The sequence below is a fragment of the Parasteatoda tepidariorum genome, chromosome 3 (assembly GCF_043381705.1).
Source record: "Parasteatoda tepidariorum isolate YZ-2023 chromosome 3, CAS_Ptep_4.0, whole genome shotgun sequence".
Lineage (NCBI taxonomy): Eukaryota > Metazoa > Arthropoda > Arachnida > Araneae > Theridiidae > Parasteatoda > Parasteatoda tepidariorum.
The window spans coordinates 6,208,974-6,281,062 of NC_092206.1; the positions used below are offsets into that span (position 1 = coordinate 6,208,974).

The 72,089-nt window shown below is 30.1% G+C and overlaps 2 protein-coding genes across 4 annotated transcripts; one reads left to right on the forward strand and one right to left on the reverse strand.

Annotated features, from left to right (window-relative positions):
- Positions 1–2,978: 2,978 nt before the first annotated feature.
- On the reverse strand, positions 2,979–27,523 carry LOC107453182 (elongation of very long chain fatty acids protein baldspot). 3 transcript variants are annotated; one of them, XM_016069890.4, is made up of 2 exons: positions 27,207–27,523; positions 2,979–7,173 (listed from the first exon to the last, which is right to left on the reverse strand). In XM_016069890.4, the coding sequence occupies exon 2, from the start codon at positions 7,167–7,169 to the stop codon at positions 6,339–6,341; it is 831 nt and encodes a 276-aa protein (XP_015925376.1). In that variant the 5' UTR covers positions 7,170–7,173; positions 27,207–27,523; the 3' UTR covers positions 2,979–6,338. The 3 variants fall into 3 exon arrangements, with proteins under 3 accessions (XP_015925376.1, XP_042902909.1, XP_015925377.1); XM_043046975.2 differs by lacking the exon at positions 27,207–27,523 and adding an exon at positions 26,988–27,124; XM_016069891.3 differs by lacking the exon at positions 27,207–27,523 and adding an exon at positions 16,382–16,534.
- A 21,258-nt stretch (positions 27,524–48,781) lies between these two features.
- On the forward strand, positions 48,782–60,353 carry LOC107453184 (protein shisa-5). The gene is made up of 4 exons (XM_016069893.3): positions 48,782–49,094; positions 51,749–51,899; positions 54,110–54,249; positions 57,385–60,353. The coding sequence occupies exons 1-4, from the start codon at positions 49,034–49,036 to the stop codon at positions 57,681–57,683; spliced, it is 651 nt and encodes a 216-aa protein (XP_015925379.1). The 5' UTR covers positions 48,782–49,033; the 3' UTR covers positions 57,684–60,353.
- The last annotated feature ends 11,736 nt before the right edge of the window (positions 60,354–72,089 follow it).

Sequence of the window (72,089 nt, forward strand, 5' to 3'; positions counted from 1 at the left end):
TTGAATTAAGGTCAGGAAACTTTTTTACTTAAAGGGTTCTATGAAATTATACACTACATTTTAGAATAGACATATTTAAATCTGAGTCTAAACTTATTAACAACTAATATTTCTTGGTGCAAATTTCTATAATATACTATTATAAATTATAATTACAAATATTTGTTAAGTGATTAAGAGATCAGTTTCATGCTGTCTTTTTTGAAAACTTGATTCATTGGCAGTAACTAAATAGCAGGATGAGTGAAGATGTCACAAACCCTAATGGAAAAATCTGTTATACGTCACAATCATTGGCTATAAGAAAACTCTATAGTTTGTCTGCGGCAAGAACTCCCCCCGCCATAATGTCTGAGGCCGTCTGCTGCTACGGAAACAAGAATAGCGCATTTAAGGGAGGGTAGCTTCTCTTTACTTTCGGGCTTACACAATAGAACGGCGAAAAACATTACCTTTCTCCAGCTGCCCAGAGTCAAAACTTGTCCTAAACAGTGACCTAGTTACCATAGCAACAGCCACGTGACCAGACGAATTGCTAGGGGAGTTCTTACTTTAGACAAACTATAGAACTAATTTGTTTATGTGTTATGGATAAGAGTAGAACAAGGAGGATAGTTTATAAAAGAAATTTCCTAAACATGGCAAGAAAGTAAAGAAACAGAAAAAAATTAAAATATAATAACTCACAAAGCTGCCGACATGGATATGAAAAAATCCAGGAAATTTTACGAAATATAAATTTCACGATAACTGTTTGCACTAACATTTTACACATAGGGAATTTTATAATCATCAAAATAGAAAAATTGCAACATTTTCAGTTTAGATTAACATAAAACATACTTGAAATGTTACGTATTATGTTTACTCATAATTTTGAATATTAATAAGCATTTAATTCATCAAAGAGAGTTAAGATTATTTCGTAATTAAAAAAAATAAATAAACTGGGCATTTTAGAACAAAAAAAATTTCGAACTGATTTCTATAAATGAGGTTCGCTTCATTATGTGTTAATAATACTTATTTAAATATTCATTGAATACTTGAATATTAATAACTCATTAAATATTCAAGCGATAATCTGCACAAAAATTCTATTTCAATGGGGATTTTTTAAGGACACTTACTCAATTATAGGGAATTTTCTAAAATTTACAAAAACCAGGAGAATTCTATTTAAACCAGTAGACCAGGAAAAATCCAGTAGTCAACTGGATTCCAGTAGAGTTGGCAGCTATGCAGTCATTTTGGCAGCCCCCCGACAAGGTCTAGACTTTGCACATGAACAATGACACCTATGTGTATAAAGTCAATCCAATTCTATTTTTAAGAAAACATATATACGTTACCGCTAATGCGTACTTTGCCAGCTAATCTTCAGTTTAATTGATATGCGGCTCTATTAAGATGTGCAATTACATTTTCTACACTTTACCAAAGACATGTGCACATTAACTGCTTCCATATCCTTTGAAGTTCAAAAAGTTTCTTTTAATATTTTCTATGATTTTATTCTCATTTAATACAGTAGGGAACCGATTATCCGGAACGATCGGGACCATCGCAATTCCGGATAACTGATTTTTCCGGTTTTCTGAATCGCTACAAAAAACCGTTTTTTTATTGTTAAATCCAACTAAAAAAAATTTTTTTTTGGAAATAATCTTAAAAAGAGGAAAAAACGATGAAGTAATACACTAATGATTATTTCCAAAATGATGGTAAGGTGAACATCTTTCAAAAAAGAAAGAAAAATCCTAAAATCTTATGAGGAAAAAAATTTTTTTTTAAAAAAATGGCGGGAAAATGTATTGAATTTCGTTCCGGTTTTTCCGGTTTTCTGATTTCCGGATAACGGGTTCTGTACTGTAGTATAATTTTTTAACCATTTAATTCTTCGTATTAATAATTCGGTAATAAATAATATTCGGTTGATAAATAATTATGTCAACTAATGTGTTGATTATATTAACTTGATTCTTAAGTTTTATCGAAAAATAAATAAAATTATACTAATTTAAGCATACAGATTTGTTCTAACAAATATTCCACTTTCACAAGTGCCAAGTAGGGAATATGATTACCAAGGTAATTTAAAAAATGAAACAATTTATCATTTTAGCTGATCGTTGTTAATTTGTGTATTAACTAGATCAGGGCTGTCCAACTGCAGGCCCGCGGGCCGCATGCGGCCCTCCAACACATATTGTGCAGCCCACCAACTTCTTATTCAGGCTGATTGGCCTCAGTTTTCCCATTAAAATGTAAGCAAATTGTTTCATAATCCTTCTGTTCCATTGTTTTATAATTAATAATTCAACTATTAATTGTTATTGTATAAGAGGTTATTGTTCAACTTTTTCAAACTGTGGCCCGTGGGCTCTTTGCAGTTGGACAGCCCTGAACTAGATAATCTAAAGAATAACTGATTTCCGCACTTTTGTGGCAACATATTTTTTCCTATGACGAACTATAGTTTTGTATAACCAAAGTATTTATTTTTTGTAATTGGTTTTACACATCAAAATCTTTTTGTATCAATTTGCTACACTGGAAGTTTTGGCTTATAACTACCCAAAGACAGAGTGTTACTCAAATCTGGAGAGAAAAAAATCCCCGTACGTATTAAACACAACATATTAAGAGGAAACAACGATCACTGTGCTTTTGTCTGAGCTATATTAGGCCAACTATACTAGTTTCAATTGCTGAAAAAAACTTAAAGAAATAAGTACAGCAGAAATATCATCCTTAAGATCCATGTACCATAGAATGCATTTTGAATGGTCACCATTTTTTAAAAGACGACGAAAATAAGAAACGAAATTCCCTGCATTTTCTTAGCTTCTAAAGAAAAACTCACAATTCCCTGCTAATTTAGGTGATTCCCTGTATTTTCCCTGTCACTTCCAGGTTTTCTCTGTGGAGAAGCAAACCTTGGTGTAAGAGAGTGTATACAAAGTGAAATAACAAGCTTTCATTTCTCTACATAATTTTTTTTTTTTGTTTTTTTAATTTCATACACTATCAAAAATATATGTACAGAAAAAATTTGTTAAACTTTGGTTAAAGAAAAATTGAAGCACAATATGCAGAACACAAAATTGCACTCAGGTAGTGCTCAATATTTTTTTTATATAAAAAATGTATTTGATATATATATATCAAATTAATGTTGTAGCTTCTAACATCTCATGACACAGAAGAAAAATAAACAGAAATAATTTACTAAGAGTCATTAAATATTTACATTAACACAGATAAGGAGTTTAAATTAAAACTGCTACACATTAACATTTTTAAAATAAAGCTTCAAAAACGCTATGAATTGATGGCTCCATAATTTTATTCATCCATGAAAAATGACAAAAATTTTAAAATGTGAGGAAAACAATTTTTAAAATGCATAAAAAATTTAAAAGGAAATCAAAGGCAACTTTGAATTGATTTCTTTAACAATTTCTTATGAAAGCAAAACGAGAACAGGAATTGATGACATCATAATTTTATCCAGGGTGCGTAGTCAGAATTTTCAACAAAAAACAAGCACCTTTTAAGCACTTAAAAAATATTTTAACTCACTTTTCGAAAGAAAAAAAAAATAATAATAATCAGAATATGTGCAGGAATAAAAATTATTTCTGTCTATTGTTTGAAGTTTATATATATATAAAATCAACAAAATGCAAAAATATTTTCTAACAACTTACATAATCATGATAAAATAATTAGTTTTTGATAAATATTGCAGAGAAAATTGTTAAAATCATGCTTTTTTGTAATTTATGATGACGATCAACATGGCAAAGAAATATCTTATTTTGAACCATAAAAAATTAAGCATTTTTTACAAAAAAAAAAAAGCACTTCCAAGCATTTTTCAAAAACGCTACACACCCTGTTATCCATCAATAAAAGAAGAGAAAGGAAATTTTACAATATGCAAAGAATTTAAGGGAAAAAAATTAACATGAATTTATGTCTCCATAATTTTACTTATCAATCAGGGTGCGTAGCCAAATTTAAAAAAAAAAACCTCTTAAGCATTAAAAAACTACTTTTTAAGCACTTTAATTTTCAAAGACTTTACATAATCATGATAAAAAAATTAGTTTCTGGCAAAGAACTTTTTTTTTAATATTAGCCATCATAAAAACAATTAAGCACCATTTTAAATAAATTCATCATTGAGTGAATCATTCTATTTTTTAAATTAACTATTACTTTACTTAATTATGTAAAAATTTTTAAAAATAGTAAAGAAAAAATCTCATTTTGGAAAAGGAAAAATTAAAGCAATTTTTAAAAAATTTCCAATGAAAAAAAAAAAACACACACCTTTAAGGGCTTTTTAAAAACTCTACGCACCCTTTCAATGTAGGAGAAGAAAGGAAATTTTAAAACATGAGAAGAGACAATTTTAAAAACGCTTAAAAATTTGAAGTGTAATGAAATACAACTATGATTAATTGATGTCCCCATACTTTACCCATCAATGCATCAATGAAAGGTTGAAAAAAAATTTAAAACGTGTAAAGAATGTTAAAAAAATCAAATTCTATCGATTGATGGCACCATCAATAAAACACGAGAAAATAAAATTTGGAACCAGTAAAGACCTGTTTAGGCAAAATTTTATAAATAATTCGATGTATTTAATGAGCCCTATTATGAAAACAGTAATTTTTTTATGTCTAATGGCACAACTACATGACCTCCAAAATTTTGAGCTTTTTCAACAAATTCCGCAAAGCTCGTTTCTCAAGCATTTTGATTACACAATTTTTACACATACCCTTTAAAATAACAAGCAGTGGAATGTTAACATTGGAAAACATGTTTAGAGCCCTGAATGAGGGGAAGGGATCATTTTATTCCAAAATGGAATTTTATCTATTAGCACCATAAGCTAAAAATGTGTAGTACAATATCTATCAAAACATAACAGTTTTAAAGAGGGAGACATTTAACCAACATACATTAAAAAAAAAACATAAGTATTTTAAACAAAAGTTAAACATTACTTTAAACATTAGTCTTCTTGCATTAATATAAGAAATTACTTTAGACATTTCATACAATTCATGCTTCATTTAACTTTTCTTTTACAATTTTTCTAGCGAAGAAATAGGTTCTGGTGTAATAAAAAATTCTTAGTTATATAAATTATATTCTTAGTGAATAAATAGCACACAGGAAAAAAGTAAAAAACTTAACAAAACATCAAATTTATATTTTCTAAATGCTTTAAAAATAATTTTCAATTTATGTTTTGAATTGTTATGCCCAAATACTAAAGGGAAGCTGGAGAAGAAAAAATAAAGAGACAACTAACGTCCCAAACATTGTTCAATGAAAAAAAACTACAACAAAATTACTGCAACGCTTAATTTACAGTTAAGACAGATTTCTATACTACAAAGATAAAGAAGGCCCTTAAAGAAAAAGCATACTAAAGCAAATATTTTTCATACCAGCTTTAAGCATTTATAACATTTACTCGATATTACTTCAAGCTTTTGGGACTCTTAATAATAACAAAAATAAAGTGGAATTTTGTCTCAAACTACATCTAGAAATTTTTTTTAAAAAAAAATGACTAATGTAAAAACATTAGCAAGGTTTATAACAAAGCTTTAATTTGGACAGTGTAACTTCATTCGAATCAAAACTTCCTAAAGGTAACTCAAAACATTTATAATAAAACTTAAATTCGGTTCAAATAAACAATTTTGATTACACTCTATAAAACACAATTCACATAACTACATATTTACAATGTCTTCACAGTAAAGCTGGAATACAACAATTGAAAATAAATTAACAATAACAGTTTCATATTGGAGGCCATTTACAATAAGCTGCATCAAATTTATGAACTAGCTAAATCAGGACAAAATTTTTATCCACATAAAAATGTTCAAATGACTTCTTTTTTTAATGATCTATGTGCGATTACTTAGCTCGATGAAGCAGATTTCAGTGCTCAAATTTTAAAAGCCAATCACCTGCCAGATCATTTTTTTTTACTTTTAAATCTAATTTATGCTTATGTTAATTCCCTAATATATTTTCATTTTTTACATTTGAACATGCTTTTAGTAGCACTATAGTATATGGTAACCTAGCATTTGCACCCAAATAAAATTAAAAAAAACACCTTCAGAATGGAATCCCAAGTGATGCAGCTAAAAAATGTTGATCAATCACTATAAGAGTTCACAAACCATCCCACCAAGCTATTGACTTGAAATAAAATTGGCATAAATGGTTTGGTAATTTTCACAATGGGAAAAAGGTTAAGAATGTCATTTAAGAGCTAGCATTCAGTAACATTAGTCTAGTTTCTTGGCTTTACTTGGAGGCGAGAGGTAAGTACCATAAAAGAAACGGGCAAACAACACAAAGTAGGATGTATACATTAGTATTGCGTAGTTGGCGATATCATCTGGTAGTTGGCAAAACTGTCCCCTTTGCCTGGTGATGTAACCAAAGTAGCTGACAAAACAGCCAGCGACCATCTGAAGAATCTGAGACGAAGTAATGAGGATGGCTACGAAGCGTGGCATCTTGAAGCGCATGGCCCTCATCGCGTAGTAAGTATACATCATGGAGTGAGCAAAGTAATTCATCACAACAAACCATCGAGCAGGGGCAATGTGCTCGGTGTAGCTGTACCAAGTAAAAAGAAGAACAGTGATGTGGTGGTACCAGTGGAGAAATATCAGCTGCTGCTTTCGGAGGACAATGAAGATAGTATCACCCAATTCAGGAACTTTAGACAAAGTGAACATCCAAGTCCAAAATCCACTCACTTTAACTTCTTCGATAAAACTTGGATTGCATACGGAATGGGTGAACCCGAACTCGTTTAGAACGTGGGCGAGTTCTGGCAAAGTCCGGCAGAGACCGAAGATAGAGAAGGCCGCGAGGAAGACATTCCAGGCGGCAAGGGTTCTTCTAAGTTCGAATCTAGATCTTGATTGCATGTATGCTTGGCCACCGAATATGAGAAGCATGTAGATGCCAATGTAGTAAAAAGCTTGATGCCAGTGTGCTATCATCCATTGTCTTTTTAAGCTTTTATCAAAGTTCTCTTCAAAGTTGAAGATTATGGAATAGTTTGGAGAGCTTGGCGATTCACTGATGAGGGATGGCATATCCATGGTTCTGAAAGAGAAAAAAAAAATCTCTTAATAATCTTCTCAGTTTTAAAAAGTTAGTGCGAGCTTATTGTTCTGGAATAAAATAATTGCCACTCAAATCTGGAGGGGAAAAAAATTCCCTGTGTTTTCCCCATATGTATTATACACAATGTATTAAAAAAAAAAGGATTACTGTGCTTTTTAATGAGCTATATTGGGCTATCTGTACTAGTTTTAATTACTGGAAAAACTTAAGAGTAAAAAGGAACAGCTGAACATACTTAAATAATGCTACAGTAAATGAAATAGTTAGTATAGATAAAATATCTTTACTAAATATCTCAGATTGCCCTCTGAGTGGTCACCATTTTTTAAAAGACGAAAATAAACAATATTCCCTGTATTTTCCCAGTTTGTAAAGAAAAACTCAAAATTCCCTGCATTTTCCCTATTAATTTTGGGGATTTTCAAATTCCCTGAATTTTTCCAGGTTTTCCATGTTCTCATTATTGAGTGGCAACCCTGAATAATTTTGGCATATAATGACAAAAAAACTCAATTTAAACAAAAATCATTATTAATGGAATTAATTTGCAAAGGGTATGCATATTTATAAATTATGCATTCTTGTAAATGTAAAAGTTAACATGGCCATGCATATCAGGTTTTTTTTTGATATTGTTGGAAATATGGTAATAAACGAACTAACTAAACACATTAGGTTTAATAAACTAACAAGGCAGGAGATGAAAAGTTAATGGACAGACTCGCAATTGAAATTAAAAACATATTCGATTCTATGAATAGTAAAAATGCACACATTTTTATCCTTTAGTTTTTGTTTCAAATAAACTTGTTACCTTAAAGGTAGTAAAATAACTGTTATATTATTGTGCCATAAAAAAAATGTCAAAGGGAATTTTTCTAAAAAATGTGGCTAAATGTGTTCTCAATTCCTATAAAGATTTATAACATTATATTTAATATATTACAATAATTGCAAATGCTTTCAGCACAACTCTAACAGAGTCATTATCCAGAAACATATTTAAGAGGCAGCCAGAAAAAAAAAATTATTAACATCTAAACAGATTATATGAAAACAAAGAAGGAGCAAACACAACTGATACATAATACAACATGCTAAATAAAAATGTTATTTACACCCAATATATTTCAAACCTCATTCTCAGAAGCCCTTTGAAGTGCTTTTACGCTATACGAAAAATATGATGCACAATAAACAATAAGATACAGATTAATTTTCACTGAAGGAAAAATTCTTTTAAACTAAACAGATTTGAAATGCTGCAGAGTCTTCTCATAGAAAAGGGATTCTAATGCCTCTGTTTCATTCAACATGAAAAATATGATCCACACATTCTCACAAAAAGATAATACCCAACATATTAATAGCTTCACTATAAAATATGCTTTTCACAGTGAGAACAATAAAATAGATATTTTTAATACCTCTAATAAAATAGGACATATAGGATAAAAAAATAGTTCCAGCCATGTAGTGCAAAATATACACAGATTTTAAATACTGAAGGGTTTCCTTCTGGGAGAAAAGAAATTCTTACACCTCCGTGCTTTTGAAGTACAGGAAGGAGCTTTCTTTATTTACATAACTAATTAATATATTTGCATCATTTTATTCAGTGAAATATGGTCTATTGAACCTAGTCACTATGCTTAACTTCTAGAATTTAGTTCAAAAATAAAATTGTAACAAAGTTTCAATGAAAAAAATTAAAATAATTATTTAATATCTTTCATTATTAATTTTACAAAGGTTGATATAGATAAAAGTGAAATTTCTTAAAGGGCAATTTCCCGAAATAAACCATAGGATAGTTATCATTTATAAGGAACCATGAAGCAAAGTTTGCTAACATGTGTTAGCAAGGATGGATTCTGATTTGCATAGGTCATAATACAAACAGATGAATCAAATACTGTATTATCATGGTCATTGATAACACACATCTAATACATAAATATCATACTTCATGATCATTATTGAAAAAATTTACATATCAAAAAAATAATATCGCGATTATACATAACGTTAATTATTGAACAAGATTAATTTCATATCGATAATGAAAATATGGACTAATGCAAAAAAATATTTAAATTGGAAAAATACTGAGATACATAATTATATATCTACATTTACAACAATAAATTATGCGATATTAAAACTAGTCACTTATCGGGTAATAGAAACCAAAGTTAGAGTTGGCGATCATTCGGAAGGACAGTCGCCAACACACGGTCTAATCTCATTACTAATTCATAAATATATAAATTAAATCACTAGATTAGAAGCATTTGAACTTTAATAGCGCAGGCGGCGATGACATAACTATTACGCTTTTTCAAGGTCTCCCGTTTAAAGTGAGCAAGGATAATAGAAAGTGAACATCCATTCATTTTAAAACCAGGAACTAGGAATAGAAATTTCTGTTTCGGGTCACCGTGTGAATAAAAAAAGGGGTCGAGTGTATAACGCGAGGAATGACGCCACTGTCTACTCCTCCAATCAACGTTCGTTGACACATTCCCGAAAGGCATCTTTAAGCATGCCGACGGTCTAAGAATTTCCATATCCCCAATTCTAACGAGGAAAATTAACGACAAAATATCAAATGATTCAGAAAGCATTAGATTTATTTAATTTTTGTTTTCAATAGAAATAATTTCAGCTCAGTTTCGTAGTTTCTTTATCATCTTATTATACATAAATCACCACCAAGATATGAAATGCAAACAGTAAATAATTTCTATACTTTGTTGCAAGCATAGATATAAAGGTATATTATTGCCTGGTTGCAAGTTAAAAGACCATTGCGGTATGGGAATTAAGTAATCATCAGCGACAGCATTTAGTTTCGTTATATTTCATTATCAAATTATACAAATATGCTTTCAAAACAATATAAAAGCTTTTAAAAGTTAAACATGTCGGACAGAAATTTAACTCGAGCTATCCTTTAAGATATATATCGTAGAATTATGAAGAAAATTTTTTTTTTTAATACTTTTACAGTCTTCCTGGAATCCTAGACTTCGCGACATAATTCGATAAACAAGAACCACTTGTTGATTGGACCACTAAGAATGGTGCGTCGTATGCTGATATGCACTTAACAAATCTAATGCTAAATAGAGAATTTTTATTTTTGTTTCTTTGTCGAAAAAAATCGTCTGCAAGGAACAATATTTATTTTTCTTTTATCAGTTTCTTAAAATGCGAACAGAAGGACGTGCATTTGTTACAATTTTTAGATAGCATTTTTATAAATTCTTATTACTTGTTTATTGTTATTAATAAGAAAGCGAGCAAAAAAAAAAAGAGGCCGTGCAACGTTGGTTCAAGAGTTGATATGCATTCGCGCTTGGAGCTTTGTTTTAATTTGGCGTATACTGGATGCAAACAGCCTCTCTCCAGAGGAATAATTGTTTTTTCTTAACTTGCACCAGAGTATAGTCATTAAACTGACTGCCTGGTGGCTTCTTACTATATATAAATTATTTATATATATAATAACTATATATAATAACATTCTTACCATACATAAATTACCGCCAAGGTACTCTATAGAATTTAGAGCCACTGAATGCTTGACGTTTTTAAACTAAGTATGAAATCGGAGAATATATGTTTAGGTTCAAATATAGCGTAAGCATATTTTTGGCGATTTCGATTCCCCCTAATAGCAAAAATAGGCAAATCACAAGCTCCCTTCCATACATAAGTAAGAAAGTTGCAATACTCACCCCTCTCTTTTTATCGCTTTAACATTGAATTTTATCGTTGTAAAATAATTTTAATATTAAATTCAAATAAAATATGCACATTAGTTCAAAAACATATTTTTTCATTCATTTTATAAAATTTTGAGTAGAATATTTTTTAGGAATCTTGTTTTCCATCTGTAGTCAAAATATCTCAAACAAATTTTTCAATTTTTTTTTCTTTCCCATTTTAAAATTTTCTTCTTTTTTTTTTTGGAAATAAGCGGATTTTAATGTTTTACATAAACAGGTCTGCCAACTTTCTACGCGCTTTGGAATAATTTCTTCTAGTGGTAGCTATGTTTATGCTTTAATGCATAATTCTTTGTTTCGTAAATATAATTTAAAATTATTTTCTACACTATTACATGCTAATAATTCAAAAGTTTATAAAAAACGTCACTTTGCTTCAGCTGTCTCATATTACAGCCTCTAAATTGTTTGCAAAATAACCTGAACTTTTGAAAGCTTTAGTACTTGATTGTCCACCATTCTATAAAATATTTAAACAAAAAGCCACTCCCTTTCCCTTGTCAGCAAAAATCTTGAGCTTACATAACATTCGAACAGTCCCAACACCATATGGTATTCTATGGAATAACAAAGGCTCTTTCGAATTATTACAAATTAGATACTTCGTCAAGTGAGTTTTTCATTAGTCATTAAAAAAAAAATGATAGAAAGGGCTGATTTTAAAATAGAGCTTGTTTCTATTACCCAATCACCTAGACAAAAAAAAGTCCTGTCTTTGCATTAGCAATACAATATGAGTTTCAGGGCACTGTATTTGAGGAGAAGCTTTCAAAGAACTGTAGTTTTAACATTGTAAATCCGTAATTAAAATACGTAATCGACTGTTTTAAAAAGGTTTTTTTTTTTAAAAAAAGGCCCATTTTTAGAATTCTAAATATATTGTGATGAAAGATCTGTAAAGTAATAAAATAATGTGGTCATAACGACTCTAGATACATTTTTAAATGCAAGCATTCAGTAATAAAGAAAAAGAATATTTTAACATAAAGAGCTTTTTAAAAAAATGAAAGTGACTACTATAATGACTTATATTTGTTTTAAAATGCATTGCGCACGCACTCTTAAATAATACACTAACAATTTATGCACGATAGATTTCATTAATTTTAAACTTTTCTTTTATTGTTGCTGTTAACAACGAAAAAATGGTAACGATAGCCTCGCCTCCAATTATCAATAAATTTAACTTCATTTTATTATGAAATTTAAATAATAACCGGCGTTGAACAGTCGACTCAATTCTGAGTTTAGGACTATCATTGTTCGCTTCCGCGGCTTTGAACCCAACCCAGAAGACAAGGGAGCTCCGGGATGAAGCATTGGGACAAACTAACGATCGTGGAGGACTTTTCAATGGAACTAACCCGCATTTGAGTTACATGGAAAGGAAAACCACGAAAACCTTCCAAGGGTAGCCCGACAAGCCATGACACGTCTACCATTGAGAATATTTAACGTCAGCACTGCGGTCGGTGCGAGCCGGGAGCAGAATTCGTATCAACCATCCACAGCTGGGATTCGAACCAGTTTCACTTCATTGGGAAGCGAACATAATCGCCTGAGCCACCGCAGCCACTAAATTGATATAAGAACACGACGAATATTTACTCTGAAATCAATTTTTATGACAGTTCTGAGTGGGTACGATTGTTAGAAATTATTATTTATTTTTTTCGAGTTCGAAAATAAAAATCAAGGATTATCAGCAACCAGAAAAATTACAACATATTTATGTAACAAAAAACGTGCATTTTTCATAAAGCGTGTTGTAACGTGTGTAAATTTATAAACTATGCATGGCTTAGTTCTAAATAATATTTAAAAAAAATATTTTTTTATAACTGTCGTCGAACAGCCGAAAAAATTGTGGGTTTACAACTACCAATGTTCAACTCCGTAGCCTAGTAATTGTGAATCTAATCCAGAAGACTTTGGAAGTCTGGATCAAGTATTGGGAGAAATTTGGCCTTCGCGAAGGACTATTTGATGGAACTAACCCGTACTATCGTTACATGGAGTGAAAAACCACGAAAAACTTCCACGGTTAACCTGGCGGCAAGGGAACTCTAATCTATGATCCGTCTACCACTGAGGATATTTTACGTTAGCACTGTGTTCGGGGAGAGCCGGATGCGGAATTCGTATCGATCAACTAACGCTGGGATTCGAACCCGGTTCACCTCATTGGTAGGCTAATGCTCTATCCCGAGTCACTGCATGAATCCGAGTTCTATCCGAGTTTCTCCATGAATATTTTTCCTTACAATAAATCTTGCCAGAAATAATTTCTGGAATTCTCTTTCTAGAAACATTTTTCTCTCCTAAAATGCACGCGAGTTTTATTTAATTTTTTTATTTTTTTTTTCATTTTCTATGGCACTAGAAACGTTTCATTAAGGTCACGGACGAAAGACAATTTTTTCTTCGGTAGTGCCATGAAGGCCACTGCAGATCGCCAATTCATATAATTAAAGAAGTTATCACATTGAATCAAGAGCTTTTGGCTTTCGCTTGACTCAAAATTGGGTCGCAATTAAAGATGAGACCGGCGCAGCCAGACCCCACAGCGGGCTCTGGCTCATAATTTTTGTAAACTTTTTTACTACTTCTAAACAAACGTTTGGTTCAGGTAAAAAAATATATATATATAATTTAGAAAGCTAAAAAATTATAGAGATCTGATACTTCTTTGCGACCGCAACATGTGCCCCTTATTGGCTAAATCTATTAAGTATGTATCTAGGATCTTCTCTCGTCGCAATGAACGATACGCGCAAACTAATTTTTTTTTAAGCATTGAACATTAATGTTGTACACTTTCTATATTTTAAACTTTATCAATATACAAACATCGATATTCATAAAAATAAAATGATGACCTTAAATCACATGGTATGATCCAGTTTCCTCGCATAAATATCCTCAACATAAATAAATACTACAAGTTGAAAGAAATATTGCTCACCTGCAAAATAATCTTTATTCCTAATNTTTATTTCAGAAACAATTTTTTTCTTTTTTTAAATCAGCAGTGGGGACAAGTGAGGGAATGACATATTGGTATATTTTAATTACCTAAAATAAATAAAAAATAAAAATTGATAATTTTATTTTTAATCTTTGGTTAGCTTGAATTCTGAAGGACACTTTCCCTGAATTTTTTTTTCTGTGTAAGCTGTAAAACAAACATAAAATACACTGGGGACATGAAAATGACTGTTTTTGTGAGAATGACCCATATATATAATTTAGAAAGCTAAAAAATTATACAGATCACTTCTTTGCGGCAGCAACATGTATTGGCTGACTCTATTAAGTATGTATCTCTGATCTTCTCTCGTCCAAATGGACGACTCGCGCGCAAACTATTTTTTTTTAAGCATTGAACATTAATGTTGTACACTTTCTATATTTTAAACTTTATCAATATACAAACATCGATATTCATAAAAATAAAATGATGACCTTAAATCACATGGTATGATCCAGTTTCCTCGCATAAATATCCTCAACATAAATAAATACTACAAGTTGAAAGAAATATTGCTCACCTGCAAAATAATCTTTATTCCTAATTTAAAAGGTGATACGCGTAATATTTATAACCCTTTTTTGATTTAATTATTATTCGAAATTGAAGGCTAAAAACTAAAAGCGGAATTTCTTTATAATAAAGCAATTCAAAGATTCGCAACGTTTCATGTTACTTTAAAACAGTATCTCATTAACTATTTCGCAAAATTTGCGAAATAGTTAATGAGATACTGAAAGTATATATATATACAGGGGTCTGTCCAGACATTTTGTGAAAGGTCAGTTTTTGTAAAATTGTGAAAAAATTACTCGTAACTTCTGAATATAAAATAAACGTTAAGTCACATTCTTTCAACCAGGGTCCGCTTCTGTGAATTTGTGCAAATAGGGTCCGTTATTGCAAAAAAAAAATTTTTCAAGTAATTTTTAAATTGTACAAGACTATGCTTAAAACTGTAAAATTATAATTAAAAAAATTCAATTATAAAAAATAAACAGCAATTGCAGCTACTAAATTAGCGATGCAACATATAAATATTTGGTATTTAGCATATACTGCTGAACGCAGAATATTCATTTCGGACGAACAAAGGAAGAAGTGTCTGCCGAAGACAAAATTTAGTTCGTTTACATCTGTCTTTCTTCCCCCCCCCTTCCTGGAAAGGGTTTATTCGATTAACAAAACAATAATGAAGATAAACAAATTTATGAAGGAACCGATTAAAGGAAAAATTATTTTGTGAAGGGTCCGTTTTTATGAAAAGATATTTTGTGAAGGGTCCGTTAACGGACCCAAATTTCTCCTAAACAGACCCCTGATATATGTAATTTTATAAATATACACTTTTAGTATAAGTTATGTACGTATCATTTTGTACATTCAGTATCAGTTTTGCACATGTCATTACATTGTATGAGGTACGAGAACACTGAATAAGTTTAAACTTTGTCCCCGTAAAAACTGGAACTAAATTTCATAATCCGAAACTGTGTTAATACAATAAAACATTTTGGGGTCGATCAAATTTACACTTCCTAGTTTCGGTGAAACAAACCGTTCATAGTCAAGATTTTTAGTCAGAAATAATTTTAACAGATGGTGGGGGGGGGGGGGGTGTTGGTAAGGAAAGCAAGCAGAGCCCCTTATCGAAATAAATAAATGTATTATTTGAAAAACGTCAGAAGCAAAACATAAAAACTAATTCTATAAAAAGATTTTAAACAAAATGTCGCTTTAAAATCGCATCCTTCTCGTAAACGCCCCAAATCCTTTATACCACATCAATTAAATATATTTCAAGAAAAGTAAAATTAATATTGGAGACAAATTACAAATTATTTAACATGATTAGTGTTCAAGCTGATAACAAAAGTAAAAAGAGAGATAATTTTACTAACATAATAATATTTGCTTTTGTAAAAATATTGAATTAAAAAAAAAAAAAAAAAAAGACATGATGAATGAGAAACAAACAAGGGGGTTGATGAATGGAGACTGCTTAGTAAAACTAATATGTTAATATTAAGCAGAGAATGCTAATATATTAATATTGTATTATTTGACGTACGTAGAAAATTAGTATAATATTCATCATTTTGAACGAGAAAGAAAATTTAAAAATTTCTTAAAACTTAAATTATTAAAATTATATAAAAAAAAATAAGGAGGAAAAAATAATTTACAATTAGTTACAGCATTTAAATTAAACTGTTAGAGACTAACTAGAAATAAATTTGACTCATATTAAGCAATTATTCAGTTGCAAATTCTATACGCCATGGACTTCATAATACCATTAAAATTACGGATCATTGACAAATGAAATCACAAAAATTTCAATAAATTAAACACCGCTTACCCGAGAATACGAATTTACTGATATGCAATCAGTGTTGCTCCGCACATCACACTCTCAACTAGCTCACTGTCCGAGATTTTTCCTCGCCATCCTTTTTTAAGAATGAAACCAATTCCACCTCCCCCCTTCTCTTCCTCTCTTTTTCTTTCAAAGTTCAGTCTCAGTAATGACGTCAAAAAAATGGAATAGAAACAACTGACGAACTCGAAGGTCATAACTATTCATCAGGATTCTTTTTAATTTGGCTGAAATTACGCACCTGTCAATCAATTTCTGGAACTTAATAATATTTTGCATGCTTTTAACTCGCATAGTAGGTAAATAAGGAAAATAATCCAAGCGAAAGACAGATATCGTCATTAAAATTGACACGAAAATACACATTAGTATATGTTTAATATACTAATAAAGAAAATACTTGTATTATAATGTTTAATCAAACGCAAAATCTTAAGTTCAAAGGTTGCACATTATTTTAAGAGTTCTTAAAAAGTATGAACTTTTTACTGGTGTAGCTTTATACTTCATTATTTCTTTTATATTTACGGTATTACTTTAGAGACTAACAAACGACTTAATGAGTTCAAATCGTTCTTTTTGAAGATGAATCAAGCATAGCTGTTTTTTTTCTTAAAAATGTCGTCTGCGTCTTTCTGTCTTAGTTAAAACATTTTACTCTCATTTTCATTCTTCTTTCAGCTAGAAAAATTAAATCGTGAGCTGCGAAATATAATTGCAATCATAGATTTACATCTTTTGGGTAGGATGAGACTTTTGCAGGATGAAATCTGGGATAGCTTGCATCGAAAGCGAGCGAGAAAAAACGCAAAAAAGAAATATATATACATTTTTTTCTTTAATGGAATTAACAAAATTTTAATTGCTTCCTTCTAATATGGTTTCAACAAACTTCAACATTGTCCTGAAACGGAACAGCGAAACCCTCTGGGGCAGTCCAAATATTACTTAAGAACATAATGGGAGAGAGGGTTTGTGATTTACTGATTTACTTATTTTTGTTCACAAGGGGGTGAGACTATGCGCAACGCTTAGGTAAGATTTTAAAATCACATTTTCAAAAAAATAAATTTTAAATGAGAAAAATAAATAAATCTAATAAAAATAATAAAAGAAACATTTTCTAATTTGATAGATATTTAAGTGTGAAGAATAAAGAAGTTGGAAAAACATGTCTCCTAGGGGTTTGAGGTCAAGAGGGAAATACGAAATATTAAACTCAAAATTATCATAAAAAAAAAGAAGAGGTAGTGTCCGAGATAAGAATTTTAATGCCTGTCATAAACTATTAATTCTTCCTCTTATGCTACTTGCTTTAATCGTTTTTTTTTTTTTTTTCAAAAAGAAATTTACAAGCTTTCAGAAAGATAGAAGCGGCTGTAAGCGATGAACCTTAGAGTTTGAATTTACCATTTATGTATAATCATTTTCAGTAAGAAAAGTCTTTTAAAATTAAAATAAAAAAATTCTATATCATTGATGTACTCAGGTTTTAAATAATAAACTGTGAAACTGAATTGGAATGAAAAAAAATAATGAACTGTGCGGAAACAAAAGAAGAATTGGAGATAGTAAATATTGATACTTAATGAGTCATAAATCATGTAAATATTGACACTTAATGAGTCATAAATTATGCAGAAAGGAACCTAAGTAAATTAATCAGGACAATGCTTCATAAAAAAAATTAAAGGGCGTAACGGGGAAGTAAACAAGTAAATTTAATTAATTCCTATAAATAATAATTATATTTACATTAATTTATTTACGGAACTTTAACATAAATGTCGTTTAAGAAACAAATTAACAAAAGTAATATTTATTTGATTAATCGAGGAAGAAAATATTAAAAATTAAGATTTGCGCAAGCAGATCAGTGCCTGATTTATTATAAGGTCTGAAAGGCCCGATTCAAGCGCCCCCACGTTACTAGGGCTAACTAAATTTTAAAAAAATATATAAATAAATATGAGCTTTTCTTAAAAAATAATTAAGACAATGAGTCTATTAGAATTATAAATAAATAAAAATAGAAATAAAGATAAGCTTAAATTTACTAAATTATCTTAATTTGCTTAAATTATATATAATTTAAAAACATTTAGTAAATAAACAAGTAAATTTGATTTAAAGTCACGATTAGGCCTACTGCCTCAGGATTTCTAACCCTGGTTCTGGTTGAGACAGTCAACAAGTTGTTTCCTTCTACTTTTATCATTTTTATTATTAGTATATTTAGTATTTATATTATACTTGCAACCCGAGTAGAATACACGATTAGGCCCAAAAAAGTGATTTAAATTAGGAAAATAATCCCCATAATCCACGGAAAATATTACGAGCCTAATCATGTGGTTGTGTCTGACGGGTTAACGTTACAGCGATTAGACTATTATCACGCTGAAGCTATTTAATTAGATTCCTGTAAGCAAAGTCACGCGTGGTAAGCATTCAGGTAAGCAAAGTCACGATTGGTTTCCAAAGTTGTGAAACAAAATTTACAGCTAATCAAAATTTCGAACAATTCACAACTGTAACAGACATAAAACTATAAACACAGTTCCCAGCAGATCACCGAAGGCAGCCAAGCATCACTGGCTGCGGTTCGTGAGCGAATGGGTGACCACTTTGATCAGTCTGCGTAGGGACCGAGGGTGTGCGGAATGGGTCCTCGTTAAACTGTTCGCTAGGAAAGTGCTCGACTTCGAGTGCAGGTCACAGGGCTACCGAAGCGGGGTGCCATCCCCTCTGCAGATGACCAAAATGGTGATAGCATATCTTCGGATTATCCTCAGGGATAATTAGGGCGGTTTAATTTCAATAACACGCGTTCATACTGTGCAGCAAAAGGAAGAAAAAAAGAATCTTATCACTGAAAACGCATAAGATGTAATTCAAATAGAATTTTTTTTTTTTTTTNTTTTTTTCCTAAGATTGGACAGTCGGTCAAAAATCAATCTGAAGCTCACGACTTGCCATTGAATCGATCTCAAAGGAAAGATTAATCCCTCTGATTTCTATCAATTTTCAAAAATAACACCCACTATCTACTTCGCTGATCGATAAGAAATGCATGAATAAAAAGACAAAGGTGAGCAGGCTTAACTAGGTTTCGTAAATATTATGATACCTTTAAACATATCGAACCATACTTTTTATAGAAAAGTTAATCTCAGTACTTAGTAGAAATAAATATTTTTAAGCATAACATAAAATATGTTTCATACATGTTCAACATATAATTTACTGAATTTTTGCATCAAATATAAAAAAAAAAAAAATAACATTACGAACTTATTCTACTGTTGTCTTACGCCGCCGCTTTGACAGAGTTAGTCATTACTTAGATCATTACGTCGACCATCAGAGTTCCAAACATTGTCTCGAACCTAATCCTTAATATGGAGTTACCCATTAAGCGTAAAGTGATGCATGTTACGCGTCAAATTTTTATAACTAAATAGTTCATTTAATTACATTAAAAAGCGAGTTTGGATAGAAAATTATCGATTCGATGCAATAACATCACTGATTTTTAGTTTGAGAACAATTAAATTCAGAAAAAAAAAGTTAAGGACTGGTTGTTTCAGTTTCGAAAGAATGTTTCAACTTTTACATAATTACGATTTCTGTTAAAGGATCATGCCACTCAATAATATTTGATTTAAAGATATTGATGAAGAGTTAACATTGTTCTCAATACTTTTCATAGTAAATTAAAATATTTAATTTGTTTATTTTGGAATTTATTCAAATATTTGAGAAATTTTTTACCGATCTGAAATAAAGATTTTTAATGCAGAAATTAAAATGCGAAGCTTTAGAACAGTCTAATACTGTACAGAGATGTCTCAACGCACTTGAAATAAGACTTGAACTAATAGAAATATTTCTTTAACCCTTTGCATACGGCGTACTATGCTGTACCATCACCTGTGGTCCACATGTTGTACCAGCCGTAAGAAAAAGGTTAATGCATGTATGTCCGCGATGGCTTAGGGGATAGAGCGTTCTCCTTCCACAGAGGTGAACCGGGATCAAACACAAGCGATGGCTGGTCGATACGAATTCCGCATCCAGCTAGCACCGACCCCACTGCTGACAGGAAATATCTTCAGTGGTAGACGGATCATGGGTTAGAATCCCCTTACCATCAGGTTAACCGTGGGAGGTTCTCGTCATCTTTCTCTCCATGTAACGCAAATGCGGGTTAGCTCCATCACAAAGTCCTCAACGATGGCAATATTCTCCCAGCACTTGATCCAGGAGTTCCTTTGTCTTCTGGATCGGGTAAAAAGTTACAAGGCTACGGAGTTGAACAGTAGTAAATCCAAAAATTGGGTCGGCTGTTCAACGACGGTTATAAAATAAAATGTATATGTCAGGTTTATTTTAAACGAACACAACTGTTTTTAAAACATTAATTAATTTTTATTTCCTAAGTTAAAAGTGACCTAATATTTACTTATTCTATTATTATAATTATCTATTAAAAAAAAATTTTTCTCATGGAAAATTTAATGTAACGATAATGCTTATATAAAGATACATACAAAAAAAAAAAAAAAAAAAAAAAAAAAAAAAAAAAAAAACATAAAACATTAAGTTTATCTGAATATCTTAATCCTTCTCTGAAATTTTAATTGTGAAACACCGTATGAGATTATCTTACACCGTCGCAAAATGTTGGTTATTTTAACAGTCTTTAAGCTGTAACTAGACAATTGCTATTCTATTGGTCTGACTGTGGTAAGGTTAATATATATAAAAAAAAATATATAATAAATAACGCGCAAACAAACGGAAATTAATTATAACTATTAATTAAAAATAATCTGTAACAGTGCAATCGGCGTGTATTAAGTCTATAAAAATTCAATTAGAGCAGTGTTTCCGAAAGTGTGGTAAGCGTACCCCCAGGGGTACGGGAACAGTTTAGCGGGGGTACGCGTTCTTATGCGAAATATCTTGCAACAAACGAAAATTTCAAAAAAATTATTATTTAAAAACAAAGCAAGCCATGAAAATTTACGATTACGTATTTTTCTATTGNCAACGAAGGCAATATTCTCCCAGCACTTGATCCAGGAGTTCCTTTGTCTTCTGGATCGGGTAAAAAGTTACAAGGCTACGGAGTTGAACAGTAGTAAATCCAAAAATTGGGTCGGCTGTTCAACGACGGTTATAAAATAAAATGTATATGTCAGGTTTATTTTAAACGAACACAACTGTTTTTAAAACATTAATTAATTTTTATTTCCTAAGTTAAAAGTGACCTAATATTTACTTATTCTATTATTATAATTATCTATTAAAAAAAAAAATTTCTCATGGAAAATTTAATGTAACGATAATGCTTATTATAATGATACATACAAAAAAAAAAAGCATAACACATTAAGTTTATATATTATCTGAATATCTTAATCCTTCTCTGAAATTTTAATTGGGAAACACCGTATGAGATTATCTTACACCGTCGCAAAATGTTGGTTATTTTAACAGTCTTTAAGCTGTAACTAGACAATTGCTATTCTGTTGGTCTGACTGTGGTAAGGTTAATACATATAAAAAAATTATATAATAAATAACGCGCAAACAAACGGAAATTAATTATAACTAATAAAAATAATCTGTAACAGTGCAATCGGCGTGTATTAAGTCTATAACAATTCAATTAGAGCAGTGTTTCCGAAAGTGTGGTACGCGTACCCCCAGGGGTACGGGAACAGTTTAGCAGGGGTACGCGTTCTTATGCAAAATATCTTGCAACAAACGAAAATTTCAAAAAAATTAGTATTTAAAAACAAAGCAAGCCATGAAAATTTACGATTACGTATTTTTCTATTGGCTATTTTTTGCAGAGTTAACAGTTGGTCATAACAGTGGTGTCAACAGTCGTGATTTTTAACTTTTGTGCAGTTTTTTTTTTCTAGTAAAAAAAAAATTTTTTTTTTTTCTTTCTTTTTGAGTGGTACACAGCGTTACGAAAAATTTGGAAAGGGTACACAAAAGTTCTCATTTGCAGTAATAAAACACATTATCTGAAATACAATAATAGAAATGAGGACAGACAATCTTTTAACGAAATATTATTTCATATCATTTGCACTTGGACTGCTGCCTATTACAATAATTTTAAGCCTCAATGCATGGCAGTCAGACAAATAGCAATTGTTCTACTTAAGTCCATATTCATGTACAATATGAGAATTTTTTTTGCTTATGTAAATGATGGGATATTTCCTTAGAATTCTTCTCGGGCTGGTATGAATTCCCAGCAATATTAATGCCTCATACATATACAGCCCAGCATTTAAATACATTGTGCGTTATATTATCTATTTGCAAACAGAAACATGTTCTATTTATTATACTACTCAGTATCACTTTTTAATCTTCATATAAAGCTCACTTATTGTACATAGTTACGTTTCAGAAAACTGTAATAAGAAAAATTGCGTTATAAAGTTAAATTATTAATACTGTTTTCAAGATATTATAGAAAAATTTTAACAACATCTAATTGTTATTAATAATTAAAACCTTTTATAAATCCGTGAACTCGAAAGTGTAGCGTAATTACCAACATCCTCCCGCATAAGAAATATGATAGTTTGTTATTATGACTGAAATTTGATAACGTTTTTATTTTTGAATGGAGAATATGTTATTGTACTGGATTAGAAAATCACGCGTGTTTTTGTATTCTCTATAATGAATTGATTAATGAGCATTTCTAATAATACTTGTAAAACTATATTTTGGTGTAGTCTCTTAATTTTAAAAATTAAGAAATTTACATTTAAAAAAATTTAAATTAAAGAAAAAAAATTATGTACTAAAAGCTATACATACTAAACCTCTTGATGGAGATTTCAGTTTCTAAAGAATAAATATCACATCTTATTAAATTATTATTGTAACTAATTATAGCAAATTCTAATTCTTTTCGCATGTTCCTTGATTCCGATAGAGTCATAAGAAAAACTTTATTCAAACAGATTCCCTCGTAAATTCAAATGTTTTTTTTTTTTCTTTTTTTTTCCATCTCCTAATTACTATACTTTTATATCATATTAAGGAATGATGATATTACGACGGACAAATTTTCAACTTGATAACGACTCACGAATATTGAATTCTTGTATTCATTCCGTTGTAAGCCCACGTCGTTTAAATAGTCATTTCAAAATATTCAAAGGATTCTCAATACTCCGATTTCATCATTATTTCGCTTTTCCGCCCAGCCGTTTTCACGTTTGTACTAAAATATTGGAATCGGAAAAACAAGTTATTACGATACGCGAATTTCAAATTTGAGTAATCACATTTTAAAAAGCTCAAATTGCCTTTTTCCGATATATATTAAATAGGGCATTGAATTTCAAATTGAAGTAATCACTTTTTACCGCACTAGATTCACAACTATTGCATCAAATAAATATTTTTTTTTCGATCTTTTTTTCGGCAGTTATGCCACAGTCTCTTGAGACATTTTCATGCGGTTATTCAAATTCGGATATTTGTAGTATGATGTTTATTTCAGCATGCGATTTCGAATTTGAAATATCACTTCTAAAGTTTGCGGTTCGCAAATTGACGTAATTTCGATTTGTAAATTGTGTAGTAAATTGACGTAGTTTTCCGATCGATTTTCGGCAGTTATTTATCGCTTTTTTCTTTTCTCTTTTTTTTCGAATTTAGATATTTTTGTAAATAGCTTTCACGCGATCCGTCTGTTTGCCAAAAAAAAATTTTTTTTTTTACATAGTCGCTTTTCTAATAATTTAGTCGCCATCTTTTGAAGGAAAAAAAAAAGCTTTTTTGCTGTTTATTGAAAGAAATAGCCATAGTCGCCAGTGAATACCCTGAAACCGACAGTTATCGCGATGTCCTGAAATAAACAATAGGTTATAATAGGGTAGACAAAAGCGTAGTTATCACATCATAATTAACTTCATAAATATTCCCAAACACTCTTATACACATTAACGTTAAATAAACGTAATTCTAACATTGAAAAAATTCATCATTTAAGAAAATAAATCTTATCACAAAAATATTTTTCATAGAAAGATCTACTTTTTTAGTAAAATTCCTAATAACTACAAATACAATTTTGTTTTTAATTTACTAAACTACCAAAATTCCCCATTCTTACCAATTTTTCTTCTTAATTTGTTGCGACGAAGACTGAATACGATTATTTTATTCTAAAATAATATACATAAGAAAAGTTGGTACTTTTACTGTAGCCAGGCACAAATAAATTTAAATTTTTTTCTTCTTTTCTTGGAAGACAAAACAAAATGGCCTTCACAAAAAAAAAAGTAAGAGAACTTATTTGTGCTTGGGGAAATTGGAAAGTACAAAAAATTCTTTAATTAGAAAAATAAAGTAAATAAATCAGAAAAATAAAAACTAAAAATACCTTAGTATTTGTGTTTACTAGCAACTTGAATTAAAAATGTAAATATCAGTCTCTACATTTGTGCATTTTTGTTACATTAAATAACACCATAATAGCAAACATCGTGTAAAATTTCAATACTTTAGAGGGTGTGTAGCCAGATTTTTCAACAAAAAATAAGCATACTTTTAAGTACTTTTCAAGCACTCAAAAAACACTTTTAATCACTCTCATAAAAATAATCATAATTAGGATCTGTGCAGTAATAAAATTTTTTTTCTATGGTTTAAAGTTCTTAATTTATGAACATAAAATCAATAAAATTCAAAAACATTTTCAAAAACTTCACACAATCGTGATAAACCAACTAGTTTGATAAATTTTTCTGAAAAAATTAAGAAAATCATGCATATTTGGTAATTTATAACATGGCAAAGAAAAATCTCTTTTCAAAATATAGAAAACTAAGCACTTTTTACAAACCTCGAATAAAAAAAGTACCTTTAAGGGCTTTTAAAAAAATGCAAATTAAAAATAAGCACCTTTAAGCACTTCTTAAAAACACTATGCACCCCACTTTATATCTAATGCAATGTGTAACATGTAAATTTTCAACTTCCCATATTTTGTTAGATATTGGGAGATTTAAAAAGCATCAACACAATGAAAACATTTATTCTACATCAAGTTTCATTTTATAATCTATATAACCAGTAGTATATTGGGAGATTTAAAAAGGATCAATACAATGAAAAAAAATTATTCTACATCAAGCTTCATTTTATAATTTATATAACCAGTAGTATATTGGGAGATTTAAAAAGGATCTATGCAACGAAAAAAAATTATTCTACATCAAGCTTCATTTTATAATCTATATAAACCAGTAGTGTATATTGGTAAAATTTCAACTTCCCATATTTTGTTAGATATTGGAATAGGGAATGATGCAACGAAGAGCACAATGATGTCGTAAAAGTTTGCATTAATTTTTTTTTAAATACCAAGAAAAAATTTATTCTACATCAAGTTACATTTTATAATCTATATAACCAGACCAGTGGTATATTGGTTTTACCACAGAAGCTTATTTTTAAATCATTGCATCTTGCTGCAAAATAGACATCAGAATCATAATTTTAATTAAAATTCAAGAATAATTTAAAGTTTTGGTATTCAGTCCTCAATAGAATCTATGTAAGAGCTAGGTGAAAAAATGAATTTGCAGGTATATAAGGTAACAAAACAAGAAATGGCAGTAAAAACGGAAAGAATGAATGAAAATCCTTACTAAAGAGGAGGTCTCATAAAAAGCAGACTCGTAATTCTGATAATTTTTCAAAAATATTGTAATTTAGATAATAAACAGAATATAATATTTTAAATTTTTTAACTTCATATAGTGGTACTTTTTGGTTTGCCAAGCGAAAGTATTTTTTAAAGTTTTTTTTCTTCTTTTATCATAAACCTTTCTTTTTTCTTCTTTTTTAATTTTTGAGAACATCCATTTTGTTTGGTGTTTAAAAAATAAGATAAAATAAAAGTATCAATAAAGCTGTATGAAGAAAATAGTATCAAAACCTTTTTAAAACAAAATAAAAATATTAGAATTTTTTAGTTAAAAAAAATATTTAAATAAATGACAATCAGCAAAAGAAATAGTTCAGAATATGAAGTTATTTATATTTCATTTAATTTATATATTTATATTTTTAACTTCAAGATATGCTGTTCAAGATATGTACAGAGGAAAATCTTTACCATAAAATCAGAACTTTAATTTATATTTTAACTAAAAATACATTCAATTTCTCCAAAATAAGTATTTTATCAAAAAAAAATTAGCATTGCAAGCAAAAGTATACATAAATAAAAATAAAGAGTAAGAAATTGAATTAGTATTCATACTTATGAACAAGATTAAATACAAGTAAAAAAATTTAAGTTTGCTATAACTATATCGATTCAGTCAGGAATTGCTTTTCAATTAATCGGAGATAAATAATTCAAAATTAAACGAAACAAAATTTGATACATTGATATATTTTCACTAACTGCGGATAAGTGAGAGAAGAAAAGCTATGATCAATAAAAAATAAAGAATATATAACAGCAATAAGTCAATTTTCTCACGCAATTACATTAAAATTAAGAGTGAAAATTTAAATCACTTACGTTTATATTCCCCGACCGGCATATACAAACAATTTGACATACATTTGAGGTGACAGTTATCATATATGTAAATATGGCGATATAAATAAAGCAAGGAAGATTCGATTGATTTTTAAAATAACTATTACTTTATAACAGTTACATTTTTTAGCATTCGCTAAATAAAAAGGGTGAACATTAAAAATGTAATGCACGAAAATCGAAAAGGGAGTAACTCACCTCAGACAGTTAAGATGACAGGATATGTTACAGCAGTAAGCCTAATTTCTCGGTTAAAAGCAGCACTAAATCTTAATATTTCAGTTTAATATTTGCAGTGAAGCTAGATCAGATGTCCCAATTTTCACTTCATACAGCAAAAAGTATCTCCCAAACTGTTCTATGAAATGAAGTTACAAGAATCACTCGCGAAGTTAAAAAGCCGACACAGGTTCACCGCCGCACCTTAGTTATAGTGACACCATGTGGATTTTGGAGTGGCCATGATGTTGCGGCACGACCAGACCATCGGGCACGCGTAGACGTCACCTCATTACGTCACGGTAGGGTTACTACATATTTTAAAGAAGAGTGCTCGATGCTTAGTTGCCAAAAAGAGAAAATAATTGAAATTGAAAAGAAATTTTTGTGAACTGATTGATTCCTATTACTGTTTTTAAAAACGATCTTAAAATTTAACATTTCATAATATTTAAATTACATTTTTCGGTCATCTATTTAAAACTATTTAAAAACATTTGAGTATTTGCATTTCATAAAATACGAAAAATAACTGTCCAAATTTTATTGCAGACGATTTATTCATTTTTTTCCTTCATTTTGAGCTCTGTTAAATTTTAATAAAAGGGATAAACTGTTATATGCGTCTTTTTTTCTTCCTTTTCTTTCTTTCATTTTTTTTATTTCTTTGAAAAAGTTTTGCGTATAAGTTTTTAAAATTCCCAAATTTTAAACTTGCACAGAAGATATTTAAAAAAATTTAAAAATCGAAATTTGAATATTTTTATTAAGGCAATTAATTGAATGTTGAAAAAAGGGGGGGAGAAGAGAGCTAATAGTAGTTTCGATTTCATGAATAAAAATTTGCTTTGAATGCTTCATAACACTCATAAACACTCTGTTTTTTTTAAACTATTTACATTCATGGCAATTAAGTTTAAGATGCTTATCAGTCCTTCAAAGGTAATACTTAAAAATGTATTAAAAGTTGCATAATCAGGAAAATTTAAGTCTCAAATATATTAAAACCTGAAAATTTTTCAATAAAATTATTATTTTTTTTTAATTCCGAAAAATTTAAATAAGATTAATATAAAAACTCTTTTTATAATATTTGTTAATTATTTTTATTAAAATTTTTTTGATAATTTAAGAATTTTATTATAAATAATTTAAGTCTCAAATATATTTCAACCAGAAAAATTTTCAATAAAATTATTAGTATTTTTTAATTCCGAAAATGAATATTTTTTGAGAAAATATCAGAAAACTTAAAGAAGATTAATATAAAAACTCTTTTTATATTTGTCCAAATTTTTTTTAAAAAGTTTTATTGATAAATTAAGAAGTTTATTATAAATAATTTAAGTCTCAATATATTTAAACCTGAATTTTCAATAAAATTATTATTATTTTTTTTAATTCCAAAAATGAATATTTTTTGAGATAATATAAAAAATTTTTAAGGAAGATTAATATAAAAATTATTTTTATATTATGTGTTAAAAAAAATTTATTTAAAAAAAAAAATTTAAAAAAATATTGATAATTTAAGAAATCGATATATCACTTATTCTATCAGAAGAAAACGTTGTTACCTGTCATAAAATTCTTCATTCGAGAGTGGTTTGATCATAAGGCACTGTTCCCATTAGACCACTGAATTCAAGCATCATTGACTGCTGTTAGCAAGTGGGTGGATGTCCACTTTTATCAGTTTGTGAAGAAACCGAGAGTGTGCCATATCGGTCCTCGTTAAACTGTGTTACCATAAAATGCTCGACTTTGTGCCCAAATCGTTGGGTTACTAAAGCGGACGAAGCAGTGGATCAAAATTGTGATGTATGTCCTCGAATCATCCTCAGGGAAGCTTCTCATTCTGCAATAGCCCATTGTGCACCTCTAGTGCGACGTAATTAAGTACAATTACACAAAATTCTTGATTCGGTTTATGATTTGAAAATTTGTAAACTAGTATTCAAATACTATTTTCTGACATTCGTGGAAAAGTTTGTAAAAATATATATATCTAACGATAGAACAATAGACACGATATTTAAAATTTATTAAAAATTGTATGCACTTACAAATATATCATTTCATCACATATATTTATTACATCCCTTCATTACATGTATTTATTTTTGTATGTATCGTTTCATTAAACGCATCCATCGTTTCGTTATAGTTTGTCTACGGTAAGAACTCCCCCCGCCATTATGTCTGAGTCTGTCTGCTGCTATGGAAACAAGAATAGCGCATTTCAGGGAGGATAGCTTCTCTTAACTCTAGGTGTAAGATATTATGCGCTTACGCGGATCGTATTTTTGTAAAATAATTTATTTGTTATATGCCAGTTAGTAGATGGCAACGAGTTGAGTTCTGTGGTTGCCATGGGGATAGTTTTGGAATGTAAATAGTTTTTGGAGTGAGTGCGATATTTTTTTTCCCTTGGAATGACGATGTTGTGATTTTATTGCTGAGTTAATAAACCATTCCTTTTATTAAACGTAATAGTAGAGTTTCCTTGATTATTTGATTCGAAGTCCTTTTAGTTTTATTTGAGATCATAAATACAGTGACTCTCAAAAATGTTCGTTCACAGTAGGAAAAACGAAATACCCTGAATCTGAATAATATCAATTTTAATCAGAACTATCATAATATCTGAATAATATGAATTTTAATCAGAACTATCATAATATCTGAATAATATGANAAAAAAAAAAAAAAAAAAAAAAAAAAAAAAAAAAAAAAAAAAAAAAAAACATATTTTTTTAAATGTAAACTTATTCTTTTATTAAGCGGGAACAACATAGTAGAAATCTGTAAAAAAGAAGGATTTGTTGATAATTTTTTCAATGATTGTTTTGAACTTAACTTGATTAACTTGATACATTTTTCTTATCTTATTGTACATATTTTAATCTTCACTTTACCATGTTATAAATGCAAACATTTTAAAAATTAGCACTTATATAAGCCAATGCAAAAACTTATTTTTTAAATGAGCCATAACTTGTTTTACTCATAAACTGAAAAACAAAATAGAATACGATACGAATTCCGCATCCGGCTTGCACCGACCACAGTGCTGACGTAAAATATCATCAGTGGCAGACGGATCGTGGGCTAGAGTCTCCTTGCAGTCAGGCAAACCGTGGGAGGTTTCCGTGGTGCTCCCCTCCATGTAACGTAAATGCGGGTTAGTTCCACCAAAAAGTCCTCCACGAAGGCAAATTTCTCCCACTACTTAATCTAGGAGTTCCCTTGTCTTCTGGATTGGGTTCAAAATTAAATACGGTTAAAAAATAAAATTAAGTTGTTTCGTCATGAAGTTAGTTATCTCGCACACTTCATCTCTGTAGAAGGTGTAAGAACGGATCCTGAAAATATTGCTGCAGGTCTTCCCACGTGAAACCATGAACGCTCACGTGCATGGATATATCATCCTTGTTGTTTATATGCGCCCTTATGCAGGTGCAATAGGTGATGATTTCGTGTTACACGAAGATAACGCAATGCCGCACAGGTCTCGCATTGTGGATGATTATCTTCAGCATCAAACAATTCAGTGCATGGAGTGTCTAGCTCGATCATCGAACTTAAATACGGTCAAGCATGATTGGGATGCTTTGGGAAAACTCGCAATCCTTTTCCTCAGACCCATACCGCGCTTGCAACTGCTTTACAACAACAGTATAGCTTGCATTTCCAAAGGAGCTGTCTGACCGCATAATTGAAAACATCCCGCATCGCTGTATGTGCTGTATTGCTGCTAAAGGCAATCATACTTCATACTGAAGGTTTTTTTATTTATTCCAAACTGGCACTTCTGATTTATCTCTTTCATAGATGTTCTAATTTCTGTAACATAATAATTGCCTGGTTAATATTTTTTATGTTATTTTATACATTATTAAGTGCACTATAGTGCGTGCCTGTTTCATTAAATTCCATGCCTAACTTTTTGAATAATGGTAATTGTTGTTATTTTTCTTTAATTTATAACAACCATCGTACTACAAAAAATTTGTGAAGGATTTCTCGGCGATTGCCAGACCAATCCACAAGCTAACAAAGGCTAATCAAAAATTCTTGAGGACAGAAATTTGTGAAAATGCTCTTAAAGAATTGTAGAAGGCCTTACATCTTTGTCTGCACTTGCTTATCCCTAGCCGGACAAATTGTTTATTTTGGATACTGAAGCCAGCAACGGATGTGTTGGAGCTGTTCTGAAGCAGGAAATAAAAGGTCAAGAACTGGAACATCGCTTACTGGAATAAATTCCTATTAAACCCGAAGCAAAATTGTTACACAACTGGAAAAGAACTTTGACAAAATAATAGAACATTTCCATCATTGTCTCTACGGCAAACAATTCTAGCTCCTGATTTATCATTTGTACCATAGAAACCATAGAACATTTCCATAAGTGTCTCTACGGCAGACAATTCTAGCTCCGGATTTATCATTTGTACCATAGAAACCATAGAACATTTCCATAAGTGTCTCTACGGCAGACAATCTAGCTCTGCATTGATCACTTGTACCATAGAAACCATAGAACATTTCCATAAGTGTCTCTACGGCAGACAATGCCAGCTCTGGATTGATCACGCCTTTTTAACCTGTCTTTTAAATTTTAGGAATCCGGAAGGTCAGGTAGCCAGGTGGATACGAAAGATTCCAGGAATATGATTCCGACATTCGTCATCGTAAGGATACTTCGCATGGAAATGTCGACGCATTATCGAGAGGGAGCCCTACAATGAAAGCTATCGATATAGCTACAGAATAGAGAAGAAATATCAGATATCAAATTCTGTGTTATTCCAAGTTACGATTTTAACGACATCGAAACCAGATCCATGAAGTGATGAAGGGAAATGACAATCCCAATTTTAATATCCTTTTAAAAAAATCTATCCTTGAAATAAAGGATATCGAATATAAAACCAAGTTGGCAGGACATTTCCGCCTACAGCGCTAATACTATATTTTTTATATTTTATAACCGTCGTTGAACAGCCAACCTAATTTAATGGGTTTACGACTAGTAATGTTCAACTCCGTAGCCTTGTAATTTTGAAACCAATCCAGAAGACAAGGGAACTCCTGGATCGAGTATTGGGAGAAATTTGCCTTCGTGGAGGACTTTCTGGTGAAGCTAACCAGCTCGCGTTACATGGAGAGGAAGACCACGAGAACCTCTCACGGTCAGCCTGACAGCAAGGGGACTGTAACTCATGATCCGTCTACCACTGAGGATATTTCACATCAGCACTGTGGTTGGTGCAAGCCGGATGCGGAATTCGTATCGAATAGGATTCGAATCCGGTTCGCCATTGGAAGGCGAACGCTCTATCCCCTGAGCCATCGCGGCTCGCTGATACTATATAGTAAAAGAGACCTGCCAACTTGGCCGGGATAGTCGGGCTGGTAGAGCGTTAGACCCATGTCCGTGAAGTCGTGAGCTCGTTTCCCGCCGGCCGTAGACTCTCCGTGTAGAAAATGGAAAATGGTGACTGCTGCACGCTACATCTATCGGGGTTACAAAGTCCTCCAAGTTCTCATAACAAATAAATACCTCTGGTGGTACTGGATCGCAGATCGATCGTGCTCTGGTTCGGGGGAAAATTACGATCTGTGGATGGATGGATGGATGGTGTGTGAATAAGACATCCTTGTGAAACTGGATGTGACGTATGTATGTTGTCTCCGGATCATCGGCAGGGATGTTTTCCCGACTGTCGCCAATAAAAATTTCGTCGTTCATAAACTCTAAAATTTTTCGTACATGCTTTTTTTTATTTTTTTTATTTTTAAGGTTAAAAGAGTGATATAATGTATGGTTTAAATAATAATGAACATTAATAACAGTGCTCAAATAAAGTTTTTTCCCCAATAGTTAAAATCGTTTTTCTCTTAATCAATACAAACTGTTACTTGGTCTTTTATAAGAAATAATTGTTAAATTTTAAGTACAATTAATTGCAGTTAAAATGATTTCTGGATAAAAATTTTAGATGCTGGTAATAAAATCGAAAATATATTTTAAAATTGCTGTAAAATTTTTAAAATACTATAGCAAAGAAGTGTGTTTGTCAATTAGAATAAAAAATATGTCATAAATATTAAATCAAAAAATTTACTTAAACAGCATTAATATTTTGGGAAGAATTTTGCATTTTCTAAAAATACTATAATCTAATCTTTCAGTCTTATCATTATCTTACCGGTATTACAAAAATAAGAGTTAAAGCTACTTAATTTACATATTCCCTATGATTGAGAAATAGTAGTTGGATATTTGTACTGTATATTAATACCGTATGGTAAATATTATATTATAATAAATAATTCTTGATATTTCCAGCAAAAAGAAATCATTTTTACTTTATCCACTCTCTATTAATTATAATATTGAAAGAACTAAAAGTATGCAGTTATAATTTCAGAAACTGGATAAATTAAAATAATAAAACTGCGAGGTATATAAAATTAAAAATTAAATTTTATTTTACTGGATTATTACAAAAATATTTAAATCGTATTCAGTTTGATTCTCTAATAAATTCAAATAAAACAAAAAACAAATTATATCTTATAAATTCAAATAAAACAAAAAACAATGTCAATAAAATTTTACGTTTTATTAATGAGTAATAATGTCAATAACATATTTTTAAAGAGGAAAATACTAGCCATAACCGTTAGTTGATTGAAATAGACAAACTTTTCTTTTAGGAAATAAGAGGAAGTAAAACCAATTACTTTTCAATATAGTAATTAAAACATTTCTTTAAAACTAAAAAGGCAAAATTTCTCAGAAGAAAACAAAATAATGAGCACTTTAAAACATGACGTGACAATTAATGTTTGGAATATGGAATATATAGTATTAAATAACCAAAAGAAAAAGTGCCAATGCACCAACAAACTATATTCAATAAAAATTAACTCCTTATAAACGATTTATAAAAAGGGCAAAAATAAGGCATGATTTTTTCTTAAATTTAAAAATTAAGATTTTATTATATGAACTAATATAGTCAACGTTACTGACTGTATTTAATGAATAAAATTTCCTTCATTAATTAATGTAACAATTTATTTTAATAGAAAAATGGGTTATTTTAATGGGAAAATTTAATAGAAAATAGAGTACTGCAAAACCAAAACAATCATTTTTAAGAGTGCTTAAAGATTTATGCAGTGCGAAGATTTATTGCTATCTTAAATGTAAGATGCAGGTTCTCACAGACTGCAATACTTATTATTGAACGTACGCTTCTTAACATAGCAACTGAACTAAAAGTTTGATAATAATCAATACCCTTTCCTTGATTAAAGCCTTCAATCACAAGTCTTGCTTTATACTTATCTATACTCCCATATGGATTTTTCTTGATACCGAAACACCCACTTACAAGGCGAAAGCTTTTTCTTTCTCTGGTAAAGGTGTTAATATCCATGTGTGGTTTTCTTTCAGTGATTTGATTTCAGCATTCAGGGCTTTAAACCAACAATCGTGTTCATGTGATAGCTTCTTCGTAAGACTGTGGCTCATTTGAATCTGATATGAAACTTTCAGCTGCCATTACATAATCATCAATACTTTTAGAATTTTTTAGATCACTACTTTGATTTCTTAGTTTCATGGTCACTAAATTTTCTTCGCTTTTATTTTCTGAGCTTAGTTTCTCTTTTAAGTCATCTTGATCAAGCTTTCCCGCATTTTCAGCTTCAGTAGGATACTCATTGTATCCAATAAGAGGTAATTCTGCAGAATCTTCGCATTTAATTAGAAGTTTCTCATCGAATATTACAATTCGAGATCAGATAACATTATTCTTTATCCAGATACGATAACTTTCATCACCATCATATCCCAATAGATAATCTTTTATTGCTTTCTTATTCAGTTTTCTACGTTTCAGGCTTGATATATGGACATAACATGATGATCCTACTATTCGCATATTGGTGTTTATTTTTATCCTGTGCTGCTAATACTGAAATATCCTGTTCTGCTAATACTTTTCTTACTATGTGGGACTAATCAAACTTCTTTCAGTTCTTTAAATTGCCTCTCACCTTTAGCTTTTGTTACAATCTTTAAAGTGCCTCTGCCTACAGCTGGTAGTACTTGCAGCATTAATCCCATGCGGGGATTCAAAATCGGTGAAGAATTTACTATTATTGGTGATATGTTTTGAAGGACCATTATCTATAAACCTATAGTAGCTGCTTTCTCATAATGAAAAAACTTCGCCAAGAGTTAATCCTCTATCTTCGTCAATGTTAAAATCCTCTTATTGACAAAATATTTTTTAAAATGTAAAAAATATATACAGGGTGTTGGAAAAAGTTTGGAATACGCCAAATACCTCGAGAAATATACATCGAAGCGAAAAAGTGGATATAGACGCTCTGGTCATTTTATATAAAGCTCTCCAATGATTCCAAATTCAATCTTCCATCCCCACCTCCAGTGGAAGGGGGCGGCTACTTTAAAAGCTTAAATATGAACCCCTAGTTATTATTGCAGATTTCAATTCTCCAGAAAAAAATAACCTTATTTGTTTTAAAGGCTTGTGCATTTTCCTTCACAGGTGGCGCTGTAACCGAGAAAAATTAAAATACGGCACAAACTGTTTAAAATAGTGATATCTTAAGACCCATCAAATTGAAGAAAAAAATTAATAAAAATGTTTCAATATTTTTTATTCTTAAAAAAAAATTATGAAAATCGATTTTAAAAAAAATTCGAAGCATATTTATATTTTAATGTTTAGATTTATAATATATTTATGTTTTGACTAGATGGGTTTCGAGACTTGCAACTTTAAACAGGTAGTACCCTATTTTAATTTACTAATTTAATTATATTAATGTATAAAATTAATAACTGGATAAAATAAAATGAAATAGCTTAATGATGGGTTTCGAGAATGGCTAATTTCAATAGTTCGTATCCTATTTTATTTATTGGAAAAATAAATAAAAAATATAATGGTTTCAGTATTATTTTTTTTAAATAAATAGATTAAAAAATATCCACATTTTTTTTTTTTTTTACACACGTCTATTTTCCCGTTTGAATCAGATGGAACTCGACACGTGCCGTTTTTGGCAGATTGTAGCCAATTTTAATTTTCTTGGTTGCAGTTCAATCTGCAAAGCAAAATGCATAAACCTATTCCGAGATAAATTTACTTTTTTCTGGAGAATCCAAATCTGCAATAAATAATTGGTCCATATTTAAGTTTTCAGAGCTACCCTCCTCCCACCCCGACCCCAAGAGGTCAAGATAGTTCAGATTCATTGGATAGTTTTTAAGACAATATTGAATGCGTCTATTTTTCATTTTATCGATTCGATGCTTATTTCTCGAGATACTTGATAGTTTTCAAAAATTTATTACACCTTGTATGTCTGTACATATCTGTACATCTGTACATACATAATAAAAGTATTGCAAATTTGGAATGAAATACGAGGAATAAATGAGCTTAAAAAAATTTTTTTAGAGGTCAAGGGTTATGTTTACAGAAGAAAAATACAAGAGATTCCTAAAGAATATTTTAAAAAATTTTTTTCTTCATATTTATAAAAAACTTGCCCACATAATGTTTAAACGGCCCTTAATACAGAATATAAACCAAAGAAGTAATTCTTTATTAAAAAAAAAAAAAAACTTCAGACAGGAATTTTTAAAGGTTAAAAGGAATTTTTGTCGTCAATGCAATTTTTTATTCAGTTTCCTTAAGTAAACAAGCTTACTTTATTATTGTTCTAAGTAACTGCGTGTATATTTAAATATTTAATAATGTCTGTCGGTTAAAGTCAATATTTTTTTAAAATGCATATTTAAAAAAATCGCCACAAAAGGCATAATAGAAGCCAAAAGGTAACCCTTCAATTGAAAGTGGACTCTCCAATCCGCATGTTTTTCTTCCATGATCTCACCGACATCAGGCTACTATGCAAAGAAGTGGCGCGATTTAATGCCGGTTATCAATCAAGGCACGAGTGAGGCAGAAATACCATCTTCCAAAAACTTTGGACTACGGATATAAACACTACACTTTTATTTATTTATTATTATTTTTAATGCCTTCGATTCTATTTTCATTCTTTTAAAAAAATTTGCCCTTTGATTATGAGATAAATTTAACTCGATCATGCAAAAACAGCGTGATTTCAATGTAAAAATAAGTAAGTACCTAATATGTTTAGAACACGAAGTTATTTTCGAGTTTATTTGTTAATCAATCGTTCTTTAAATAGAATATTCACGTTTGTGTGTATATATGTATGCATACACATACCGGCATATTTCAATTAAAGAGAATATTATTACTTAACAGAAAACTTATATGAAACATGAATATAGTTTGAAAACTTAGCTAATTTTAATTACATTCCAAAAAATATGCTTATTTTACCCAATATAGCCTGCAAGCATGCTTTGAGATATTTATTTTTTTAGCGATAGCATGAAACTTCTTCAAAAAAGTACTTTATTATACTACTAGGGAAACGTAATTATTTAGGATACTTGTTAATAAAGTTGAATATTACTTACGTACACTTTCTATCAAAGAATTGTATTTGTATCCGTAAATTTATTTTACAACCGGAGTTAAACAACCGACCGAATTCTGAATTTACGACTTTCAATGTTCAACTCCATATCCTTGTAATTTTGAACACAATCCAGAAGACAAGGGAACTCCTGGATCAAGTATTCGGAGATATTCGCCTTCGTGCTGGACTTTTGATTGAACTAACTCGCATGTGCGTTACATGGTGAGGAAAATTACGAAAATCTCTCCGATTAGGCTGCTTGCAAGGGGACTCTAGCCTATGATCCGGCCACCAGTAAGGATATTTTTACGTTTGCACCGTGTTTGGTGCGACCGGGGATGGGATTCGGATCGACCAGCCATTGCTGGGATTGAACCCGGGACATCTCATTGGAAGGTGAACGCTCTATCCCCTGAGCCACAACGGCTCACTGTTTCCGTATTGTTAACCTTGGGTTAAAAAAAAACTTTTATGATTATCTAAAATAATTCTTACACACTAAAGGTATGAGAACTGAAGGATAACCTATTACCAATTTAAAAATATTCAGCTATAATGAACTTTTCAAATTGAAGCTAAATGTGCTTTATTGGGGAAAAAAACTATTCTTTGAAATGTTAAATTTTTTTTCTTCTTAATTTTATTCATATAAAAAATTTGGTCTAATTACAGTGAATATTAAAACAGTGTAATGATTAGCAGTCATTATGTCAATTATAATAATGGTAATAAATTAACAAAACATATAAAGTTAAAAATTTGCTCAAAAAGTTTTGTGGGTGCAAGGCCCTCTCTTCATCCTGCCCTATTCATATAAAGTTATAAAGCAATCAAATAAACAAAATAGAAAATCACATTCTTACATTATTCTCAGTTAATTTGTACAACATACTCTTGTCGAGTATCTACCTCTACGAAATTACAATTACAATTCACTATATGACATGTTAACTCGATTCTATGATGGGGTAACTTTTCTTAGATGAAGGTTGACATGGTCGATATCTACTATCCCCACATTGGTGACCCGGACGTGATGTGAACACGCCTACGTTGGCAGAAACGCCCACTTCGATATGAATACGCCTACATTGACAGGACAGTAACGCTACTTCGATGGATGGTCCACATGGAACAGTTGATTTGTTACTTGTGACTGCGACATTAACCACCTCCACGCAGTGTTGCTACTCAGTCTCGTCTTGATCACGCTTAACGTCGGCTTGCATACACTCGACTGCTAACGGCAACACAGGAGCGACTACGACCGTGAAGTTAATACACCTCTGATATTCAGCACTCGAAAAATACCGTGATCTTAATACAGCTCTCCCGTCTTCTCAGAAAACAGCAATGAATCAACTAGTGGTATCCGTTCATCGAATTCTATCACAGATATAATTCTGGTGGGGGAGTACTGTAGGGTATTTACCACTACAAAATTACAATTCACTAGTATATAAGACATGTTAACTCGATTCTATGATGGGGTACCTTTTCATAGATGAATGTTGACATGGTCGATATCTACTATCCCCACACTCCTTTAAAAAATTATCTTTTTTGTTTTTTCATCTTTAAAATGTAAATAACAAACCCGAAATAATAGCAAGCATGTGATTTTTAAAAATGTGTTCTTAACAGAATATTTATTTTTCAAAAATTTATTAGTAAAAATTGTTTATTTTCTCTAATTTTCTTACAAATTCATTTAGCTTTTATAGGCCCCAAATACGGAGCTATAACAATCTATTATGAACTCGAGATCACTTGATTATATTTTATTTTATAACCGTCGTTGAACAGTCGACCCAATTTTTTTGGGTATANGTTGACTTGCTACTTGTGACTGCAACATTATCCACCTCCTCGCACTGTTGCTACTCAGTCTCGAGCACACAACGTCGGCTTGCATACACTCGACTGCTAACGGCAACACAGGAGCGACTACGACCGTGAAGTTAATACACCTCTCACATTCAGCACTCGAAAAATACCGTGATCTTAATACAGCTCTCCCGTCTTCTCAGAAAACAGCAATGAATCAACTAGTGGTATCCGTTCATCGAATTCTATCACAGATATAATTCTGGTGGGGGAGTACTGTAGGGTATCTACCACTACAAAATTCCAATTCAATAGTATATAAGACATGTTAACTCGATTCTATGATGGGGTAACTTTTCATAGATGAAGGTTGACATGGTCGATATCTACTATCCCCACATTCCTTTAAAAAATTATCTTTTTTGTTTTTTCATCTTTAAAATGTAAATAACAAACCCGAAATAATAGCAAGCATGTGATTTCTAAAAATGTGTTCGTAACAGAATATTTATTTTTCAAAAATTTATTAGTAAAAATTGTTTATTTTCTCTAATTTTCTTACAAATTCATTTAGCTTTTATAGGCCCCAAATACGGAGCTATAACAGTCTATTATGAACTCGAGATCACTTGATTATATTTTATTTTATAACCGTCGTTGAACAGTCGACCCAATTTTTTTGGGTATACGGCTATTAATGTTCAGTAGCTTAGTAATTTTTATCCCTTCCAGAAAACAAGGAAACTCCTGAATCAAATATTGGGAGAAATTCGCCTTAATGGAGGAGTTTTTTGAATGAGCTAACCCGCATTTGCATTACATGGAGAGGAAAACCATGAAAACTTTCTACGGTTTGCCTGACAGCAAGGGGACTTACGCTTTCATCCGGCCACCCCTGAGGATATTTTTACGTCAGCACTGCGGCTGGTGCGAGCCGGGTGCAGGATTCGGATCAACCAGCCATCGCTGGGATCGAACCCAAGTCCCCTCATTGGGACGCGAGCGCTCTATCCCCTGAGCCACCACGGGCTCCTCTCTTGATTATGTTTTTATTTTTATATTATAACCATCATTGAACAGCCGATCTAATTTTGGGTTTAAAACTACCAATATTCAACTCCGTCGCTTTGTAATTTTGAACCCAATCCAGGAGACAAGGGAGCGTGTGGATCAAGTATTGGGCGAAATTTGCCTCTGTGGAGGACTTTTTGATGGAACTAACCCGCATTTGCGTTACATGGAGGGGAAGACCACGAGAGCCTCCCATGGTTAGTCTGAAGGCAAGTTGACTCTGCATTCCGTGGCATTTATTAACATTGTGGTGATGAGATTAAATAATATTAAATAAATTGATTCAATAAAATTAATAATCACAACAGTTTAATAATAATTAAAAAAAGAAGAAATCATATTAAGTTACAATGTAAAAGACAGACAGAATTAACGACAGCAGCATTTTTAAAAAGAAGTGAATGCAAGCCCGAAAGAAAATGCTGCCAGATTCTGGAAACTAAAGTTTGAACACAAGAGATATTGCCATCTTATAAAAAAGGTTGAGGGAAATGTTTTGCATTGCCACCTGGCGAGCAGAGTTCATCGCCATCTGGTGAGAAGGTGGTTCACCACAACATCAAAAAATAAATTATACAGATAGCAACAGGCCAATATAAACAAACATTGATCTGATATAACAAAATTTGGTAAAGTAGTTTAAAAGTATTACGATTAAAATTGAGTTCCGTGAGGTCAACAGACCCTTATAAACAAAATGTAACATGAGTTTTGAGACGAATAGAATGTATATCATTTCCAGGTCTGCAAAAAGTAAAGAAGCCGCGGCTGGTATCTCAATCACAACTGAAAAGCTGAAAGTACAAATCTCTTAAAAACTAATGGCTAAAAAAGCAGAAAGGAAAAGAATCATTAAAAATAAACTAAAATAGACCCAGAGTCTAAAACCGTGTAAACAGTAAAAGTTAAAAGCCTAGGTCATAAAACCCATTTCATTAAAAACAATCAAAAGAGGTTGTAAATCCAAAATGTAAAACTAGAGAATTAAAATTTAAGGTGAAAGCGTAAAAACAAAGTTTAAAATATCAAAATAGATAGTCTAAAGTTTACACATTAAGACATCAAGATATAAAAATATATAAGTATATAAAAATATATAGATATATAAATATATAAAATACCAAAAGCATTAAAAAGTTTAAATTTAAAACCTGCTTAAAATTCAAGACATTAAAAAATCCGAATACAGTAGGGAACCGATTATCTGGAACGATCGGGACCATCGCTATTCCGGATAACTGATTTTTCCGGTTTTCTGAATCGCTACAAAAAGCCGTTTTTTTATTGTTAAACCTAACTAAAAAAAAAAAATATTGGAAATAATCTTAAAAAGAAGAAAAAACGATGAAGTAATAATATACTAATGATTATTTCCAAAATGATGGTAAGGTAAACATCTTTCAAAATAGAAAGAAAAATCCTAAAATCTTAAGGAATAAAAAAAAAATTTTTTAAATGGCGGGAAAATTTATCGAATTTCGTTCCGGTTTTTTGGTTTTCCGGTTTTCTGATTTCCGGATAACATGTTCTGTACTGTATATTAAAATATCAAAAGTTGAAATATTAAAAACGGGCTCGTGGTCCGTAATCAGTAATTAGCAAGTGTCCCTGGGATCTGGAGAAATAGTTTAAATCTTGTTGTCTTTAAATCTGTTTAAATCTTGTGCCAGCAGTAATTAGCGGAATTTTCTGCAGAGGCCTGATTTTTTCATTGATTCTAGAGTTATTTCTGTACTAGACACTGGCGGCATAAAAAATTATTCTTTCGCTTGCTTGGAGATATATTCTTTTGTGAATTTGCGGTCTGAGGCTCCGTGTAACTCTAGCGACACGCCTGATCCCTTGGTTGAACTTTAAATAATTTTTCCATGATTTCATTGAGATGAGGGATCCGTGTCAATCCTGGATCAAGAGTGACTCCTAAGTATTTCAGCATTTTAACGTTTTTGATGTTATTGGTGTCACTTTGATTCAGTTTGATAGAAGGATGTCTAGCAATTCTTTTACTGTTTTGGGGGAAAGTAATGAGGTGTGTTTTTTCCTTGCTGAAGTTTAGTTTATTGTCCTCGGCCTAGGTTGAGAGTTGAGAGAGAATATGTGCCACCAGCAGGTCAAAACGGTAAAGTATTGGACCACTCACCAGTTTTAAAATGTTATTAGCAAAAGCTATAACAGTAAAATCCTTACTATTAAAATCTATGGCTACTATGGAAGGATTCAAGTGTAGTTTATTTCTAGTGTATACTAGTGTAATTCAGGGGCTCTATTAAAATCATCAAAATAACTAAAATCGATATCATCAGAAAATTTATAAATTGAATTAATTAAAATTAACCACAGAATTGGTCCCAGGGAAGAGCACTGAGGCACACCTATATAGAGTTCTTTTTCCACTATTGTGTTGCCCTCCTTATAGTTAAGAACTGCAACTCGTGATATTGGATAGATTAATGAAGAAGCTAACATAAACCTGGCGGATGATATTTTGTTTAAAAAAAGTTCATTAAAGAAGGAAACGTAAAATAAACTTGATATTCGACTTGGGGGCCCCTCTGATGTGGGGCCCCGGGGCAACTGTCTCCAGTTAGCCTTGTTAAAGGCGTTTTCAATATCCAGAGCCACCCCTATCGTATGTTTGCCATCTTTTTTTATTCTCTGTAAAAATATTGATAACTTTTTTTATTGCGTCTTCAGTGCCCCTCCCGGTTATGAAGCCAAATTGATTATTGTGGATTAACTTTCTTGTTTCGAGATAGTAAGTCAATCTTTTAGTTAGGAGTTTATCTAGAATTTTGCGCCAGACTGAGAAGAGTGAGATGGGTCTATAGGAAGTCGCTAGAGTTGGATTTTTTTGTGGCTTTTGGATAAGGGTGACTCTATAGCCTTCTTCCAAGATCTAGGAAAATAGTTCGCGGCGAGGCACTTGTCAAACAGGTCAAGACGCCAAACGCTATTGATATAATAGATTTCTTAAAAAATTTCATTCGGTATGCCATCAGAAGCTGGTGACTCCCCCGGTTTAAGCTTACTAATTACCAGCCCCAGCTCTTCTAACGTGAAATCCGAGTCGTTGTTCCCATTGTTTACATGGGATATTTCATTCCTAGGTGCCCCTGGGAAATGGTTCTGCATGATTCCCTCTATAGACTCTTGAAAACTTTTAGTTTTACTGCCATTAAAGTCAATTGGATTGTTTATTTGTTGATGTCTAAGGCTATCTTTTACAATCTTATACGGGGTAGCGAAAGTGTTCTTAGTGGGAAGATTATTAATATACAGTAAAACGCCGATTATTCGAACTGCTCGGGAACGAACGAGGTTCGGATAATGAAAAAGCTCTGATAATTGGAAAGTTGTTTAAAATCTAGTTTAAATTATTATTATTTATGCAGCAATGCATGTCTGCATGGCTATATGTATGTATGGTATAATAACACATGTATGTATAACTACTATATGAAAACTGCTGAAAAAGGTTGCAAATTAAATAGTCTTCAGATGTAGTGGATATTATTTATTCTTCTAAATTAGAAAAATTGTCGATAAGTTAAAAAATATTCTAAACTTTAAAAAAAAAAAAAAACGAATGCGGAGATAGTTTGGATAATTGGACGTTCGGATAATAAGGGTTCGGATAATCGGCGCTCTACTGTAGTTCTTTAGATGAAATGCTTTGGCTTGTCTAATTGGTTTTTTATATTTTGCATAATTAGCTTTGAATTTAATTTTGTACTGCAGTTGAATGACTGGGTCCATTTCGCGTTGAAGTCTTCTCAAGAAAAAGAATTTCCTCAGCAATTAAAATTTTTTGGCATAGTAGATAACATGAAATTTGATATTGGTGGTAAGCAGTTCAAACCTTACTGTATTAGTTAAATTTTTTGAACTTTAAAGAAAAATCATTTTCAACCACCCGTAGAGATTTTTTTTTCTTTTTCGGTTTAACAAACAATACTACGGTATCGAAAATTACAAAATTTCTGACAGTATCCTCCTCATGACTGATTATGCCAACTGATAACGCGTGTTTTAGACAAAATTTTATTTGTTTAATTTTTTAATGCTCTGTTACTATTTCTAATAATGTGTCACATTTTTTGAAAATATGAAATCTATTGAATCTCGCTGTGCTAGAAAATTATAAAAGATTCATAAAGTTTCCGCAGATGACAATTTTTATAGATTTTAGATGTTTTGGGCAAATATATGTATATTTTTAAAAAAAATATTATATCAATATTTTTAACCATATATTGGCATTTTTCAAAACCAAATCGAAAAAATATTAATTCAAAATTCATTTCTTTCACTGGAAACCAGTTCTAAGTGAATCCATAGGTGTAAATAATTATAAAAAATTCACGAAAACTCAAAGCAATCATCATAAAATAAACAAAGGCAGAAATGCAAAGCATGGNAGACGATTCTTACGTCTAAAGAAATTTCGCGTTTATTGCATTAGACTTAGTTTATCACATCATCTGCAAACATCGACATAATTTGTACGCAAAGGTGAGGGTGAATAAGTAAGAAAAAATAAAAATTTGACCTTAAAAAATGGATAAGTAATTATACTAATTTAAAATTAATAGGAAGATAAATTTTGAAATTTAAATAAATTTAATCTGCAAAATTTAAAAGTTATTTCATTTCCACCATCGCGTGTACCAAAATCCACGTTCGAGCCCCATTTCAGAAATTTTCAATTTTTTTAAAAAATATTTAATTTTTTAGAGGGTTTAGATTTATACGTGGGTCAATTGTTTAACGAATTTGGTCCCCCTCCCCTCTTTTATTATTAAAAATAAGTCCAACGACCATAACTTTGACTTTCGTGATTATTTAAGTGATTCAGGTAAAGGATTCAAAATATGCATTTTAATTCATTTTACAAAATTTTGAGTACAGTATTCTTCAACAACAATACAGCATAATTTCTTTCTGTGGTTAAAACTCTTGACCTCTGAAACTTTTTGAAAAAATTATTTTCCGACTTTTCCTTTCCGCAGATTTAATTTTCATTTTAAGTTGAAAATGTTTCCAAATTTAATATTTTTCATTTTTAAATTTTTTTTTTTGTATTTTAGTGTCTTATGTAAGCACTTTCTCGGGGGAGCCTGTAACCCCTAGAGAGCGCGTCCCCAAAGTGGCGGATTGGAGAATTCCACCACTGGTGGGTGGTAGAAGGGAAATAAAATACCTTCCGCAAACCAATAGGTAGAAGTCCAACCTCTCGAGGCAATGGCTCTATGACAAGTGCGGATCTAGAACCTACGCAGATTGCCGGGTGCTCAGCTGAATCCGAGGCATCTCTTCAACTGTGTCTCTGTTGCCCTCTTCAACACCGATCTCAACTGCTGCCATGACACTCTTTATTCCGAAAAAGTCGAAGATGTGGCCTGGGATATGCTCCATGCCTTTGGTCCTATTTGAATTGTACTTTTCTGCACTTGTCAAACGACAACAACACGTAAGCACTTACGTCTTATGTACTCATTCTTACGTAAGCATTAATGTCTTACGTGCCCATTCTTACAAACCCGCCTGCCAGTGCTAACGAAATTTTGAATGGCTCCTAAAGGTACTCATAAATTAAACAAATTTGGCACGGTAATTCGTAAGAGCATATTCGACTTATAACCATGAGAAAGGAGGGCTAGAGTTTCTGCTATCTAACTTCGTTAGAGAGCTGCGACTTACGGGTAACATTTTCTGAATGGTCGAGAATAAAAATTTACCGAAATAAAACGTATCAATTTTTTTCTCGTAGACTTAACATTTAATCTTTACAGTTTAAAGTGTCTATCATGCACAAATATAATGTTAAAGAATTATTTATTTTATGAAATAATTAGGTTTTAAAAATTGTTATGACTCCGCTTGTCACTTTTATCCAGTTATTTATGTTATTATGTAATTGTAAATTTTTTAATAAAATGTTAGTTTTCTTCATAAGAAATTATTTCTACTAGAAAATTTTGCGAACAATATAAAAATGGATGGTGTCTTTAATATAAATCTAAACAGCAATCTCGAGTTCTTGACCTGCTATACTTCCGGTTAGAAAGTATACAGCTGCTTACTACAGCTTATTCTACGAGGCGATATTTTCAAACAGATAATTTTGTTTTTAATAAAATAAAGTATATGATTTCTGAACTCAAATCTGCTGTATTTCATAACATATTAACGATAATAAGTAATTTTGGTGAATTTGAAGTGAACATTTATTTTACTTACTTGTAGATGTACTGTTAAAAGAGAGTGACATGGTTGCTAGATTTAGAAAGAATTCGCTTTTTCAGTAGTCTTGATTTGGCCTCCTTTTACCATTACTTTATTCTTGCCGTGCACCACCATACGTTAGAATTAGCATATTGTTCGAAGATTAGGTTCATTTTACAAATTATCATTTAGGTTTAAATTTCCAAGTTGGTATGTTGTTGACAAGAAAATAAATGCTTTATAGCAATTCTTTTCCTTTCTTTTTTTTTTTTTCATATGACGATTCTTACGTCTTGAAATGACAGGTCTTCAAACAATGATTCTTTTTCAAACACAAATATAAGAAATCGACGTATATTACTCGAGAGAGTCTCAAAACACAATAATCATGTTGTGAGCCAAATGATCATTGTGTTTTGAGACCGGAAACAGTAATCAGGAAGTACAGGCTGTAAAAAACTTGCAACGAACCCTAGTGTAGAAAACACCATCCATAACTTTTATTTTTAAAGAGCTTAATCTGTTCATCAACAATTTTTTTAGGCGTTGTTTCTTGCCTCTTGGCTTCTGGGAAAAGAAACGTAATTAAATATTGATACCATCGCAGCATTCAAAATAAATATCAAGATTTTTTAAGTATACATTCCATGAAGAAAGGATAGAAATCTTTTAAATTACTCGAAATTACTATTTTATTCGAAGTAATTTAAAAGAGTGCGGTTTTGGAAGTTTCCTGCATAGTGTATTGTTTTCTATTTTTCATTATTAATTATGATCAAGTCGTTAAATAAAATTTGTCATTGGATGCGGAATTTACTCAAACATCGCATAATACCAAAATTTAAAATACCACTAAAAATCACTGTGTAAAGCTAAAATTTCCCAAAAAGGAGGAAGAAAGTGAGATTAAGGAGAAACATCGCCAAATGTGTAGCAATTCTACTATCTTTTTTCTTCGCAATCCCACTTTTGCGGACAATTTTGGAGCAGTTGGCGTACTTCTTGAGGGCTGCAGGGCAGTATTTCCTCATTGCATCAAACTTACATTTCAGTAGGTTTACAACATAGAATTTACTTATTTATTTTTTATTTATATTGTGTTTATGTAGAAAGTTATTTTCAGTTGACCCTCTCCTACCAAGAGATTCACCTTATTAAGAAACACATAGGTTTAATAAGCAGGTTAATTTAAAAAGAAAAAAAAATACAAATTCTTTTTATTGGTAACCACTTTCCATTTTTGTCGAATGACAAAAATCAAGTTTTATTTATTTATTTATTTTTTTTAACAATGAAACGCATGATATGTGTCGGATTGAGTAATTTATTACTTCTCTATTAATTAAAAAAATATTAAAATAATTTGACTTAGGCACTTCTTATTTAGTTAATGACCAAAAATAAAAAACACCATCATGATTTCTGTGCAAAAGCATAATTTAACATATTTTTTTAAACTTTCCAATGGTAAGGAATGCAAACAATTGCAACAAAATAAAAACCATAGACATCCAAAGGAAAAAAGTGGAAGAAATAAAAGTTTTTTGACATACTTTTTTACTTTTATAACTTTGTTTTACTATTTAACATACACTCATAAATTTACCTTGAAAGAAACGTTTCGAAATAAAATAAATGAACTCAATCTGTTAGAGAACATAAACAATTATCTAAAAATACATAATTAGTATCAGCGTGTGAGGAGTTTAAGAAAGTTCGGAATCAATATACTTTTGTAAAAAATTTGGTAACTTCTGTACTACATCTTGTAAGTGCAAGTATTTAGCGCCCTCTATATATAACTGGAGTTGTGAATATCAAAAAATATTTCTCTGCTTGAAATTTTTGTATTTGGCAATGAAAAGCAATTTTACGTCAACAAACGTCATCGGGTTTTGGATTTGCTCAATTTTTTATTCGATTTTATTAATTTATTGAATAAAGGATAAATTCTTTGCGATAAGTGTTATGAGGGATCGTAAATGTTTTAATAATTTCATGAAGTTTTAGCAATGTCTTGAATTAACATTAAATGTGTGAATATATCTTTTTAATCTATGTGCGTAAGAGGTTTTTCTTAAAATTTTAATCATTTGTAAAACGTCAAAATGTGTAGGTATGCTTATGTCCTATTACCTGTGATATTGATGTTTGTTTACTTTACGGAAGGTAAGAATTTATGATTCATTTTAATCTATTACTACGGATTGATTTATACATAACATGCATATTGACTTGTTAATTCTAAAGACTTGATATGCAAGTAATGAACTTCTGTTTTCAGTTATCTATTTTTTGAAGTTGCAACTTTTTCAGTTAAAATTTTTTTTTAACAATTACAGTTGCTTCTGAAAAGAATTTGCTACATGCATTATGGGTATTCCGTATCGTGATCTATGCTAAAATATTTGCTACTTCCCAGTAGTAACCGGCGAAAAACTAAAAAAAATAAAAACTTAATCACAGATGGGGACCAACTCGAAGGATATAACTCGTAGCCACTCCCGGGAAGGGGAAATTTCCGTGGTCTTTTGCACCAACTACAATCGCAAAGGCTCTAAATGAATTGTAAATACAAATTTGCAAGTTAAAAAAAANAAAAAAAAAAAAAAAAAAAAAAAAAAAAAAAAAAAAAAAAAAAAAAACTGATTGAAGATATTATAACTATAGAAAATTGATAAATTCCTCAAGGTGGTCCCTTTCTGTAGTGTTTTTTTAATTTATTATTTTTTTTTCTTGTGGGCTGCTGCACCGAAGTTGTCGAAACTTTTAGCATTTATTCTGTTTCGGATCTCCATACGGAAATCTTCAATCCAGGAAAACCTCTTTATACTTGCAATTTTTTTAAAAAAAACTGCAAGTATAAAATCTATTTGGTGATTATAGTTATAAATGAAGTTCACGATCTTTATATATATATAAAAGTTCAAAACGTAAAGAAAACACGGAAAAAATTACAGTACAGATATATAGCGCTCATGGGCTGCAATAGCAGCGCAACTCAAAAAAATCAAGTTTTGAGATAAGTGGGTTTAAAGTTTTCATTGCTGAGCAAAATACGTAAGAAATGCTTTAGTTTTCTTAAACGAAGTTTACCTTCAAGTTGAATTATGAGTTGTGATAGTATTGCTGCTGAAAGAATGTGTTTACACCTGTGCTTAGTCCAGAGCTCATTCTAGGCAGAAAAAAGGGCAGGGCGCAAAAGTTTAAAAAAAGGGCATTATTATTCGAAAAGGGCAATAATTTCTTTCTATGGGCTTTACACGTTCTATGAAAAAACTTTTTTTTTTTACTTTACTAACAGTAGCAAACCAATCATATTTAATAATTTTTATTAATAAATTACCATATATATCGAGTTATTGAGCTAATAAGCTTAGTAATTTATTTAAAATGCATGCATATATTAATAAAATAATAAATGTATGTTTTTAAGTGTCTGTAGTTATGATTTAATAATTAAAATGATTAATAATAATTATGATTTAATTATAGTGGAAGCAACTGCAAACTTTCAAAGACAAGTGCAACAAGGGGGTGTGATGGCTATTTTTCCTTTTCTCCTATATAAATCTATGTATTGACAGTAATGACAAACTAAATAAAAAAGAGTTGAAAATTTAAGAAATCCATTCTACAGTTTTGAGAAAAAATTAAGAAGGGGTGAGGAAAGAAAGGGCAAAAGAGGTGTGAAGTCTATTACATCAGGGCACTAATTTACATCAGGGGCAACAGGGTGGATTCTTTTGTTTAAAAGGGCAGCAGTGTGCTGCACCCTGTTTACCCTGCCTAGAATGAGCTCTGCTTAGTCCAAAAATCGTGTTTTTTGAGTTGTGCTACTGTTGCAGCCCATGAGGGATATATATATACTTCAATTACTATAAAAATGTATTGTTTCTTCTGAGAAAGATGTAGTCTCCTATTAAGTTTCCAAAATCCTTCATGTCTAGAAGACGGCAAAATATTTTATTTGTAGTGAACTGGAACTACTTTATTTTTAAATGTAGTGATAGCAAACTACTTTAAAAATTTAGTCACTACTTTAAGGAAAGGAACTTTGCTGGAAAATGTAATTTGAGCACTTCCTTCAAAGTAGATACTCAAAAATTATTGCAAAAAGATTGCAGCCCTATTACAGAAAAAAACAATAGGCAACAACTATCAGTGTGGTTTTAGAACTAAAAAAAAATTCTATGTGACTTTCAGAACAAAAATTGACAAGTTTTTGAACTTAACAAATGTATACGAAAATTATTTTTAATACTATATTGTAAAAAATATGATTATAAATAATTCTTAATAATCTATACTAATCTATACTGTCGAAAAATAATTTTTCAAAAAGTACTTTGCTGGATATTCGTTGCATCCCTAATATTTTAATTAGCCAATCATCATCAGTGTCTGTGTTGATCCAAAGCTTGTCAGTGTTGACCCAGGCAGAAATCTGGTACAGAAAAAGAACATTTTTATAATTAAAAAAGAAACGTCCTTTCATTAAATTCTAATTTGTAAAAGGGCCTTTTTTTTAAAATTGAAATTTATAAAATTATCCTTTTACAGAGTTTCATGTTATAAACGTATTGAGTGAAACTATACTAAGTTAGTACTTTAGTATTATATCACATTCTTGTATGTACTTCAAATATTTTTGATAGGAAATGTAATGAATACTAAACTGAAACTTTTTATTTGACTAAGAAATTTATATTGACAAAAAGCTGGGTCTCAAAAAGTAAGGCTTTAGTTCCATATAGCTGAAAAAAATCTCTTAAAGGAAATAACTAATTGGAAAATTAAGTAAAAGAATGTTTTTCTTACAGTCTCAAGTATTATGTGTACAAAAGAATCATTTGGCTTCGATACCACCCCTTTAGAGTGTCCTGGCCCTTTTGACTCAAAGGATAAAGTATATTGCTGTGGACCCAAAAAACGGCGCTTTTGCTGCAGCTATGCTGAATATGCTTCTGCCATGTAAGTTCTTTCATTAATTTTAACATTTTTGTAAGCTTTCTTTTGTAAGTTTTCTGATGACCCAGAAATATTTTTCCCTTTCATTAGTGTTAAAAAAATTTAACTGTAGTAGAAAAAAAATTTTTTTTCACTCCTTTAATTGCAATTTGCTGTCAGAGATTACTAGGTTAATTTTTTTTAGCTAGGTGTCAAATTTCAGAAAAGATTCTTGTGTTCAAATGCAGAGTAAAATCATTATTTAAATCAAGAATTTTTTTTTAAATCATTAACTTAAATTATTTTTTTCATGAAATCATCAATTATCCATTTCAAATTTATAAAGTATTTTTAACAAAGGTTATTTGAAATTTTTATCGATTTCCAAATTTTTAAAATTTAATATTTCAATAAATTTCAATTTTCAAAATTATATTAGTCAGTTCTTAGTATATGTAATAAATTCTATACTTATGAAATGACATTCTAAAAATCTTAAAATTTGTTTGAATTTTTCAGAATATGAATTGAAAAGAAAGCAGAAATTTAACACAGTTTTTCTTTTATCTTAATACAACTGTAAAGAGTAGATATGGGTTGTTTCATAATTGGAAGAAACATAATAGTTATAAAAATTATACCAATTCCTAATTTTAAAATACAATCTTCAAAACCTGTCATTTAAGTTTAATTTGGCAAGACTTATAAATGCGCCTTCCGCTCTATCTTAGACATGAATATATGCGTGTGTTGCTGTTGCCATGATAAAAAGCTCCAATTTAATTATTCTTTAAAACATTAATTATTCTTGTAACAAGAGTAACTGAAAATTTACAAAGTTTATCCTAAATTAGAAATTTTTTAAAATCTAGAATATCTAAACAGAATTGCTGCTGGCTAATGGTTTCAACTGATTTATACAATTTATCAGTGTTTATTCTAAATCAAAATGTGACCTTTAATCCACATGGGATTAGGGTTGAATCGTCAATAATTGAGTGAGAAATGCACGATTTGAGGTTTGCCAAACGAGATATCTTATTAAAACATTGAGATTTTAAAAACGAAGTGAAAATCCATTTTAATAACTACCGAAAAATCGATCGTTAAAATCACGATTTACTCTAGATTCGTCGCTAATTGTGGGGGATCAAGGAAAATTTTTACTAACTGAAGTACAGGATTCGGAATTTGCGATATGTTATAATGACATATTGAAAGATTGAGATTTTTAAAATCAATGTGAAAATCTGTAACAAAATCTGCAAAAATTGTGCAATCATGGGGATTTATTTGTTGTTGATTCAAATCGATATTAGTTATTGTCTATTCATTATTTTTTTATCGAATAAGGATGTTTGTTGATGGGGCCGTTCAAGAAGTACGTACATCCCGAAGGGGGAGGGGATTTGCTATTTTGTACGGTTTTGTACGATGGGGAGAAGGGGAGGTATTATACAAAGTATGTACATTATAAGCATGGACCAAATTTAAATTTGACTTTTTCCTACACATGTATTATACATATGTTTGTTCTTGTATTTTTTTTTCACACGGCTACCATTTGTTAAAATGAGTAAATCAGTTCTCAAAAAAAGTTTTCTCGCAAAATGAAAAATTGCAAACTCCAAACTTTCCCCGAAACTTTTTCTGGTACCGGATGAAAACACCTGGTGAAATAATGTAGATTAATTGTATTGATTGTAGGAAATTATTATGTTGATCAGATAAGATTGTTTTATTTATTGATTAAAGATAAAGTTGGATGTCATTGTTTAAATAATTTAAATGAATAAATTATTTTTTAAATATTTAATTTTATTTAAAACATAATTATTTTAATTTTTAAGAAAAAGGGGGNTATGAAAAAGGGGGGTAGACCAATAAAATGTACGTACTCTAAGGGGGGGAGTAAGACCTTATGTACAGTAATGTATGAAGGGGGGAGGGGTTAAAATTTCTCCATTTTTTTTTGTACGTACTTTTTGAGCGTCCCCTATCTTAAAGACCTATTATCGAAAAAAAATCTATTTTCCAAACTTGCCGAAGTCCTGATGATTTCGGACTTTCCACTTTTTATATATATATATACAGTTATACACTTTAAGTTAACCAAGAAGAATTAATGAGTAGCTCCTAGTTTAATTCAGACTATGGTTTATTCATGATTTGAACTGCATGAACAAGTTGATTATGTTTGTGAAAATTTAATGATGTGTAATTGCACTTTCTAGTAATACCATAGGCATCATAGTTGGAGTGCTGGTAACTGCTATAGTTGTGGTTGTCATCATAGTGGTGGTATCGTGTTTCTGCTGCAGCTGCTGTCTCCTTGCTAAACGCTGTAATCGGCGAGGAAATTCTTCATCTTACAGTGAGTGTCCTTTTCTTCTAACCTTACACAGACTGTTTATACTTTCTGTTTTCTCAATTTCCCTAGCAGCAAAATAAGTTGGGCCCTCATTGGATCTTATTGAGTCAAAATTTGTGAATTTTGGCTAAATAAGGGTTCGAAGCAGGGTTTGGGTTTTATTGAAAAACCCCGAGGGAAATTGGGTTTTATTTGAAATGACCCGGGGAAAACTGGATTTTTTTCATTTATTGCTCATAAACTTTTAAGCTTTACTGTGTAAATATTTTTATTTATTAAAAAGTGTTGTGTAAGCTTAAAAATAGAAATAAATCTAAAAAGTTATTTAAATTTTGTTATATGTATTTTATATTAAGTTTAAATAACGCATTATCACTAATACATATTTGAATCTTTATTGTTAAGTACATAACGTTTCACAATTTTTAACTCAAGCATTAAAAATTATAAATGCAGTAATATAAGAGGAACAAGTTTATTAATCTTTTTGTTTTCACACACATTTATTTACTATATTTATTAAACTTATATATATTTCCCATTATAAAATTATAATCTGTAAAAATTTAAGTTTCATCTGACTTTTGACTTTAATAAAAACTGAAATAAATATTTAATGGTCTTCCATGTTTTTATAATAAGATTAAGACAAATTGAAATTATGTATAATTATAAGGAGTATCCTTTTCTTTTCCCATTTTTTTTCAAATAATTAACCCTAGGAAAATGATTTCATTTTTAGATGAATAATTTAAAAAAAGTTCTCTTATAAAAAGTTTTAGCTTATTTTTTTAAAGCCAGAAAATAAAAATGTTTAAATGTGTTAATGTATCACTTAGAAAAAAAACAAACAAATTGTTTCTTTTCGATTTTTTTAAACATATGAATTAATATTAACCCCTTAACTGCCGCGGGCGTATATATACGCCTCGGCCTTAAGATGCGTTAACTGCCGCAGGCGTATATATACGCTTTCCCGAAGTACGATGCTTTGCATTGCGCTGCTATAAATAGAACTACACCCCCTACTTCAGAATGCAGTAAAATGGCCTTGAAAGTGTTTGCTTTGCGAATGTATTACTAATTTCGGAGGAGGGGGAATGGGAAAAGGATGTTATGGAAAAGTGATATCGTATTAATCGCTTGTGTGTATTTATTTGAGTAAGGTCGGGTTTATTCTTTTTTCGCTTTTGTTTCCCGTATGTATTTGGTGCTTTTTATTCTTTCCATCAACGTCTTCAAAGAAAAATGCATCGCCAAAATGTGCTGTTTGTTCAAGAAAAAAAATTCGCCGTGAATCCCGCTATCGGTGCGATGAATGTGATGTTGGTTTATGTGTCCAACCATGTTCCAGGATTTATCATTCAACTGCTAAATTTTATTATCTTTTATATTGTATTTTTATTATTTAATTTAAATTTTGTATTTTCTTTCTTTCCTTTTCCTTGTCTTGTAAAATTAAACTGTTTTTAAATTGCAATGCGTGCATCATTTTCTCCACCAAAACACCTTGTAAGAAAGTGCAATTGAGCGAAAAACGGTGGCACTGGGGAGTGAATCACGTTAATTTTACTCGGCAGTTAAGGGGTTAATATATAAAACATGCTATATTTGAAAAATTGATCTTTTCAGACTATATTATTTAAATTTCTATTTGATTCAATTTCATTAAAACATTACTTTTTGAAAAAACCCACTTAAAGTTTTCATTAGTACTATAAAATTATGGATTCGAGTTTCTTTTACTTTACAAATATTAAAAACTTAATAAATCATGCAACTCTATTTGATAAGTTTATGCTGCACAATAAATTATATGAAATTGAATGTGCATCAATAAGTTTTAATAACAAAATTTTTTTTTGTTGAAAAAACCCACTTATCTTTCCAAGTGGGTTTTCTCCAGGTGGGCCCATCCAACAAAACCCGGGTAGATTTTTTCAAAGTGGGCCCACTTGGCGAACCCGGATTCAAAGAGGTGTTATTTTCCCGATTTTAGCCCCAGATAGAATTGTCTGGTTTACCCAATATTTCTCCCCCACTTTACAATCAATATCGGCCCTACATCGAATTATCAGATTCATCCGACATTTTTTATTCATTAATCAGTAAATATAGGCCCTATAAAGACTGAGAATGACCCTACGTAGGACCAATATTAAAAAATCTAAACATCCCTATATTGGTTCTTCGGTGCATGTTCATATAGGACCCATATTGGGCCAATTTTGAGCCCAACTGGGGCCAAAGTAAAATTGTTTCAAGGGTAGTCGTTAAATAAAATTTTAAGTATATTGTAAGGGACGTTGATTTTGACTGGTGGTCTGGAAATTCCTTAACCAGAAAACATTGGACTTTATTGAACAGAATTAAACTATTGGGTAAAGTGAAAAACTTCCTGCAAACACATAATCTCAATTAAAAAACTTATTGCACCAATTGGTAAGCGATTTCGTCTCCTCCAAATTTAGCGAAATTTCTTTGAAAATCACATTTTTAAAAAAAAGAATAGAACTCTATATTGATTCATACTGGGATGAGTTTGGTTAAAAAAAAAAAAGAAATCAGGAAAGCAGAAAATAGTAATCTAAAAATGTTTGTGCACAAACACTTATTAAATAATTAAAAAATACCTAAAATTTTAGCAATAAAAAATTTATGAAGGAAGCATTTATCTATAAAATGTGAATGTTTTAATAAAAGTATCGATTGGGATTTTATTGATTTAAATTGTGCGAAAATCTCTGCTTGATTTTAAAATTGCGGAAATACCAGTCCCGATATTTTATTTTAAAGCTATGTGAATAAAAATCTCGATGGCTGATTTTAATGGCTGATACCAAGCATGTAATCCTTTTGCTAATTCACAGAATTCTGGGAATCTAAAGACTGTTGATTCGAGGAATATCAGAAAAGGTTTGGGAGGTGGTACACTTTTAAGTAATTTTCTAAAAGAGGGAGCGCAATGCTGAATCGACTAAATAAAAAATCTTAAAAGTGATTGCGAATCCCTGACTCAACTATTACCAATTAAAATTATTAGTTTTGTGTGTTATTACTTATTAATATTCATGTTTGATTCTTTTTTTACTGTCACTTACAAAAGATCAAACTAATTTACAAGAGTTTTTCTTCCAGCTGCAAGTCAGCCGACGTCGACCGCTACGACGACAACAGCTCACTACTCGGCTCAACCGGCCTATCCAATTCAGACCTTTCCCACAGGATATCCTCAGCAACATTTCCAACAGCAATATCCTCAGCAACAGTTTACACAGGAGCACTTCCAGTATCCTCCTCAGCCATATCCTCCTCAACCTCCCTATCCTGCTGCTGGCGGCTATCAGGGAGGGTATCCCCCACCGTCTGGCAATCCCCCACCTTACCCAATCAATGATCAACCCCCTTACAACCCATCATTTGCTCCTGGGAAATGAATCAATTCCCCATCAATTGGAAGTAACAGAGGTTTGATTTTTCTCATCAACTGAAAAAACGAAAAATTGTTTTTATCTTTTATGCTAGTGGAAAAAGCAGGATGGCTGTTGCAATTTGATTGTGGAAGTTATGACTTTGCAGGTTTTACTTAAGACATATTTTATAGCGTTTTAATTTTTATCAAGGAATGTGTAATCTCAATTTTTCTTTCAAAAAGTGTTATTGTGCATTTTACTCAACAATGCATTTTTTTTGAGGAAAGAAATCGTAAGATGTAATATTAGATCTGAATCTCATAATTTTATTAGGCGTTATATTTTCTCATCAACTGAAAAAGCGAAAATTTGTTTTTATCTTTTATGCTAGTGGAAAAAGCGCAATGGCTGTTGTAAATTTGATTGTGAAAGTTATGACTTTGCAAGTTTTACTTAAGACATATTTTATAACATTTTAATTTTTATCTAGGAATGTGTAATCTCAATATTTCTTTTGCAATTTTTGAAAAGTGTTATTGTGCATTTTACTCAACTATGCATTTTTTTGAGGAAAGAAATCGTAAGATGTAATATTAGAACTGGATCTCAATAATTTTCCTAATTTTATTAGGTGTAGATACTTCAATATTATTAGGAACTAATTATCCTAATATTATTAAGAGTAATTATCTTAATGTTATTATGTAGCAATTGTCCTAATACTATTGGGAGTAATTGTCCTAATATTATTGAGAGTAATTGTCCTAATATTATTGGGTGTAATTGTCCTAATATTATTGGGAGTAATTGTCCTAATATTATTGGGAGTAATTGTCCTAATATAATTGGGAGTAATTGTCCTAATGTTATTGGGAGTAGTCGCCCTAATGTTATTAGGAGTAATTGTTGTAATATTATTAGATGTAATGCCTTTCAAGTTATATTTGAAAATGGTGTGCTAATTGACCTTTAATGCATTTGACCCTCCATTTTATGCATTTTGATGGAAAACTTGTATTGTAATTTTCTGGGACTTGCTCAAAAAAGTATTAGAACAAACTGTACAAGATGGTATGGTATCATTAATTATGTGTATGCATAAATTTCTTTATCCAAGTAAAACAATTAACACTTTTTTTATCAGTCTTTTTTTTAATTATGAAATTTTAAAAAAAATGTATAAAGATCACATTATTATTTTTGAAAAAGTAGAGAAAATTTTTCATGAATTTTAAAAATAAATTCCGAATGTATGTGGATTGTTAAAAAAAGGGATTTCTGTATGCTTACTAAAATATTTTTTTAATCTGTCGAATTTAATTTTTTTTTCTCATTTTATTTATTTGCATTTTTAAACTTTTATACTTTTAAATGCTTGAGTTGTAAATAGTTTTCATTTCATTGACTAATTTATTTCACACGTACGTGCTTTTATTTTTTATTTCTATAAAATTTTTAGGGGGTCAAAGTACCCAAAAAATGACAAAAGTAACAAGTTTTTTAATTGCTTACCTTACATTGAAACTTTGCACTGAAAAAAAACTCGTCTCATCTTCCTACCTTAGTTGATAAGTGAAGAAAATCTTACGATAGAAAGGTCTTGGGTCTTGTTAAGAAAAATAAAACTTAACAAGTGCTTTTCTAATGGATTAATTTATTGGAAAACTAAAGAATTTCTTCTATTGAAATTTTGAAGTTAACTGTTTTATAATCTACTTCATATAATTATATTGAATAAGAGTTTTAGAAGTTAGTAAAATTTTTTTGAGCTGTATTTTGTTATTTTTTAAATTTTTTCTCCATGATTTTTTTATATTAGTAACCATTAAAAAGATTATGATATAAAAGCAGATGACTGCTGAGAGTTAAAGCAGGTATCAATGTAAACATCAAGCAATTATAGTTTTTAGAAATTACGAGGTGTTAGACATTTAAAATTGCAATGTTTTTATTTTTGGGGGATTTTTTTTTAATGTGCATGTAAATCATCTAAAAATTAGTTACTTTATATTTATTTTTTAAAAAATAAATGAAACTTATTTGTGGGTATTGTGACCCCTTAAAATAGGGAATATTTAAGACAGCTATTTCATAATTTGCACTGTGAAAAATGTATAGTTACTTTGGAATGTATAAAATGTTAATTTGTTGAATATTTAATGTGTACAGTTATTGTTGATTAAATGAATCAATAAGTTTTGAGACTAGCTGACATTACCCAGCTGGCACAGTTTCAGTAATTAAAATTTAGAAAATGTAAATTTCTTAATTAGAAACTTCGTGTGGCTAAAATTGTAAATTTATGTGACTTTCGTAGTAAGTGTTTTGTGCAAATCTGTGTATATAGAAAATAACTTTTTTTAAAGCTTTAGTTTTTTTTAAATTGAATTGTAAATCAATATATAGTAGGTTTCTTTCTTAGAAATTATTTTATTGGTGTGTAATTATAGCAGTTATTTTTTTTTTTCTCATTGTTTTGTTCTAGAGCATAAACAAACTACGGTAATATGAACTTGAATAATATGCCATTTATATGATGCAATTAGACTTGTATGTATAAAGTGACAAATGAAATTTAAATCATGAACAAGCTGATTAATTATGCTTTCATTTTAGACATGATGAAACTTTCAAGAGACTTGGGAAAAAGTAATGACACTGAAAAGTCTTTTCAAATAGACAAATAATGAAAAATTTTACTTGCTTCTCTTTCAATCAACGCAGTTTTCATTTATTTGCTTCACTTAAAAATTGTTTTAAGTTTTTGTGTTTTAAATGCTCCCTTACATGACCTTGTTTTTAAGATTGGTTTAATTACTCTCGAATATTCAAACTTGACGTTTTGAATCTGTTATCCCCTGCTGATCGCTTTAAGCAAAGATATAAAAACTTACAGAATGAGTAGCTAAAAAAAAATAGCTTTTAACACTTAACTAACAAAATTCGCTAAGAGATGAATGAGTTTAGTCTTAAATTTTAAATTGTAATCTTGATGTGGTACTATGTATTGGGTTTATTTTGTCCATTCTGATCGCTCAAATTGGTTAACCTTTTAACTGTCATGTCCGAAATACGTCTCGGACAGCACTGGTGTTCCAAAATGTCAAAATTTATTATTTAGGTTAATTTTTTTTCAATGCATCGTATTGCATCAAGCATTTATTATAAAAAAGGTATCCTGTATGACGTCTTTACTTCTGATTGAATTTTCTACTTTATTTATTTTGTCTTTTGCTCTTTCGTATACAATGTTCAGTTAGTTATTTGTTATAAAAACTTGACTTGAGTGGCATCATTACTTTTTTTAGAGTGCTCTTGCTGAGTTTTTCAAGACAATGTTTTTAAATTATTTTTTATGAAAAACTGTATCCAAAGTAACATGTTTTTCGTTTGATTGTTGTATTTTGTTTTTCAGTTTCTTATAGTTATAAGTGTTTCATGAATGACATAAAACAGTCTTTATATAAGTAGTGATGATACTGTTTCAAATAAAGGTTACGAAGCTAGTTACTTCTGCAAATGCTTTTAAACAAAACGAAAAGGTGACTTACCAAAAAGAAGTTGTATATTTAGCCACACAATAGTTGCCAACTCCATTGTATTTTTTTTTAGCTTTGTTTGGTTTAATATCAAGTTTCTGCATATTTTTTGAAAATTTCTTTTTTTTTTAAAAAAGAAAAAAATTCTAATTTTTTTTTAAATTTAAAAAAAAAATTACAATTTTCTAAAATGGTATTTATTGTTATAAAATTTTATTATTTTATCTTTAAGTAGCAAGTTTATTTAATGTCACCTGAATAAAAAATATTCACTTTAAAAAAATGATTAAATGTTTGAAGAACTCTTATAAATAGTAATGATATTTTACAAAATGGCTTTTAACGTTTAAATTATTGTGCATTATTTTTCAGCATAGACTCTTGTAAAAAAATATTTTGAGCTTTGACATTTTAAGAAATAATAGTTAAAAATAGAAAATAATTTTTTTTAAATGTTATTCCTTAAACTTCCTGATCAATAAGGTAATGTTGAAATTCATTTTATAATAAAGATTTTCATATAAATTGTGTAATTTGAAATTATAACTTTTATCAAGAAATCAGTGATTTTTAGAACGCTTTATTTTTGTTATAATGTAGTGGTGTCTTCCCTATTGTTTTCTAACTAATTAAAAAATGTATTCACTTTTGGCCAAATATAAATGAAAAATGCCAATTTGTTGTGTTATGTTTTTAATGTAATTCTTAGAAGTTATTATTATTTTTTTTTTAAATTTTAGATTTTCAATTATTATATTTTTACTTTATTATAAAGAAAAATGTTTTAATTAACTTTATCTGAAAATATATTTCATTAATTTATATTGTTCAGGTAATTTAAATGAACTTTTTAGAAAAAAATTGATCTGGGCTTATAAAAGTGCACAGTAGAATCCTGATTATCTTATATGTATAGTTATATCATAAAACTTAAATTTGTAAGATAATAGGGGTTATTTTTTTGATACTTTTATTAATTGTTCAATCATTGAACTAAGAACAAAATTGTTAAAAATAGATAGCTATTATCAGAAGCAGGCTTCACATTTTGTCCAGAAGAAACGTATTTCTTCCGGGACAATAGAAGAGATTATTTGAAATGGAAGGAATTTAAAATGATCATTACAATTGTTTAGCTATTAATATTATGGGGAAAGCTTTAACTTTAAGCAAGTTAATTTTAAATTTCCAATTGATGCTTTTCAATTTTCACTTATTTAAAATTAATATATTAAATATATACATTAGTTTCTTCCATTTCTTCAACTTTGGTTGCGCTAATAACAGTGTGCGAAAAAATGAAACATTGTAAAATACAAAAGTGACAGTGTTTGAGATGTTTGCTTTTCATGATAATCCCAGGTTCACGAGATTTTCAAAGTACTCATTGCAATTTCCCTCCATGCAATTTATAAATTACACATTGAAATTCGTGTTCACTTGATGCATTTAGTTGTAAATAAATTAACATAAAATCACATACAAAGTTGAATAGAGATAAAGATTAATGTAAGAATTAAAAATAAACTTTGAATAAGATTGCAAATTAACTTCTAAATTGAACAAATAACCAAACAATGGATAATCAAGATTCTACTTTAAATGCAATTCACGTGTTTCTAAATTATTACTGAAGTTTTCTTTTTGCTTCAATGCCTATATTTGTTTGAAATCAAACTTGTTTGTATTTTTACAAATCTTACATGTTCCTTAATAACACTATCTAATGTATTGTAATGTATGCATTTTGTTAACACAATCTGTTAAGTGTTGTTTTATGCTAGTCATACAGCACCTATTCTATTTTAAAAAAGCCATGCTATTTTAAATACTCAATTTTATCAAATGTTGAATTCTATGTAGTATCAAACTTTTTGTGCTTGCAAAAAATGTACAGTGTGCAAAAAGATAAAACTCCCTGAATAACTTTTGAACTCATGATCGGATTTTCATGTACTAGAACTCTATCTTTCTATACGAACTATATGGTCCTCAAAATATACCTCAGAGATGTGGCCCTAACAGTTTAGTCAGGGGATCGATCCAAACTTTTGATCCCTTTTTTACTTTTTGCATATTTTGCCATGTCTTGAACTTTTTAAACAAATTGAAAAATTTTTGCACTTAACTATAAAATTCGTTTATTCAATAATAATTCCGTAAAAAATATAACTTTTAATAATTATTTAATTTAATAATGGTCAAAAATATTTTAAATTGTAAAGAGTACAATTTTTTGGCTACTTTTAAAAAATATATATTAATAAATGATAATCAAAAAATTATTGTTTGCATAAAAAATATTTTTGAATAAATGGATTTTATAATTGTATGCAAAAAAAATTTTGGATTCACTTAAAAAATTCCTGAAATGGGCATAGTGTAAAATAAAATTAACATTAAGGGGTCCAAAGTTTGGACCGCTGTCCCAACCTTACTTTTGGGACTATATTTCCAAGCTGTATTTTGAGAGTTAGAAATTCCAATCCATAAAAAAGGGTATGTTTATTCAGAGAAAGTACGTTTTGGTAACTTAATACCATGTGCACTAATTAGCATGTTTGAAGTCGCCTCTGCAAACCCTTAAAATTGAGTCCTAGCACGTGAAGATCTGGTCATTAGATTAAAAGTTATTCAGGTCGATCCTTTTTTTCTTTTCTAATTGTACTAAAAATTAATTCAGTGCAATTAGTTGAACATATTGCATCAATTTGCCAATTTTGTTTTAAATTTTTACTTGTTTTCTGTATTTAGTTTAGAATTTTTGTAATATATGACGATTTTAGGAGGAATTTTTTTTTTTACCAGCTGATGCCTGCTTATGAGAATACTTTAATGAGTACTTGCAGCTTGTTCTAATTGCTGTTAAAAACATCTATAATAATAATTTTTAAATTCAGATTAGCCATGATGCCTAAGAAATATTTTTAGTGTCCCTTAAATAGCAAATTGTAACGTTTCCCACAATACATTAAAACAAAAATGCCTGTTGCAATATTAAAGCTAAATAGTTGCCTGTTGAAATTGTAAAGTTAAATAGTTAGAAGTATTTACCTACTCTTAAATATTTTTTTCCTTCATAACATTAATTTTTATTTCTTTGCTAAGCTTAAAATTTTGTAGGATGATTGCTAAAGACAATTTTTTATATTCTCATTATGCAGTTGTTCCTGTATTTGTTTTATTAATTTATTTCATGTATGAAATAACTCAGGCAATTCAATATAATGGTAAACTTATATTTTTTAAAGTTGGGTGCAGAAACAAATAATTAAAAAAAATTTTTTTCGGTGAATAATTGATTCAGATATATTGGATTTTTTATGTGCTTGTTCATCTTTTCTTACTTTAACGGTTGAGAAGGTAGTAGTCATTTCTGTGCTTTCAATTTAATTGATCTAGTCATTGTTTCAGTTCTTAGAAATCTAGAATTGAATAATTTTACTGCTTATCTCAGTTTTTCTTTTTTTACAAATGCTTTTGGGTATTTTATATTTGTTTTACATTTATTTTTCTATCTTACTATGTTTGTGTGTCAATTAACATTTAAGTAACTGGACTTTGAAAGCTATTGTAAAAATTTAAGGCAATTTAGATGTGTTTTTTTTTATATAAATGAAAACTTAAAATGCCTTGATCAAATTAATAAATATTATTGATAGCAACCTGTCATTTTGATTGTTCATCAATAATGAAATAAAAAATTTTCCCTCTATTACTGTAAATTCTCATTTAAAAAAAAAAAAAAAAATCTGTGCTTTACTCTTCACATGCATGTACTTTACTCTTCACATGTTTGTACATTTACTCAAACATGTGCGGTTTGATAATAATTGAAATACACTGTTGTAAGAAATTAAGAGTATTTTCAGACTTGGTCGATTATCTCCAGAACTACTGGATTGCTTTCAAGGAAATTTGATATGTACATACATTGATACAATTCAAAACAAATAAGCATTCAACAAATTTAATACACACGCATGATCGTGCGTAACACTCGTTGAAGTCAGAAGGTATGAAGCAGCATTTGCAGAATGAACAATAAAATGGGTTAATGGGTACTATGGTCCCCTCTTACAGATATACAGGCCTTTCAGCATGATTTCATACTTGAAATAAGGCAGTTTATGATTTCCTGTTGCAATTTCTTACCTTCCGACTCCAACGAGTGTTATGCACCATCATGCGTGTGTATTACAATTGTTGAATGCTTATTCGTTTTGTATTGTATCAATGTATGTACATATCAAATTTCATTATAATCGACCAAGTCTGCAAATTCTTTTAAGTTCTGACACCAGTGTAGTTTTGTCACAATATTGAAATCTATTGCATAGCTGCCAATTCTACTGGTTTTTGTATATTTTTGAAAATTCCCTAAAACTGAGTAAGTTTCCTTTTAAAAAAATTCCAATTGAAATAGAGATTTTCATGCAGATTATTGCTTGCCTGAATATTTAAATAAGTAGAGTCAAACCCCGCTATAGTGAACACGGTTTATAGTGAACTCACAGATATAGTGAACGAAATGTTCGGTCCCGTTCCTTGCTATACCCGTATAATGTTATTTTTTGTGGATATAGTGAATAAAAAATGTGATGAAGTTGGATATAATGAACTTTTTTCTTCATTTTTTGTAATAATTTCGAAATTTCTACTTCAAAATAAATACATATACCGATTTTTAAAACCATCTATAGTGGAGAAGGCAGCGATAAGCATTTTTTTCTTGATTGCTTATTTTATCTTACTTTCCCATCCCTAAGGAAATCAAGTAGATGTTTCCAACCCAGGCAGATGATGCACCTGTAAGGTGTCAGTGGGATCAATATGCATTTTCTGTCAGAGGGAATGAGTAATTATTCATTATTGGTCAAAGTGTTGGACACTAATATGTGTTTATAAGGCCCTCATTTCAACTCCCGTTTGCTCTCAGTGCAGTTAAAAAAAGCCTGCAAACAAGTGTCTCAAATTTAACTATGGCGGCGAGCAGTAAACGTGAAATGTTCTCCATTGATGATAAAATGGACATAATCAGAAAAATTTAAAATGGGTGTAATCAAGCTGATATTTGCAGGGAATATAAACTATCCAAATCTACAGTTCGTAACATATGGAAAAATAGGCAATTAACAATTTCTGCTAATGAAAAAAATTTAAATGGCAGAAAAAAGCAGATCACAAGGATATTAAATAAGCATTACTCAAGTGGTTCAACATTCAAAGAAGCCGCAATCTTCCAGTATCTGGACAAATGTCGATGAATTTGCTAAGCGATTTTATGAGATTACTTTTATGTGCTCGAATGGCAGGTTAGACAAGTTTAAAAAGTGGACAAACAGAAATTCAGGAAAAATTAATTATCTGAGAGTCGGGAAATGTTTCCATAACTGATGTTGAGGACTGCTAAAGAATAACAAATTTTTTGCTACTACATAATATTTTTCAGTCATTTATTTGAAAAAGCGTGTAATAAAAGGGAGGAATTTGGGAACCATTAGTTAAATTTCCCGCATAACGGATATAGCGAACCAAAATTTCGGTCCCTTTAAAGGTTCACTATAGCGGGGTGTCAGATCTCAAAAATATACGCAGACGAGTTTTACCCTTATTGCGCCCCCTCTCCACTTTGCATCTCTGTCAGAGAGGCAAGCGTTCGTTCACTCAAGAACTTCGAACAAGGAAGTTCACTTGTCAACTCTCTCATGAGCTACCTTTCATTGTTTACTGCTATTGCAGCAGTCATAATAATAATCTTCGTGTATATAGTTCATTTATGTTATTAAGTTTGTTTAATAAATGTTAAATCAAAACACTACAGTCCGCTTTCTATTACATACAATGCACACGGGGTTTGACTGTATTACTATTACATAATATAGCGAGCCTCATTTATAGAAATCAGTTTAAAACTTTTTTAGTTCTAAAATGTTAAGTTTATTTTTATTCAGAGCTACTTTTTTAAATTAATTAAAAAATCTTAATTATATTTTTTATGAATTAAATGCTAAACTAAATTACTATTCAAAATTATGAGTAAACATAATACACATTTCAAGCATATTTAACGCCAGTCATGACTGGAAAATATTGCAGTTGTTGATGACTGTAAAAAATCCTTAAAATTTCCAATGTGTAAAATAATCAGTGCAACAATTATCATGAAATCTTTTTGCGGATACAGGCAGATAACTTTAGAATGTGATATTATCTCCCCCTCTACTAATAGCTGCATTTTGTTTTATTGTTGCGTTTTCATTTTGCTAAAATTAAATTTATGTCTAGAAACATATTGACCTGTGTTAGGAAATAGGACGTGTTCATAATTTTAAAAGAAGAATTTGCTTCTCTACCTAGGATAAATTTTGCATCTAAAATTTTCCATGTCTTTTATTTAGTGTCACTATTATCCCTGATTAATACTTAGCATACTAATTTTTTTAAATCTAACACTATTACTTGTAATTGAGAATTCAATACGTGTTTTTTAGATGTGTATAATGTTAAGCAAGCAGGGTTTAAAATGAAAAAACTTTTTTTTTAAACCCAACCCGGGTGGGTTTTATTAAGCTATTGCATAGTTTAACACTCTTTAGATTTAATTTTTAATTGCAAAGAGAACAATTATAATAAAAAGAAATCTTTAATCGAAAATAATACGTTATGAATTAAAATAAAAAAAGTTTTAATTTTAATGTAGTATATTAATAAAATATTCTTTTCAGGCTGGTATTAACAAAACTCTTAAATTAATTCTTTCCTGGAGTAAAAATAAAATCATAATATTGGGATCAGAGAAATATTCTGATTTATTTATTTTTAAACATTCATAAGTCATAGCTTTATTTTTTAGTTATAAAGTAAGCCTTTTGCAGGCCAACTAACTACAGAACCATTGTTTATTTATCAATTTTTCTTAGTAGCTTTAGAAATCTTTAAACTATGCATTTATGGTTAGTTTTGATTTGAAAATTCCAGAATATATATTTAAGATAAATACAAAATACCTTAAATCTATGTCTCTTTTATCTGATTCTTTATAAACATATACCCATTTTAGCTCCGATTTCGGTGGTTTTTTTGGGGTTTGTGGGTAGGTCAAAAACCCTGTTAGAAAGTGACTTGTTTATGCTATTTTAACACTTATTTATACAGAATATTGTAAAATTACTGTTTTAATTTAAGGAATTAATTTCTTTTCCAATTATTTAAAAATGATTTATTAGGTTGCTTGAAAATTAATGCTAATAGTTAAACTAGTTGTTTAGATATTTTACAAAGAATTTCAACCATTTTTTTTTCTAGTGCGAAAAAAAACTTGCTATCTCTGATTGTGGCCGCCTTCAATTCTGGATAGAAAGAGTTGCCTTTTCACACTACAATAATGAAATAGATGCAGGTTGCCACAGAAAAAAAATTAACAAAATAGTTGCTTTTAGTAGTCTAAAGCATAAAAATAGTTCCCTAAATAAAAACAAAATTTTTTCAATAACTAAAATTTTATTGAATGATTTAACTGTCATATACCATAATCCATTTAGTCAAGTTGGTGGCAAATATGATAGCTTTCATATGAAACGTTAGTGTTCTGGCACTAAATTTTTACATAAAAAAAAATAGTACATTTGCAGAAAATTTAATACTTTAATTACTAGAATTCATTCAAAAACATACTTTTTCTAAAAATTAGTAACTGATTTAGCAAATATATATATAGATAAAAGTGATTACACAAATTCGAAATTCATGCATCACAATATCGTATTAAAATTTGTTTTTTTTTTAATCATGCAGAATTTTGTAGCAATAACCATTGAAAAGGCGATTGGGAAACAAAATACTTACAATGGAATCTGAGCAATTCATTGTGTTTAGAAGCTCCCGTGGGCCGCAGGTTTTCAACCCAATTTATGCTAAAAAAACACAGCTAGGTGTACAGAAGAGTATCTTTTTCCTGAAAAGAGTTGCTTTTTTTAGCCTATTCAGGCAAAAAAAAAAGAAAGGTGGTCTCAAGTCGAAAATAGTCCTGTGGTGTTTTGAATGGTATTTTTTTCACCACTCTTAAAGAGTGTTCTGTTTTTATGTAATTGAACTAATTTCTAAAAACTCAGTCACACAAATAAAGTTTATTTCAGACCATATAAAGAACAAAATTCATTTAACACAATTCTCAACTGCTTTAATAAGATAATTCCAATAATTTTTAAAACGAGTCAAACGTAATAAAATACACTCAATAAAATATAATTAAAAACACAACAAACATATATTATTTAGGACCATATACAATAAAATTTTAGTTTGTACATAATATTATTTTAAGTGCGTAAACAAAGTTATATAAGTTCAAAAATAAGTTCTCATACACTCAAAGTAGCAATATTGCATACAAAAACTTCATTGTACAATCAATTAATTGATGCTATAGTATACTATTTATTTTTATTTCTTACTTTGATTATAAATACTGTTTTCTTTTTTTATTTGAGAAAAATCTTTTTTCTTCTATAACATTTAACTACCATTTGCATAGACAAAATGTATGAATAATTACCTGTTGTTTCACACAAAAATCCATCAAAAACTTTTTTCTTCCAGATATTAAGAAACTTATTTATAAAACACTACAAAAGTGAGGCCTAGTAAAATCTTCTATTTTTGTTAGGACAATATGAACATCATATGTGGACGTAACAATTAGTGAGAAAAAGAGAGAGAGAAATCAAAATTCTAGTAACAGTTAATATATCAAAACATCGACAGTACTTCCTCCAACTATAGTTTAAATTAGGAAAGCAGCAAAAAGTGATTGACATTGTACAAAATTGGATGTTACTGGAAAGTGGCACTTTTCAAAGTGCACTATTCTAGTGAAGACATGTAGAGGTGTTATTGTTTCATGGTATTTTTTTCTCACAAATCTTTAATTAATACTCAAAATAAAACTTTGGATTATTATCTTAGAATCGACCATCGAAATGGGAAACACTTTCCATGTTTTTCAATACTCTTCAAAAGTCTACCATGCAATTGAAAAAACAACGTAAGAGCTTCAAGAAAGATTTCGAGGGAAACGACTCAAATACAATCGGTTCAAAATATTTCAAATTTGTTACACACCTTCTTTGATATTACATTAGAAATATTGTGGAAAAAAGTTTGCTAATCTGTTTTACATAAATAGTTTTAAACAAATTAGGAGTTACTTAGTATATTTCGGCGAAGCTTATTACGAATTCGAATTTCAATGTAACTCAAACATCACTTTCACTGAGCAGCTTGTAGCAACCACATTTTAATAAGTTTTTATTTAATTTAATTTGAAGATTTTTTAAAATACTTTTCTTCTTTTTATTTGCGTTGCATTTTTTAATTATATTTTTAAGATCCATAAGTTATCAAAAATAAATAAATATGATTAAAGAAATTTCATTACTAAACGTCATCAATATTGTACATATTTACATAAAATGACTTGATCAGCCATCAATTAAATCTTTGGATGTTTCCGATGCTTTTAAATTGTTCCAAAATAATAAACGTGGTTCAGGAAATTAAACCTCAAAATTTTCTTAGGAGGGTGCAGGAGGTTTTACTAGTTAGTTTAGTCTTGCTACAAGCGATTTTAAGAAATAAACATCTGCCCTATTGTCTTCTTGGAGAAAATTCTTCTCCAATTGCACGACAGAAGTATGTTCCTTCATTCTCAAACCAATTAAAATGTACTAGTATTCATATAAAGATGCCAAATATATAAAAATCTAACTTTCAAATTCTTGACGCTTGTGTTGGTTTTAGAATTGCACAGCAGAAGTATGTTCCATCATTCTCAAACCAATTAAAATTTATGTTATGTGAAACACAAAACTGCGTTAAATACAGTGTTTAAAGTCAGCATTATGTAAATTTTAAAATATATGGGAAAACATTCTCGTTCGTCTGAGCTGACTGAAGGCTTCTATATTACGAAACCGGTCTTCTCTCCAGATAGTATATTTAAGCGTTGTTCTTAGTTAAAAATGTTTAGATAAATGTTTTAATAATGAGCTTCAAATTATATATATATAAAAAAAATTACATCAGGAGAAATATAGATCAGAATTTTTTTAAAAATATTAATGCATAGAAGTTATTTGCGATTTCGTCTAGCCAAATATTTCTTGTTGAAAAATAAAGCATTCCTGCAACAGCTACAGGGTTTAAAGTTCGATAATTTTGGACTAACAGCATGACAGTGACAATTTGCTTTGGTCCCTTACCCATGAATGGCTGACCATGTAAAGCTAAGCAGATGGCACTGTTGGTTAAAATTCGTCACAAGGCTTCCCGGTTAATACATCCGACTGATTTTTCTGCTTGAACTTGAAAAAACGTACCATGCAATATTATTATACTTGTAGTGTTTAATATTTCAATCTAACTTTCAACGAAACGAACAACAAATGAATTCGGATGACTCCACAAGCTTGCTATGATGCTACTCAAAAAATAACCAACGGTGCTATTTGACACAAATATAGTCAAATGAGGGATAACACTCAAAACATGGCTAAGGTTACACTTTATTTATGGCTGTGATATTAAATTTTGTTTTAAGTTCACGATCTATTTGAATTTATAAATTACAGAAAACTCTTATGAATGGTAAAATTACGCGTAAATTTAAATCACAATAATAAAACTTCCTAGAATATTAAGCATGTTCACATAGCGCCCCATAAACATAAGGGTGAGATACACCGGAAGTTCTCTAAATTTCTTCTGGTTGTAGGAAATTTGTTATTACTTACATACAGCTGGTATCAAAATTTCAAAAGATAAATAAATAAATAAAAATTTATTTATTGAAGTACGGGATATACTATTGAAGTTACCAATAACACTTCTA

Coding starts and splice junctions, on each gene's coding strand:
- LOC107453184 (XM_016069893.3), top strand. CDS start 49,034: ATGTGTAGGTATGCTTATGTCCTATTACCTGTGATATTGATGTTTGTT. Junction 49,095..51,748: donor GTTTGTTTACTTTACGGAAG/GTAAGAATTTAT, acceptor TTTTTCTTACAG/TCTCAAGTATTATGTGTACA. Junction 54,250..57,384: donor AGGAAATTCTTCATCTTACA/GTGAGTGTCCTT, acceptor TTTTTCTTCCAG/CTGCAAGTCAGCCGACGTCG.
- LOC107453182 (XM_016069890.4), bottom strand. CDS start 7,169: ATGGATATGCCATCCCTCATCAGTGAATCGCCAAGCTCTCCAAACTAT.